This window comes from Aegilops tauschii, chromosome 1 (assembly GCF_002575655.3).
Source record: "Aegilops tauschii subsp. strangulata cultivar AL8/78 chromosome 1, Aet v6.0, whole genome shotgun sequence".
Lineage (NCBI taxonomy): Eukaryota > Viridiplantae > Streptophyta > Magnoliopsida > Poales > Poaceae > Aegilops > Aegilops tauschii.
Genome location: NC_053035.3, coordinates 386420020 through 386491623, shown reverse-complemented (window position 1 = coordinate 386491623; position 71604 = coordinate 386420020). Strand labels below are relative to the sequence as shown.

Genomic DNA, 71604 nt, shown 5'->3' with positions numbered 1-71604 from the left:
GGTCTGGAGGCCCTGAGCCAGCTGATGAATCTGCTTGGCGTGGAACTGACAGGCTTCGCAGGACTTCACCAGCTCAGCTGCGTCGTTGAGCGCAGTGGGCAGTAGAACCCACTACGAAATACCTTGCCGACGAGGGTCCGTGATGACGAGTGGTGCCCGCAGTCCCCACCGTGTATGTCAATTAGCAGCTCCTTCCCCTGGTCCCTGGAAATGCAGCGCAGAGTAACATCATTTAGCCGCTTCCTGTACAACTCACCGTCCTGGATGCAGTATGTCGTGGCTTGCTGGGCCACGCGCTCTGCGTCCTCGTCCTTCTCCGGCAGGGCCCCTTGCATCAGATACTCCTTGAAGTCCTTGGTCCAGCATTCTTCCTAGGGCTCAAGCGCCAAGAGCAGGCGAGCTCCTGAGGTCAGGCCACATGGTGGGGCTCCCGTGGTAGGCGGCTGCGGGAGCTCCTCCCGAGGCTGAGCTGTGCTTGAAAGTGGTGGTGTCGCCGATGGCTTGAAGAGCCGTTCCTCAAAGACGCCGGGATCTTGTGGCTGCCGCTTGGATGCCCTCTTGGCGATGTCGTCAGCTTCCTTGTTGGTGCCCCGGGGCACAAGTTGTAACTCCAGGCCCCAGAACTGCTTCTCCATCTTGCGCACCTCCGCGAGGTATGCCTCCATATGCTCGTCCCTCGGCTCATATACTTTGTTGGAGAAGTTGACGAGGAGCTGCGAGTCGCCCTTAACGGTAAGGCGCTTCACCCCTAGAGCTGCCGCGGCCTTCAGGCCAACTATGAGGCCCTCGTATTATGCGATGTTGTTGGAGACCTTCTCGCCCCGCTGAAAGCAGAGCTGCACGACATAGTAGAGCTTGTCCTGAGTGGGCGAGATGAGTACTGCTCCAGCCCCCCGCGCCCTGATGCGCAAAGGCGCCATCGAAATACATGACCCAACCGTCTGGCGCCTCGCTTCCTGGTGAGGTGGACCGGTCTTCGCCTACTACAAGTGTCGGGGCATCCGTCCATTCCGCCACAAAATCAGCGAGCACGGCTCCCTTGATGACCCTGGTAGTGGTGAACTCCAACTGGAATGCTTGCAGCTCGATGTTCCACTCAGCGACCCTCCCGGCAGAATTGGGGCTCCTAAGCACCCTCTCCAATGGGCAGGCTGAGACGACATTGATGGGGTGGCCCTGGAAGTACTGCCATAGCTTGCGCGAGGCCATCAAGAGCGCGAGCAGGAGGTTCCGGGGCATGGGATATCGCGCCCTCGCGTCCCGCAACACTGTGCTGACAAAATACACCAGGTGCTCGACGAGGGCTGGCGTGCTATTGAGGCTTGTGTCTTGCGGAGGTTGGGACGTCTCCTGAGGTGGAGGGACTCCTGACGCCTGATTGCTTGCGGGAATCTCAGTGACGTTGTCGTGCCGAGCTTGGTCTTCTGTTGACGCTGCTAAGGCTCTTGCGGCGCCTTCCTGATCTTGCATTGCTTCAGCTGTAGCTTGGCGCGATGCGCCCTTGGCTTGGTGCTCCTCCCAAACCGCCACCAGAGCTGCGTTGGCGGAGTACGGGGTAGCGGCAAGGTAGAGTACTAGAGGCTCGAGAGGTCGTGGTGCCACCATCACCGGAGGGCTGGTAGGGTATCTCTTGAGGTCTTGAAAAGCTCGGTCGGCCTCCTGGGTCCACCCGAATGGGCCCTTCTTCTTCATCAACTTGAAGAAGGGCAGGGCGCGCTCTCCCAGCTTGGAGATGAAGCGTCCCAATGCAGTGACCCGACCAGCCAGCTTCTCATTACCTTAAGGGTCTGTGGTGGGCTCATGTCCTCAATGGCCTTGATCTTCTCTGGGTTCGCCTCGATCCCTTTGTGGGACACGAGGAAGCCTAACAGCTTGCCAGAAGGGACACCGAACACGCACTTCTCCGGGTTAAGCCGCAAGTTCACATGGTGCAGGCTCGCAAAGGTCTCCTCCAAGTCCTGGATCAAGGTCCTTGCCTCCCGAGACTTCACCACAATGTCGTTGACGTAGGCCTCTGTGTTTCCCCCGAGCTGCCGCCTCAAGGCGATATGCATCAGTCGCTGAAAGGTTGCGCCCGCGTTGCACAGTCCGAAGGGCATGCAGATGTAGCAGTACACCCCACACGGGGTCAGGAAGGCTGTCTTCTCCACATCTTCTACTGCCATGTTGATCTGGTGATACCCTGAGAACGCATCCAGGAAGCACAGCAGGTCGCACTCGGCGGTGGAGTCGACAATCTGATCGATGCGTGGGAGCGGGAACGGATCTTGGGGGCAGGCCTTGTTGAGGTTGGTGAAGTCGACGCACATTCGCTCCTTCCCGCCTTTCTTCGGCACTACGACGGGATTCGCCAGCCACTCGGGATACCGAACCTCACGAATGGCACCCGCCGCCTCCAGCTTGCGGGTCTCTTGGACGATGAAGGCCTGCTTCTCAGTGGACTGCCGTCTCACCTGCTGCTTCACAGGGCGTACATTGGGGCATACCCTTAAATGATGCTGAATCACCTCCCTCGGGACTCCCACCAGCTGATTGGGCTCCCATGTGAATATATCCATGTTCGCGCGCAAGAACTTCACCAACGCTTCCTCTTGGCTTGGGTCGAGGCTGGCACCTATGGTAAAGGTGGCTCTTGAGGGCCCGTCCTCGTCGACTGGCACCTGTTTGGTTTCCGCCTTGTCTTGTGTGAACAACTGCTTCTTCTTGGTCGGTGCGGCTCCCTTGGGCTCGGAGGTGCCCACATCGGCAGGCTGCAGTGCCGCGGCGGACTTGAGGGCGAGCTTGAGCGCCGCTAGGGCCTCCTTGGCGTCCCCCTTGACAGTGAGGACGCCTTTGCTTCCGGGCATCTTCATGCGGTTGTAGGCCGGATGAGTCGCCGCCATGAACTGGGCCAGAGCCGGGTACCCGAGAATGCCGTTGTACGGGAGGCCGTTGCGGCTGATGTCGAAGTCGACCAGCTCGGTGCGGTAGTTGTCGCGCGTGCCGAAGGTGACGGGGAGGCAGATCTGCCCCAGGGAGCGGGCAGTGCCACCACCAACTCCTGAGAAAGGCTTGCTGAGGCTGAGCCGCTCGAGTGGCACATGAAGAAGGTTGAAGGCCTCCACGGAGAGCAAGTTGAGGCCGGCGCCACCGTTGATGAGGGTATTGGTAACAGCCACGTTGCAGATGGTGGGCGTGCAGAGCATCGGGAGTATGCCTGAGCAGGCGGTGGATTCGGGGTGGTCTTCTGAGCCGAAGGTGAGGTCGGCCTCTGGCGCGGCCCAACCCAGCGGAGCCCCCGAGCGCTTGGAAGTGGCACCAATCTGGCAGAGGAACGGCTTGAAGTGGCGACCTGAAGGCGGTGCTTGAGAGCCGCCCAGCAGTGCCGTGACTGCGTGGTGCACCGGTACCGCGTAGCACGCAGTGAAGAGGTCGTGGAGTTCCTCCCAGGATGCCACCGTGGATCCAGGGAGGTTGAGCAGCCAGGCGCGTGGCTTGCCGGCGAGGGCCATGGGGAGCCAGTTGGCCATGACCTTGTCATCGCCTCCGGCCTTGAGGACGGCCTCCTCGTATGCTAGTAGGAAAGCCGACAGGTCCGCCGCGCCGTCGTAGTGCGGCGGCATCTCCGGCCTGTACTTGGGTGGGCATCGCACCTGCCGCAGTGTGGGGGCCAGGGCTTGGAGTCCCCTAGCCCCGTCGTCAGCGCCGCCCGTTGGAGCCAGTAGTGGGGCGCCTGCCATGAGGGAGAAGTGCGGTTGCAGCGGAGCGTTGGTCGGCAGAGAGGAGCTACGGCGCACCCCTACTTGGCGCGCCAAATGTCGGATCTCGGGTTCTGGCAAAACCCTCAAGGTTCGAACACTGGGGTGCGCACGGAGAATTCCTCCCTACCGATCTACGCCCTAGCTTGCTAAGATCTCGCGGACGAGCTCGAAGAACTCACAACACAAAGACACAAGATTTATACTGGTTCGGGCCACCGTTGTGGTGTAATACCCTACTCCAGTGTGGTGGTGGATGGATTGCCTCTTGGGCTGATGATGAACAGTACAAGGGGAAGAACAGCCTCCTCAGGTTGAGGTGTTCTTGTGTTTGGGTATGACTGGGTTAGCTCAGGGTCCGATCCCGTCTCCTCGGGGTCTTTTCTACTGTGGTGGCTAGTTCTACTTATATAGGTGTTGGGGAACGTAGCAGAAATTCAAAATTTTCTACGCATCACCAAGATCAATCTAAGGAGTAATCTAGCAACGAGGGGAAGGGGAGTGCATCTACATACCATCGTAGATCGCGATGCGGAAGCGTTGCAAGAACGCGGATGAGGGAGTCGTACTCGTAGCGATTCAGATCGCGGTTGATTCCGATCTAAGCACCGAAGAACGATGCCTCCGCGTTCAACACACGGGCAGCCCGGTGACGTCTCCCATGCCTTGATCCAGCAAGGAGAGAGGGAGAGGTTGGGGAAGACTCCGTCCAGCAGCAGCACGATGGCGTGGTGGTGGTGGAGGAGCGTGGCAATCCCGCAGGGCTTCGCCAAGAACCACAGGAGAGGAGGAGGAGGGAGAGGGGTAGGGCTGCGCCGAAAGAGAGACGTTCTCGTGTCTTGGGCAGCCCCAAACCTCAATATATATAGGGGGGAAGGAGTCTGCGCCCCCTCTAGGGTTCCCACCCCAAGGGGAGGCGGCCAGCCCTAGATCCCATCGAAGGGGGGCGGCCAAGGGGAGGAGAGGGGGGGCGCCACTAGGGTGGGCCTTAAGGCCCATCTGGACCTAGGGTTTGCCCCCTCCCACTCTCCCATGCGCTTGGGCCTTGGTGGGGGGTCGCACCAGCCCACCTGGGGCTAGTCCCCTCCCACACTTGGCCCACGCAACCTTCTGGGGCTGGTGGCCCCACTTGGTGGACCCCCGGGACCCTCCCGGTGGTCCCGGTACATTACCGATATCACCCGAAACTTTTCCGGTGACCAAAACAGGACTTCCCATATATAAATCTTTACCTCCGGACCATTCTGGAACTCCTCGTGACGTCCGGGATCTCATCCGGGACTCTGAACAACATTCGGTAACCACGTATATCTTTTCCCTATAACCTTAGCTTCATCGAACCTTAAGTGTGTAGACCCTACGGGTTCGGGAACCATGCAGACATGACCGAGACGTTCTCCGGTCAATAACCAACAGCGGGATCTGGATACCCATGTTGGCTCCCACATGTTCCACGATGATCTCATCGGATGAACCACGATGTCGGGGATTCAATCAATCCCGTATGCAATTCCCTTTGTCTATCGATATGTTACTTGCCCGAGATTCGATCGTCGGTATCCCTATACCTTGTTCAATCTCATTACCGGCAAGTCTCTTTACTCGTTCCGTAACTCACATCATCCCGTGACCAACTCCTTGGTCACATTGTGCACATTATGATGATGTCCTACCGAGTGGGCCCAGAGATACCTCTCCGTTTACACGGAGTGACAACTCCCAGTCTCGATTCGTGCCAACCCAACAGACACTTTCGGAGATACCTGTAGTGCACCTTTATAGCCACCCAGTTACGTTGTGACGTTTGGTACACCCAAAGCATTCTTACGGTATCCGGGAGTTGCACAATCTCATGGTCTAAGGAAATGATACTTGACATTAGAAAAGCTCTGAGCAAACGAACTACACGATCTTGTGCTAGGCTTAGGATTGGGTCTTGTCCATCACATCATTCTCCTAATGATGTGATCCCGTTATCAACGACATCCAATGTCCATGGTTAGGAAACCGTAACCATCTATTGATCAACGAGCTAGTCAACTAGAGGCTTACTAGGGACATGGTGTTGTCTATGTATCCACACATGTATCTGAGTTTCCTATCAATACGATTCTAGCATGGATAATAAACGATTATCATGAACAAGGAAATATAATAATAACCTATTTATTATTGCCTCTAGGGCATATTTCTAACAGTCTCCCACTTGCACTAGAGTCAATAATCTAGTCCACATTACCATGTGATTAACACTCATAGGTCACATCACCATGTGACCAACACCCAAGAGTTTACTAGAGTCAACAATCTAGTTCACATGACCATGTGATTAACACTCAATGAGTTCTGGTTTGATCATGTTATGCTTGTGAGAGAGGTTATTAGTTGTCGGGTGGTTGGTGCGACATATGCCAAGGGATGGCTTATCATTGTGGGAGTCGCCGGTGCCTGGAAACGGGATGAGGCGAAGACATGCACGCCGGCGAATCTTACCCAGGTTCGGGGCTCTCCGAGGAGATAACACCCCTAGTCCTGCTCTGCGGGGTCTCCGCATGATCACTAGATCGATAAAGAGTAGCTACAATTGCTCCTAGAGCTGTTGGGATCAAGGGAGAGGAAGAACAAGGCTAGCTCTTGCCTCTCTCTATCTATGGTGTGTGTGCGTGTGCTATGCTTGGAAACCAAACATGCAGAGGTGCGAACCAGAAGCGAACTATGCTCAGTGGCCAACCCTTTGCATGGGTGTTCCGGGGGGTTTATATAGGCCTACCCCCCGTGGGTACAATGGTAATCCGACTGGGATCTGGTCCCAGTCGTCAGTGTCTATGCTCGCCGGCTTCTCCGCCGGCTGCTGGGTCCCACCGGCTGGTGGGTCCCGCCGGCTGCCGGCTGCTTGGTCGACAGGCCGGCCCCACCGCCTAGGGCTTTGTCGGCGGCTGCTTACTATAGCCGTGCCTCTGATGATGAGGGCTTTGTCGAGGTGAGCGTGGCTACAGTGGGCCGCCTCGGGGGCTATCACTGTAGCCTCACCTCGTCTTGTCTCCTTAATGGGGCTCCTGCTTCGAGGAAGGGAGCCGCCGGCTTCTGGAGGCCGGCTATGCTCCCGGCCGACCAGGGAAAGCCGGGCCGCCTTCGCGCCTCTCTCTGGCTGAAGGGGCCCGCAGTCCTTGGGCCGTACAGGAGGGGGTCGTGGATGACGTCGTGGCTGGCGTGGCTACAGTGCCGGGCCGCACGGGAGACATCCCTCCCGTACGACCCCCTGTTGCCATGCCCACCTCGGGCTTCGGGGGTCGTGGGACGCACTGTGGCCATGCCCCGTCAGGTCATCGTTATGTAGGAGTGGTTGTGGTCTTGGCCGGCTTCTAGGAGTCGGCGTCCTTCTTGGCCGGCTTCTTGGAGTCGGTGAGGCTGGGTCACCTTCCGGGAGTCGGCTTTAGTGGTAGCCGGCCAGGGAAGGCGGCCCAAATGCTTGGAGTGCTTGAAGGCCCAAAGGCCTGATAAATTTTCTGAAGAGCCAGGGGTAGTCGGTTGGGCTACCCGTGGCTAATTACTCCGACAGTAGTCCCCGAAGCTGATTGGGCTTCGAGGTGGAGTGGGGTTCGAGAAGCTCGATCAGCTTCCTATCGTGACAAGCCGGCAGCTGGGAGCCAGCCTTGGTGCGGGCGTGCCGCCTTTAGTCGAATTCTTCTGGAGTCGGGGGGCAGGAACCCGCAGGCTCGTGCACCGGGCCGCGGGCCGGCCTTGGGCCGTTGGCGTGCCACGTGGCCGGAAAGCCTGCCAGCCCACGCGCGCGACGGGACATCACCGTAGGGAGGGGGCCCGCCACGTCCGCGCCCTGGCCCAGGCGCGGATCCTTTGTATCCCAAAACCGCCCGCACGATCCGTGCGGCAGTTTCGGCTCGCACTTATGCGTAATAAACGCGAGACGTGGGGGGAGTGGGCGCAGTTAATCCCACGTCTCCCCCCACGTCCGGCCTCTTCGGCCGCGTGAGGCTATAAGTAGGGGGAGGTGGAGGGCGGCAGACCCTCGCACGCTCCTCCTACTCTCTTCGTCTTCTCGCCTTGCTTGTTCTTGCGCCAGTGCCTCGCCGCCGCGCTCTTCCTCCGCACGCTTCTCCGCCGCCGCGCCAGCTTCCGCTATGCCTCCCCACGTCGAGCAGCTTGGCGGGGATTGGGATGGCTCCATCGTCCACAACGACCACATCGACTTCCTCCGTGACACCCGGCGCCTGCCCAGCGCGGACAAAGTGGAGGTCCGCCTCGCGCCGGAGAAGGAAGTCAGGCCGGCGCCGCGGGATGGCGAGCGGGTGGTCTTCCGCTCGCACTTCCTGCGCGGCTTTGGACTGCCAGTGAGCGCCTTCTTCCGCTCCTGGCTGGACTTCTATCAGCTCCAGCCGCACCACCTGACCCCCAAAGCGGTGGTGCTGCTGTCGGCCTTCGTCACCCTGTGCGAGGGCTATCTCGGCGTCCTCCCCACCCTCGAGCTCTGGGGGGAATTCTTCCAGTCGAAGCTGGGCACGCGCGTGCGGGGCATGCCGGCTCAGACCGGCGCCTTCATCGCGTCACGGAGTTCAGGCGCCGACAACCCCTTCCCCATCATCACGCTGATCCAATCGGTGAAGAAGTGGCAGAAGTCATACTTCTACGTGCGGAACATCGCTCCACGGGGCGACTACATCAACCTGCCGGCTTACGTAGCCGGCCCATCGGCGGGGAGGCTGCCCCAGTGGTCCTTCCGGGCGGTGACGCTGTCGCAGGGAGGAAACGCTGCCATCGCCCGCCTGCGGGTGATGGTCCAGTCGGAGGGCCTGACGGGGCCCGATCTCCTGGCCGCGTTCGTCACGCGCCGGGTCCTCCCGCTCCAGAGCCGGCCTCATCTGATCTGTCAGATGAGCGGCCAACTCGATCCGAGCCGGATGTACACCAGGGAGATACCGCAGCCCGACGCCGCCGACATGGTGAACTACCTCGCCAACTGCCAGCTTCCCGACGACTGGCAATTCGGCAAGGAGCCATACAGCCGCGCCAATCCTCCGCCTATGGTACGCTCCCCTTCTCTTTTTCTCTTTTTTTCTCTCTCAGCTTTGTCGCCGAGTTCCTCTGGGCCGACTCTAACTCAGTCGGCCCGCTCTTTTGACAGAATCCTCTGCTTCGGCCGGCCGGTGGAGCGGACGTGGAGCGCCGCTTCGTCCCCGACCGGACCGAGCACGACCAGGAGGACCCCGATCTGGGGGTGGTCCATATGGAGGACGCCGCCGAGCCGGCCGGCGGCCAAGCCGGCGGCGAAGCAGGCGGCGCCGGGCTCTCCGCTACCTTTGAGGACTGGCCGGACGAGGACGAAGCCGAAGCCGTCCCGCATCGCCTGCCAGCGTCCGGACGCGGCGCGGGCTCCTCCGGCGCGCAGCCTGCTGGGGGTAGAGGCCAGAAACGTCGCGCCACCCAGGGCATGTTCGGTAGCCGGACGAAGAAGCCCAGTGGTGGGGCGGCGGCCACCAGGCGGGAAGAGGCGGCCGCGAAGGCGGCTCGCTTCTGCAAAGTGGTGAAGCAACCGCAGGCGGTGTCAGCGTAAGCTTTCTCTCTTTCTGTGTATTCTCCTTCTTTCTTTTCTTGGGTGGTTTTCTGAACCTTTGTCTTCTTTTTCAATGATCAGAGCTCCACTGTCACTTGAGCGGGCGGCTGCCGGCTCCGTTGTCGAGTCGCCAGGGGGCTCTGGGAGAACCACCCGCCGCGTAGATCCCCGTGCCGCCCTCCTGGAGGCGACGGAAAGGAACGCACGGGAGGTGCGTGAGGAGCAGGAAGCGCGGGAGGCGGAGGCACGGAGGGCAGCCGCCGCCCAGGCAGCTCGGGAGGAGGAGGCGGCGAAGGCGCTTGCCGGGGCCGCGGCCAAGGCCCAGGCAGAGGCCGAGGCCGAAGCGGCGGCAGGGGAGGCCTTGATGGTCACCCCCCTGCGCACCATGGCGCATGCGGGCGCGGATCCCTCACCAGGGGGGCCAGCGGTTCCCAGCCGGATCTGGGAGGGAGCGGCGACGACGTCATCTTCTTGAGGGAGGCGCTGGGGCCGACTCCTCCGACTGGGGCGGCCAGACTGAGCCTGCGCCCGCACAGTCGGCGGAAGACGAGCCGGCCGCGGGAGCTGAGGTGGCGGTCCGGGTTCCGCTAAGCCGGCGCGCAGGGAAGGCCGCGTCGGAGCCGCAGAAAGTGGCGTCGGAGCCACGGCCGGCCGTGGGCTCCAGCTCGTCGGCCCGAGACGCGGAGGCGGCCAGCGCTACCTCAGGGTGGACGCCAGGCGGAGGGACAGCCGTGGTGAACATCGCCGCACAAGACGTCCGGACCCGGCTCCAGGGCCAAGCCGCGGCGCTGAGGCAGTTCACCGACGAATTCCTCGCCACGCGGGCTGCCATCCGGGTTAGTATTCTCATCTTCTTCTTGATTTCTCTCGTGGGGGCGCGTCAGCGCACCCACTGGGTGTAGTCCCCGAGATTCGGGCCGACTGCTGAGCAGTCGGCTCGGATCTTCCTTGATGATTTCTCATCGTTGCTTTTGTTCTCACGTCGGTCTTCTGTCCATCTTGCAGGACTATCACAACCTCCGAGCGGCCGCCTTCAACTCCCAGGCTCGGGAGCTGACGCAGAAGACCGCCGATCTCACGGAAAGCCGAGGTATGTGACTTGATCTTTATCTCATGTGGGGGCGCGTCAGCACACCCACTTGGTGTAGTCCCCGAGATTCGGGCCGACTGCTGAGCAGTCGGCTCGGATCTTCCTTGATGATTTCTCATCGTTCTTCTTGTTCTTCTATCTCTGCAGCGGCCAACGCCAGTCTGAGGGCACAGCTGAGGGAGTCCCAGACTGCTCTTCGTGCCAAGGACGCGGAGCTCGCCGCCTTGGTGCAGGAGCGCGACCGCCTGGTCAAGAAGCTGGCCGACCAGGAGGAAAGCCACAAGGCTGCGCTGAAGGCTGCGCAGGATCGTGAAGCCACCCTCCAGGCCGAGTTCGAGACGGAGGCGGCCGGCTGGGACGAGGCCAGGCAGACTCTGGTCTCCGGCTATGGCCAGATTGAGGATCTGGTTGACGGTAAGTCATCTACCCCTTCGACTTGTTTTCTGATTTTGGTGTCCTTCTTTCCTTTTCTCCTTCACGCAGAGTACTTCCCTGGCTATTCAACTGCAGCCAACCAGGCCATCGAATCTCGTCGCCAGGCGAAGAGGCAAGCCGGCTTCGAGATCTCGCCGACCGCCGGCCGCTCGCTGGAGGAGCAGCTCCTGGCGATCCAGGCTCGTATCCAGCCGGCTCACAGGCTGCTCCGCCGGCTTCAGCATGCCGGGTCGCAGGTCTTGGCCGCCCTATGGCCCGGCCAAGTGGTCGCGCGCACTCCCAGCCGGACCGCCGACTGGCTGGAGGTGGCCGTCGGCCGCTTCGAGGCTTGGAAGGCTTCAGCGGCTCGCTCCGGCGCCAGGCGGGCGCTGGAGTTCGTCAAGGCCTGGTATCCCAGCCTGAACCTGGACCAGCTGGCGACCTGGCGGCAGCAAGCCAACACGGAGCTGGAGCCGGCGCGGCCGGCCATCATTCGGCGAGCTTCGGCGATCGCCGACTACACCGACACCAACGTCTTCGCCCCCGAGGTGGACGACAATGGAGTCGCCCAGCCGGAAGATTGGTTCGGGCTGGACCCGGCGCATGGCGAGGACTCGGCGGAGGAGATCGACTCCAGCGACGAGGGCGAGGAGGAGGAGGAAGAGGAAGGTGAAGACGCCGAGCCGGCTAGTGGAGAAGCCGGCCAGCCTGACCGCGCCTCCAGCACTACGTCGCGTGCGAGTGCGTCTCCTGCCGCGGGAGGTGGTCAGGCCGGGACCAACTAGGCGGCCACTCCTTCAGCCGGCGAGCTGCCTTCACCGATCAGCTCGGCCTCCAAGTCGTACCTTAGTCTTCTTTATTTGTTTTCCTGTCTTGTTGCTTTTGAACAATGTTTGGTTAAGTCTGCACAATTCCACCCACTGGGTGTATTGAAACTCAAGTCTGTTGCCAGCCTTTAGGCGGCTTTATGTATATAAGTTATGCAATCGGCTCTTCCTTGTACTTTCGCTTTTTGTCCTTCTGCTTTTTTCCTTTGCCGCCCTCCCTTGGTTGCCGCCTCCCTAGTCGAACAGTTGTTCTACAAACTGTAGCCGGGGAGTGCCTGGCCGATTGGGGGGGAAGTACTTTTAGCTCTGCTGGACTTAAGCTAAGTTTTTTAGGAAGCCGGCCAGCCGGCTGCTGTGACAGCCGGCAGGCGTATATGGAGGCCGTCTCTTTGCTATATAGGTTAGTTGTTCCTTAGCCGTTTTTCGTGTGGGCATCTTTTCTGTCTTTCCTCTTGCTAGTCGGACAGTCAGTTCTTTGAGCTGCGACTTCCAACAAGGGAGGACTTGGGAGCCGGCACACTACTTTGCTGACTTCGGGAAGAACTTAGAATATAGCTCAAGGCGGCCAGTCCCCGGGCCGACTAGTCGGGCCCGGTGCCGGACAAGAGTTCAAAATGTAATAATACATTCATGAATATGACACTTGTCATTCATAGGTAAATAAAAGGCAGTCCCCGAGTACTGTTCGGGGCGCCTGTTGGTTTGTAACTTAATACAAAAGGGGTAGCGTGATACCTACTGCTTTTCAGCTGTAAAATCGTCTTAGGAGATTTGCGTTCCATGGTCGCTCCGACTCCTTGCCGGAGTCGTCTCTCTTGCGTGCTCTTGGCTTTTGCGCGTCGATCAAGTAGTAGGAGTCGTTGCTGAGTGCCTTGCTGATGACGAAGGGGCCTTCCCAAGGGGCCGAGAGCTTGTGCTGGCCGGCTGTTCGCTGGATCAGCCGGAGCACAAGGTCGCCCTCTTGGAAGGATCTTGGCTTGACCTTGCGGTTGTAGTAGCGGCGCAGGCCTTGCTGGTAGATGGCGGACCGGCTGAGGGCTAACAGCCGGCCTTCTTCCAGTAGGTCGACGCCGTCTTCTCTTGCTTCTTTGGCTTCCTCCTCCGCGTACATGGTGATCCGAGGCGAGTCGAACTCGATGTCTGTTGGGATGACAGCCTCGGCACCTTACACAAGGAAGAATGGAGTGAAGCCGGTTGACTTGTTGGGTGTAGTTCGCAGACTCCAGAGGACAGCCGGTAGCTCTTCGAGCCAGCAGCCGGCCGATCGCTCCAGTGGTACAACCAATCGGGGCTTGATGCCGGAGAGCATAAGTCCATTTGCTCACTCGACTTGGCCGTTTGACTGCGGGTGGGCAACGGACGCTAAGTCCAGTCGGATGCCCTGTGTCACGCAGAAACGTGCCAGTGCGCCTTTGGAGAAGTTCGTGCCGTTGTCGGTGATGATGCTGTGCGGCACGCCGTACCGAGTAGTGATGTCGGTGATGAATGTCACGGTAGTCGGCCCGTTCAGCTTCTTAATCGGCTTTGCTTCGATCCACTTTGTGAACTTGTCCACAGCAACGAGTAGATGTGTCAAGCCACCGCGGGCCGTTTTGAAAGGGCCCAGCATGTCCAGTCCCCAGACGGCAAAGGGCCAGGTGAGGGGAATGGTCTTGAGGGCAGAAGCCGGCAGGTGTTGTTTGGAACTGAAGACTTGACATCCTCTGCAGGTCTTGACTATTTCTTTAGCATCCTCCAAGGCAGTCGGCCAGAAGAACCCATGGCGGAAAGCCTTGGCCACGAGGGATCTTGAGGCGGCGTGATGGCCGCATTCGCCTTGGTGGATGTCTTTGAGGATTGCCACTCCTTTTTCTGGCTCGACGCAACGCTGGAAGATTCCAGTGACGCTGCGCTTCACAAGCTCCCTGTTGATTATTGTGTATGCTGCGGCTCGTCGTTGCACTAGTCTTGCTGCGATCTCATCAGCCGGCAGCTCTCTGCTGACTAGGAACTTGAGGATGGGCTGGGCCCATGAGGGAGCTGTGAATTCTTCTGCTGTTAACGTGGCCACCATGACTCGGGTGGGTGGGTTTGGTGTTTCATTGGAGTCGTCCACCGCTTCTTGTGTCGTTGCAGTCCCCGGGCCGACTGCTGCAGTCCCCGGGTCGGGTTCTGAAGTCCATGGGCCGGGTGCGACTACGTCAGTCCCCGGGGCAGTCGTCGAAGTCCCCGTGCCGCCTGCGGGATTTGTTGAGCCGGATCCGCCTGTTTCTGGCGCAGGCGGTACGAATATGGAATCCGACTCTGGAGACGGCTTGATGGACGGCTTGAGGAGGCGCTGGAGGGAGACGCCCGTCGGTATGGCTTGTCGGGTGGAGCCGATCCGTGCTAGGGCATCTGCTTGGTCGTTGTCGGCCCATGGCACGTGAAGGAACTCGCACCCTTCGAAGTATCCGCTCATCTGCTGGACGAGGAATCGGTAGCTTGCCATGTTTGCGTCCTTGGCGTCCCAGTCGCCAGATGATTGCTGGACCACTAAGTCTGAGTCACCGTAGCACAGGATCCGGCGTATGCCGAGTTCTTTGGCTAGCCGGAGCCCATGTACGAGCGCCTCGTACTCGGCCACGTTGTTGGAGGCGGCGAAGTGGATCTGCAGTGTGTACTTGAGCTTGTCGCCTTTGGGAGAGGTGAGGACGATGCCGGCTCCCAAGCCAGTGCGCATCTTGGACCCGTCAAAGTGCATCCGCCAATGGGTGGAGTCGGGAGCCGGCGGTAAGTACTGGGTCTCGGCCCAGTCGACGAGGAAGTCGGCCAATGCTTGCGACTTGATGGCGGTGCGGGGTTGATAGAAGATCGTGTAGGGCGCCAAGGCAATGGCCCATTTGGCCACCCGGCCGGATGCATCCCGTCTGCCTATGATCTCGGCGAGCGGGGCAGTGCACACGACCGTGGTGGGGTGCTCTTGGAAGTAGGGCTTCAATTTCTTGGCAGCGAAGTACACCCCATAGCACATCTTCTGGTAGTGCGGGTAGTTTTGCTTCGAGCTAGATAGTACTTCGCTGAGATAGTAGACCGGCCTCTGGACCAGCTGGGCTCGGCCTTCCTCCGGGCGCTGGACCACAACAACAGTGCTGACGACTCGGCTTGTCGCGGCGATGTAGAGGAGCATGGGCTCCTTCTCAGTCGGCGCGGCCAGGACAGGCGGAGTGGTCAACATTTTCTTCAACTCATGGAAGGCTTGGTCGGCTTGATCATTCCACTCAAAGTGAGTGGACTTCTTCATGAGTCGGTACAGGGGGAGGGCCTTCTCTCCTAGTCGGCTGATAAAACGGTTCAGGGAGGCTAAGCAGCCAGTGAACTTCTGCACATCTCGCAGCTTGGTGGGAATCTCCATCCTCTCGATGGCTTTGATCTTGACAGGGTTGCACTCAATGCCTCGTTCGGAGACCAGGAAGCCTAGCAGCTCGCCGGCTGGCACTCCGAACACGCACTTCTCGGGGTTGAGCTTGATCTGGAATCGGCGCAAGTTGGCGAATGTTTCCTTCAGGTCTTCCAGCAAGGTACCACGCTTCTCTGTCTTCACCACAATGTCGTCTACGTAGACGTGGGCATTTCTGCCGAGTTGTTTCAAGAGACATTTCTGCATGCAACGCTGAAAAGTGGCACCGGCGTTTCTCAAGCCGAATGTCATTGTCAGGTAGCAGAAAGCTCCAAAGGGTGTGATGAAGGCAGTCTTCAGGCGGTCAGCCGGGTCCAACTTGATCTGATGATACCCTGAGTATGCATCCAAAAAACACAACAGCTCGCATCCGGCTGTGGAGTCTATTACTTGGTCAATCCGTGGCAAAGCAATCGGTCCTTTGGGCAGGCCTTGTTCAAACTTGTGTAGTCTATACACATGCGCCACTTGTTATTCTTCTTCAAAACCAGAACTGGATTGGCAAGCCATTCTGGAAAGAACACTTCCATGATGAAGCCGGCTGCAAGGAGCCGGGCTATCTCTTCTCCCACGATTCTTCGCTTCTCTTCTGATAGTCGGCGGAGGGGTTGCCTGACCGGCTTCGCATCAGCTCGGACATGTAATTTGTGCTCGGCGAAATCCTTCGGGACACCCGGCATGTCCTTTGGGGACCATGCAAAGATGTCTCGATTCTCACGGAGGAAGTCGGCGAGCTCGCCTTCCTATTTACTGTCCAAGTTCGCCCCGATCACGGCGAACCTCTCCGGGTGCTCCGGGTCTAGAGGTATCTTCTTTGTCTCTTTCGCAGGCTGGAAGGAGCCCTGCGCATCACAGTCCTTGGGGTTGGGGGACAAGGCCGGCTGCTTGCTGGCCATGGCCACAACCCGCTCCAACATCCTTTTCTCTTCTGCCACCACGAGGGACTCGGCCAGCCGGCTGCTGGACATGGCACACTCGATGGACTTCTTGTAGTCGTCGGCTACCGTGATGATCCCCTTCGAGCTCGGCATCTTCATCTTCAGGTAGGCATAATGGGGCACGGCCATGAACTTGGCCAAGGCAGGTCGGCCAAGTAGCGCATGATAGGGGCTCTCCAGGTCCACCACCTCGAACCATATTGCTTCCCGGCGGAAGTGATCTTTGTCTCCGAAGAGAACATCCATTTTGATCTTGCCGATTGGAGAGCAAGATAGGCCGGGTATGATTCCATGGAAGACAGTGCGGCTCGGCATGAGCTGCTTTGCTTTGATGTTCAGCTTGTCCATGGTGTCGCGGTACAGTATGTTGATACTGCTTCCGCCGTCTATCAGGACGCGGGAAAATCTGGCAGCTCGCCTCTCCGTCGCAAGGGTGACGTCCAAGACCATAGCATAGGAGCCAGGCGAAGGCATCACCTCTGGGTGGTCGGCCTGGCTCCAGCTGATGGGCTTTTCCGACCAGTACATGAATTCGGCGGTGCTAGAAGCGACTGCGTTTACTTCTTGGTGTTGCCGGCGTCGGCTGCGCTTGTCGTCGACTTGACTTGTGAAGACGACGTAGGCGTCGTGTGCTTCGGGGAACTCGTCTTGGATGGCGCCGACTGCAGGCCGGGCCGCCGGCTGCTGGGGAGCTGGAGGCGGCGGGCCGGGAGGCGGAGGCGGCACCATCCCTTCGCCCTTGGTGATGCGGGTGAGCCAGTGGCATTTACGTGTTGTATGGTTGGACGGCTTCGCGCCGCTGTGGAACTTGCAGGGAGCATCGAGTGCTTGCTCGTAGGAGAAGGAAGGCTGCCCGGGCGGCCGGCCTCCCTTCTTCTTGGGAGCGGGCCGCTCCTCGGGCTGCTCGTCTTCAACTGTGGCCACCTGCCGACTGGAGGAAGTCGGCATGGGGCCCTTGCGCTTGTGGTCGTTCTGGTAGGGGCGCCGGTTTGGGTCGCCAGCCGGCGTCTTGGGAGCCGGAGCGACTACCTTCCCTGAGGCGTCCACTCGGAGCTCGGTCTTCATGGAGGAGTCGACAGTGGCATACTTGTCGGCGGTGATCAGCAACTCATCGAGGGTAGCCGGCTCATCGCAGAGGAGTCAGTGCTTGAGGAGGGTGCCCTCTCGGCACCCGGCAGTGAAGTACTCGATGGCCTGGACCTCGTGCACTCCCTCGCAGGAGTTGCGGAGCTCGGCCCATCGCGTGAGGTAGTCGCGGGTCGACTCGTTGGGCCCTTGGACGCAGAGGGAGAGCTGGCGAGGCTTGGGAGGCCGCTTGTAGGTGCTGGTGAAGTTGCAGACGAAAACCTCGGTGAAGTCCAGCCAGCTGTTGATGTTGTATGGCTTGAGGCTGTTGAGCCATGTGCGCGCCGTCCCTTGTAGCATCAAGGGGACGTACTTCACGGCGACGCGCCGATTGCCGTTGGCGATGCTGACGGCTGTGGAGTAGTCGATGAGCCAATCTTCCGGCTTCACCGAGCCGTTGTACTTGGGTGTGTCTCTGGGGAGCGAGAACCCTTTGGGGAAGGGTTCGTCGCGGATGCGGGGGACAAAGCATGGCGGGCCGACATCGTCTTCTTCTTCTAACGCCAAGGATCGAGCAAGGCGGTCGATCCTGTGGCGGGCGTCACTCTCGCCGACTCCTTCTCGGCGGCCGAGTCGGTCGCCAAGAGTCGGATGCGTGATGGGCGGCGGAGTGAGGCGTCTTTCTCTTCGAGGCGGAGGCGGCAGGTTTCCTTGGTGTCGACCGCCCGAGGGCGGCCATCCGCGTCGCGCTCGATAGTGATGCGAGTCCGGCTGCGGCTGGCAGCCGGCTCCTTGTCTTTCCTCTGGCGCGTGCCGCTCGCAGTCGGCGAGCGGGACGTCGCGGCGTGCTCCCGGCGCGGGGGATGACTATCAGCACGGGCGCCGGCTTCGTGCCGTTCTGCAGCCGCGTCGATCAGCTGCTGGATCCGTCTTGTCATGTAGGGGAGCTCATCGGCCCCCAGCTCATTGAGCTCCTCTGCAGCCGCCTGAGCGGCTCGCAGATTCTCGAGCGGGGTGGCGTAGACGGGGCGATCTGCGCCCAGCATGCTGGCAACGGCTGCGCCGCGCTTCTGGACGAAGCCGGCTCGGCTCGGACCGCTGGGCGGCGGCGTCCCGAAGGCGGCGCGGTCGACTTCGCGCTGGTGTGCCTCAGCGAGGCGTCTCATCGAGGCTATCTTCTTGCTCTCCGTGATGAGGGCAAGACGGCGTGCCTCCAAGGTCTCGGCGTCGGCTGGAATGGGGATGGAGAGGTCGTGCATCGCCGCTTGCTGAGCGTCGCGGGCGCTCCCACCCGAGTTCGAGACGTGGCTGATGACCAGCACTTCGGTGACAGCGCTGCTGCCGCTGTCAGCTCGAGGGAGTGGGTCGTCGAAGACCACCACGTCGGAGGGGTAGGCGTCGAGCGACGCGGTGTCGGAGTCGATGAGCATCGGGTCGGTGGAGCCGACAGACTCCATGTCCGCAGCAGGCTCGCTGGAGACGTGAAGTTGGTCGAGGAGGCTGACGAGGCGGCTCTCGGGGTAATCGGTGCCTGCGTCGGACGCAGGCTCGTCGGAGATGCGAGTCTCGCCGAGCAGATCGGCGAGGCGGCTCGCTGCACAGGCATCGTCGACGCTTTGCAGCGCGTCGGGGCAAACGCCATCGGGCGCAGCAGGCTGGCTGCGCTCGCGGGGAAGGAAGAGGGTTCCCGTCCAGAACAGGTCTCCAGACAACGGTGCACCTAGCCCCACGGTGGGCGCCACGACATATGCCAAGGGATGGCTTATCATTGTGGGAGCCAATAAAACGTCGCCGGTGCCTGGAAACGGGATGAGGCGAAGACATGCACGCCAGCGAATCTTACCCAGGTTCGGGGCTCTCCGAGGAGATAACACCCCTAGTCCTGCTCTGCGGGGTCTCCGCATGATCACTAGATCGATAAGGAGTAGCTACAATCGCTCCTAGAGCTATTGGGATCAAGGGAGAGGAAGAACAAGGCTAGCTCTTGACTCTCTCTATCTATGGTGTGTGTGCGTGTGCTATGCTTGGAAACCAAACATGCAGAGGTGCGAACCAGAAGCGAACTATGCTCAGTGGCCAACCCTTTGCATGGGTGTTCCGGGGGGTTTATATAGGCCTACCCCCCGGGGGTACAATGGTAATCCGACTGGGATCTGGTCCCAGTCGTCAGTGTCTATGCTCGCCGGCTTCTCCGCCGGCTGCTGGGTCCCACCGGCTGGTGGGTCCCGCCGGCTGCCGGCTGCTTGGTCAACAGCCCGGCCCCACCGCCTAGGGCTTTGTCGGCGGCTGCTTACTGTAGCCGCGCCTCTGATGATGAGGGCTTTGTCGAGGTGAGCGTGGCTATAGTGGGCCGCCTCGGGGGCTATCACTGTAGCCTCACCTCGTCTTGTCTCCTTAATGGGGCTCCTGCTTCGAGGAAGGGAGCCGCCGGCTTCTGGAGGCCGGCTATGCTCCCGGCCGACCAGGGAAAGCCGGGCCGCCTTCGCGCCTCTCTCTGGCTGAAGGGGCCCGCAGTCCTTGGGCCGTACAGGAGGGGGTCGTGGATGACGTCGTGGCTGGCGTGGCTACAGTGCCGGGCCGCATGGGAGACATCCCTCCCGTACGGCCCCCTGTTGCCATGCCCGCCTCGGGCTTCGGGGGTCGTGGGCCGCACTGTGGCCATGCCCCGTCAGGTCGTCGTTATGTAGGAGTGGTTGTGGTCTTGGCCGGCTTCTAGGAGTCGGCGTCCTTCTTGGCCGGCTTCTTGGAGTCGGTGAGGCTGGGTCGCCTTCCGGGAGTCGGCTTTAGTGGTAGCCGGCCGGGGAAGGCGGCCCAAATGCTTGGAGTGCTTGAAGGCCCAAAGGCCTGATAAATTTTCTGAAGAGCCAGGGGTAGTCGGTTGGGCTACCCGTGGCCAATTACTCCGACATTAGTCAACGGGTCTGAACCTTTCAGATCCGTGTGTGCTTTACGAATATCTATGTCATCTTGTGGATGCTACCACGCGCTATTTGGAGCCATTTCAAATAATTGCTCTACTATACGAATCCGGTTTACTACTCAGAGTTATCCGGATTAGTGTCAAAGTTCGCATCGACGTAACCCTTTACGACGAACTCCTTTTCACCTCCATAATCGAGAAAATTCCTTAGTCCACTAGATACTAAGGATAAGTTCGACCGCTGTCATGTGATCCTATCCCGGATCACTATTGTACCGCTTGACCAACTCATGGCAAGGCACACTTCATGTGCGGTACACAGCATAGCATACTGTAGAGCCTACGTCTAAAGCATAGGGGACGACCTTCGTCCTTTCTCTCTCTTCTGCTGTGGTCAGGTCTTGAGTCTTACTCAATACTCACACCTTGTAACACAGCCAAGATCTCCTTCTTTGCTGATCTATTTTGAACTCTTTCAAAATCATGTCAAGGTGGGCGTTCTTTAAAAGTATCATCGGGCGTCTTGATCTATCTCTATAGATCTTGATGCCCAATATGTAAGCAGCTTTTATCCAGGTCTTCCTTTGAAAAACTCCTTTCAAACAACCCTTTATGCTTTCCAGAAATTTTACATCATTTCGGATCAACAATATGTCATTCACATATACTTATCAGAAATGTTGTAGCGCTCCCACTCACTTTATTGTAAATACAAGTTTCTAACAAACTTTGTATAAACACAGAAACTTTGATAACTCCATCAAAGTGTATATTCTGACTCTGAGATGCTTGCTCTAATCCATGGAAGGATCGCTGGAGCTAGCATACATTTTAGAATCCTTAGGATCGACAAAACCTTTCTGATTGTATCACATACAACCTTTCCTTACGAAAACTGGTAAGGAAACTTGTTTTGACATCCATCTGCCAGATTTCATAAATGCAGTTAATGCTAACATGATTCCGACGGACATAAGAATCGCTACGGATGAGAAAATCTCATCGTAGTCAACTCCTTGAACTTGTGGAAATACTCTTTGCCACAAGTTGAGCTTCATAGACGGTAACATTACCGTCCATGTCCGTCTTCTTCTTAAAGATCCATTTATCTCGGATTTCATGGCTTCTAACCATTTGTCGGAATATGGGCCCACCATCGCTTCTCCATAGCTCGTAGGTTCATTGTTGTCTAGCAACATGACTTCCAAGACAGGATCACGTATTACTCTGAAGTAGTACGCATCCTCGTCGTCCTACGAGGTTTGGTAGTGTCTTGATCCGAAGTTTCATGATCACTATCATAAGCTTCCACTTCAATTGGTGTAGGTGCCACAGGAACAACTTCCTGTGCCTTGCTACACACTAGTCGAAGTTATGGTTCAATAACCTCATCAAGTCTCCACCATCCTCCCACTCAATTCTTTCGAGAGAAACTTTTCCTCGAGAAAGGACCCGTTCCTAGAAGCAATTACTTTTGCTTCCAGATCTTAAATAGGAGGTATACCCAACTGTTTTGGGTTTTCTATGAAGATGTATTTATCCGCTTTGGGTTCGAGATTATCAGCTTGAAACTTTTTCACATAAGCATCGCAGCCTCAATCTTTTAAGAAACGACAACTTAGGTTTCTCTAAACGATGTCGTCTCAACGGAATTGCGTGGTGCCCCTTTTAAAGTGAATGCGGTTGTCTCTAATGCCTACCCCATAAACGATAGTGGTAATTCGATAAGAGACATCATGGTATGCACCATATCCAATAGGGTGCAGTTATGATGTTCGGACACACCATCACACTGTGGTGTTCCAGGCGGTATTAATTTTGAAACACTTTCCACAATGTCTTAATTGTGTGCCAAACTCGTAACTCAAATATCTCTATGATCATATCATAGACATTTTATCCTCTTGTCACGACGATCTTCAACTTCACTCTGAAATTACTTGAACCTTTCAATAATTCAGACTTGTGTTTCATCAAGTAAATACACTCAGCATCTACTCAAATCATCTGTGAAGTAAGAACATAACGATATCCACTGCATGCCTCAGCACTCATTGGACTGCATACATCAAAATGTATTACTTCCAATAAGTTGCTCTCTTGTTCCATCTTACTGAAAACGAGGCCTTTCAGTCATCTTGCCCATGTGGTATGATTTGCATGTCTCAAGTGATTCAAAATCAAGTGAGTCCAAACGATCCATCTGCATGGAGTTTCTTCATGCATATATACCAATAGACATGGTTCGCATGTCTCAATCCTTTCAAAAATGAGTGAGTCCAAAGATCCATCTACATGGAGCTTCTTCATGCGTTTTATACCAATATGACTCAAGTGGCAGTGCCACAAGTATGTGGTACTATCATTACTATCTTATATCTTTTGGCATGAACATGTGTATCACTACGATCGAGATTCATTTTAGGTGCAAGACCATTGAAGGTATTATTCAAATAAACAGAGTAACCATTATTCTCCTTAAATGAATAAACGTATTGCGATAAACATAATCCAATCATGCTCAACGCAAACACCAAATCTCGATGGTAGAGGGAGCATGCGATGCTTGATCACATCAACCTTGGAAACACTTCCAACACACGTCGTCATATCACCTTTAGCTAGTCTCCATTTATTCCGTAGCTTTTATTTCAAGTTACTAACACTTAGCAACCGAACCGGTATCTAATACCCTGGTGCTGCTAGGAGTACTAGTAAAGTACACATTCATATAATGTATATCCAATATACTTCTGTCGACCTTGCCTGCCTTCTCATCTACCAAATATCTAGGGTAGTACTGCTTCAGTGACCGTTCCTCTCATTACAGAAGCACTTAGTCTCGGGTTTGGGTTCAACCTTGGGATTCTTCACAAGAGCAGCAAACGACTTGCTGTTCATGAAGTATCCCTTTTGCCCTTGCCCTTCTTAAACTAGTGGTTTTACTAACCATCAACAATTGATGCTCCTTCTTGATTTCTACTCTCGCGGTGTCAAACATCGCGAATAGCTCAAGGATCATCATAACTATCCCTGATATGTTATAGTTCATCACGAAGCTCTACTAGCTTGGTGGCAGTGACTATGGAGAACTATCACCGTCTCATCTGGGAGATTAACTCCCACTCGATTCAAGCGATTGTGGTACTCAGACAATCTGAGCACATGCTCAACGGTTGAGCTTTTCTCCCTTAGTTTGCAGGCTTAAGAAACTTGTCAGAGGTCTCATACCTCTTGACGTGGGCACTAGTCTGAAATCCCAATTTCAGTTTTCGGAACATCTCACATGTTCTGCGACGTTTCAAAAACGTCTCTTGTGCCACAATTCTAAACCGTTAGCATTACGCACTGAACTATCACGTAGTCATGAAAACGTGTATGTCAGATGTTTCGTAACATCTACAGACGACGCTGAGGTCCAGCACACCGAGAGGTGCATTAAGGACATAAGCCTTCTGTGCAGCAATGAGGACAATCCTCAGTTTACGGACCCAGTCCGCATAATTGCTACTACCAACTTGCAACTAAATTTTCTCTAGGAACATATCGTAAACAGTAGAACTAAAGCGTATGACATAATTTGCAAAGACCTTTCGACTATGTTCATGATAATGAAGTTCATCTGATTATTTAATGAACTCCCACTCAGATAGACATCCCTCTAGTCATCTAAGTGATTCATGTTACGAGTCAAACTAGGCCGTGTCCGATCATCACGTGAGACGGACTAGTCATTATCGGTGAACATCTCCATGTTGATCGTATCTACTATACGACTCATGTTCGACCTTTCGGTCTCTTGTGTTCCGAGGCCATGTCTGTACATGCTAGGCTCATCAAGTCAACCTAAGTGTTTCGCATGTGATCCGAGGCCATGTCTGTACATGCTAGGCTCGTCAATTCCCGTTGTATTCGAACGTTAGAATCTATCACACCCGATCATCACGTGGTGCTTCGAAACAACGAACCTTCGCAACGGTGCACAGTTAGGGGGAACACTTTCTTGAAATTATTATAAGGGATCATCTTACTTACTACCGTCGTTCTAAGCAAATAAGATGCATAACATGATAAACATCACATGCAATCAAATAGTGACATGATATGGCCAATATCATTTTGCTCCTTTGATCTCCATCTTCGGGGCACCATGATCATCTTCGTCACCGGCATGACGCCATGATCTCCATCATCATGATCTCCATCATTGTGTCTTTATGAAGTTGTCACATCAACGATTACTTCTACTTCTATGGCTAACGCGCTTAGCAATAAAGTAAAGTAATTTACATGGCGTTATTCAATGACACGCAGGTCATGCAAAAAATAAAGACAACTCCTATGGCTCCTTCCGGTTGTCATACTCATCGACATGCAAGTCGTGATCCCTATTACAAGAATATGATCAATCTCATACATCACATATATCATTCATCATATATCTTCTGGCCATATCACATCACATAGGACATGCTGCAAAAACAAGTTAGACGTCCTCTAATTGTTGTTGCAAGTTTTTACGTGGCTTGTATAGGTTTCTAGCAAGAACGTTTCTTACCTACGTAAGACCACAACGTGATATGCCAATTTGTATTTACCCTTCATAAGGACCCTTTTCATCGAATCCGTTCCGACTAAAGTGGGAGAGACAGACACCCGCTAGCCACCTTATGCAACTAGTGCATGTCAGTCGGTGGAACCTGTCTCACGTAAGCGTACGTGTAAGGTCGGTCCGGGCCGCTTCATCCCACAATGCCGCCGAAACAAGATGAGACTAGTAGCAGCAAGAAGAATTGGCAACATCTACGCCCACAACTACTTTGTGTTCTACTCGTGCATAGAAACTACGCATAGACCTAGCTCATGATGCCACTGTTGGGGAACGTAGCAGAAATTCAAAATTTTCTACGCATCACCAAGATCAATCTATGGAGTAATCTAGCAACGAGGGGAAGGGGAGTGCATCTACATACCATTGTAGATCGCGATGCGGAAGCGTTGCAAGAATGCGGATGAGGGAGTCGTACTCGTAGCGATTCAGATCGCGGTTGATTCCGATCTAAGCACCGAAGAACGGTGCCTCCGCGTTCAACACACGTGCAGCCCGGTGACGTCTCCCACGCCTTGATCCAGCAATGAGAGAGGGAGAGGTTGGGGAAGACTCCGTCCAGCAGAAGCACGACGGCGTGGTGGTGGTGGAGGAGCGTGGCAATCCCGCAGGGCTTCGCCAAGAACCGCGGGAGAGGAGGAGGAGGGAGAGGGGTAGGGCTGCGCCGAAAGAGAGACGTTCTCGTGTCTTGGGCAGCCCCAAACCTCAACTATATATAGGGGGGAAGGGGGCTGCGCCCCCTCTAGGGTTCCCACCCCAAGGGGGGGCGGCCAGCCCTAGATCCCATCCAAGGGGGGCGGCCAAGGGGAGGAGAGGGGGGGCGCCACTAGGGTGGGCCTTAAGGCCCATCTGGACCTAGGGTTTGCCCCCTCCCACTCTCCCATGCGCTTGGGCCTTGGTGGGGGGGCGCACCAGACCACCTGGGGCTGGCCCCTCCCACACTTGGCCCAAGCAACCTTCTGGGGCTGGTGGCCCCACTTGGTGGACCCCCGGGACCCTCCCGGTGGTCCCGGTACATTACCGATATCACCTGAAACTTTTCCGGTGACCAAAACAGGACTTCCCATATATAAATCTTTACCTCCGGACCATTCCGGAACTCCTCATGACGTCTGGGATCTCATCCGAGACTCCGAACAACATTAGGTAACCATGTATATCTTTTCCCTATAACCCTAGCGTCATCAAACCTTAAGTGTGTAGACCCTACGGTTCGGGAACCATGCAGACATGACCGAGACGTTCTCCGGTCAATAACCAACAGCGGGATCTGGATACCCATGTTGGCTCCCACATGTTCCACGATGATCTCATCGGATGAACCACGATGTCGGGGATTCAATCAATCCCGTATGCAATTCCTTTTGTCTATCGATATGTTACTTGCCCGAGATTCGATCGTCGGTATCCCTATACCTTGTTCAATCTCGTTACCGGCAAGTCTCTTTACTCGTTCCGTAACTCACATCATCCCGTGATCAACTCCTTGGTCACATTGTGCACATTATGATGATGTCCTACCGAGTGGGCCCAGAGATACCTCTCCGTTTACATGGAGTGACAAATCCCAGTCTCGATTCGTGCCAACCCAACAGACACTTTCGGAGATACCTGTAGTGCACCTTTATAGCCACCCAGTTACGTTGTGACGTTTGGTACACCCAAAGAATTCTTACGGTATCCGGGAGTTGCACAATCTCATGGTCTAAGGAAATGATACTTGACATTAGAAAAGCTCTGAGCAAACGAACTACACGATCTTGTACTAGGCTTAGGATTGGGTCTTGTCCATCACATCATTCTCCTAATGATGTGATCCCGTTATCAACGACATCCAATGTCCATGGTCAGGAAACCGTAACCATCTATTGATCAACGAGCTAGTCAACTAGAGGCTTACTAGGGACATGGTATTGTCTATGCATCCACACATGTATCTGAGTTTCCTATCAATACAATTCTAGCATGGATAATAAACGATTATCATGAACAAGGAAATATAATAATAACCTATTTATTATCGCCTCTAGGGCATATTTCCAACAATAGGCCCTGGTCCTCTTCCCAAATATTGAGCGGGAAGGGAGCCAACAACGGCCAATTTGAAAGGGGATAACTAGGACAGCTTATCCTGACAAAAGCGGTCTTCGCCTGCAAAAGGCTCTGGTGGTGACGCCGTCTTGGGCTCCATTGTGACCTCCATCCTACCGTCCCGCTGGTCTTGGTGTCGTTGCACCGATATGGAAACCTTTGCTTGATGCCTCAGTACTCCGCGCCTGCGTTTGCCTCCTTAGCATCAAAGAGGAAACAAGGACGCTGCGCACGCTGGAGCCCACCTGGCGCCCGCCTGGTCTTGATCGTCATGGCTCACGTCACGAGAGCCTCGCGAGGTTCGCCCTGCCTTTATATCTCCGCTCCTTATGAGGTAGCCTGACGAAGCCGCTCCTGAGGAGGTCTTGGTTCGTCCGCCTCGCGAAGCTTGGCCCCTCGCGAGGGTCTTGAGTGTCTCACTGATGAAGATGGGCCGTATAGGCCTGCTATCATAGCCACGCCGTGGCCCGCAGGCAGGCAAGTCTGGGGACCCCCGTTCCCAGAACGCTGTCACCTTCTTGCGCTTGGTAAAATTGCGCCGCTTTGGAGGCACTCCTCGGCAAGTCCAAGAATGCGTCTGGGAAGCTCCACATCTGATTAAGCAGGGCATACTTCGGATCACCTCCCAAGCCACTCTAGACTTGGATCGGGCTTCTTTCGCCTCTCGTAAGGCCTTGTCAAGGTCTACCGCTTTGGCTTTGTTATCCCTCTCGAGGAATTCGCACTGGGCAGTGGTTTCTTTTAGCTCGCACGCCATAATAGAAATTATCTCCTCGCACTGGCGCCGAGCAGCCTGTTCGGCTTTTAACTCATCAGCTGCCTTATTGCCAGCCAAATTACTAATCCGGGCGTGCTCCTTGGCTCGGGCAAGTTCAGCCCGAAGGGTCTCCACCGCGGCAGCACCATCAGCAGTTATGCATGTCTCAGTATACAACCACTAGCTTCGTGCTCATGTTATCATACCTACATTTACTGACTGCACCAAACACATACCTTGTGCCTCGTCGAGCCTCCTGTTAATAAGCGTGATGTCATCATCCGCCACATCAAGTTTTTTCTTCAGGCCTGCAACCTCTGTAGCGTGGGCAGTCGTCATGAAGGTAACGGCCTATGTTTCAATTAATTAGACTATTTCCTGGGCATATCTTTTTCGATCCTCTAATTGCCTCCCTTTGGACGCCAACCAGACTCTCAGGGGCTACTACCTATACACATGTGCATTTTGCGTATAGATCACAATTGAAAATATTATAGTACGTACCTCGAAGCCTCTTAGCAGGCTCATGAAGGCTTCATTCAACCCACTTTTCGCGGACAGAATCCTTTTAGCCACCGTACTCATTAAGGTACGATGTTCCTCCGAGACGGATGCATGTTCAAGATTGCCCATCGTTGTATCCGGCGCCTCCGGACTCCTGGGGGTGGCCGTGGGAGCGCAGACTCCCTTTGAAGGGACCTTTATGGTTGATCCCTATCGGGGCCACACACACACCCCGGGCCCTGGGCGACCGAAGTTTCACCTTCGGGCGTTGTCTTCGATGTCCCCCGCACCACTTGTTGATCGGGAAGGATCCTCCGGGACGACACCTCGAAGTCGTCCGCCCTATTGGGAAAGGAAGCCTGTGGAGGCGTTTCGCTTTCCACCATCTCCGGAAGCAGATCCCCCGAGGAGGAGGGCTGTTGAGGAAGACTGCACGCCGGACTGCAAATATATATATTAAATGTCACCCTGGTAACAGGAAGAGGAACGGGATATGTTTAAAACACCTTGATTCACTTACGATTCGGCTGAAGGCTTGTCCTTAGGGAGGAAATGTGCGACAACGTCGCCTTCCGAGCCCGAACCGCCTGACAGGGGCGTCTTGCCTCGCTTAGGAGCCTTTGCCTCCCAAACTTCGGAGGCGGCCCTTTTCTTACTATGAGGAGAAAGGATGACAGCTTCTCCTTTTCTTTTGTCTTCGGAAAAAGGAGCCTTAATCTCCCCGGACACAGTGTTTGGTGTACCTCCGAAGCTACCTTTGACTCCCTCGCTCTCCTTATTGTCCTCCCTCACCGGCACTTGGCATGGCGCCGGGACCAGCATCCTTGTTAGCACGGGACTAGCTGAGTCTTCAGGAAGAGGGGCCGAACACCGGATTCGCTCCGCCTTCTTTATCCAGCCCTGGAAAAAGGTGGTTTTCTAAGTATCCTATTATGAGATATTTAACTCAAACTGTGTTCGGGAGTCAAGTGCTTATCGAGGTATCCGGATGGTTGTAATTGAGGCCTATGTCCTCTGTTGTATCCGGACATTGTTTTCTTGTCCCGAAAAATAACTTCCACATTCCTCTGTGTGTTGCACCAAAGAAGTGCTGGAGGGTTCGTGGTCCTTCCGTATTGAACTCCCACATACGGAGTGGCCGTCGCTGGGACGGGAGGACCCGGCGGACTAACATTACTTGAATCACGTCAATGAGTTCGGTGTTCTTCTCAAGGAGACTCCGTATGCGGCTCTGTATAGTCCGCACTTCATCAATTGATCCCCAGTCCAACCCCTTATTAACCCATGATGCGAGCTAAATTGGAGGGCCAGATCGGAACGCAGGTGTAGCTGCCCACTTGGTACAACGGGGTTCAGTAATGTAAAACCACTCCCGCTGCCATAAGTCGGAAGATTCTGAGAAGGATCCTTTAAGCCAAGGAGCATTGATGAGTTTGCTCACTGCAGCACCACCGCACTCCGCTTGTTTCCCGTCGACTACCTTCGGCTTCACATTAAAGGTCTTAAGCCACAAGCCGAAGTGTGGGGGAACACGGAGGAAGGCCTCGCATGTGATAATGAACGCCGAAATATGAAGGAAGGAGTCCGGAGTTAGATCGTGAAAATCTAGCCCGTAATAGAACATGAGCCCTCGAACAAAGCGGTGGAGAGCGAACCCTAGCCCTTGGAGGAAGTGGGCGGTAAACACGACCCTCTCACTAGATCTGGGAGTGGGAATAACTTGCCCTTGGGCAGGAAGCTGTGGGGGATTTCCGCGGTCAGGTATCTTGCCGCCCGGAGTTTCGCAATATCCTCCTCTGTGACAGAAGAGGCCACCCACCGGCCTTGAGGATTGGGTCCGGACATGACTGGAAAGCTTGAAGCAACTAAATTGAACCTTGGGTGATGGAACTCGAGGTTGGAGAGGTTGAGAAAAGGTTTGACGCAGAGGGGAGGGACGGGTCATAGCCCCTTTATAAAGGCGATCAATATCAAACGCCTCCTTCTAAGCCTTAAAACTTGCCTACTCCTAAGGAATCATGCCAACCGAACGGTTGGGTTACCCACACTCGTACTGATGATAATCCCGCAATAAGGGGACACGATCTCTGCTTCGACAAGACATGCCAATAAAACCGCGTCTCGAAACGTGGGGCGTCAGGCCAAAAACGGTTCAAAATAATGACCGGGTGATGACGTGGAGTCACATAACCAAAAGTTGTCAGCGGATTGTACTCGTGGAATATTATGCTCTCTGCGGTTGTGCGTAGAATTTGTTTTGCAGAGCCGGACACGTTCGTTGCGGCCGAAGACTGGGTTGGAGTATTCGGAGAAGGAACCCGCCTTGCAATGCCGAAGACAATCTGTGTGCCAGACACCTCGTCATTGAAGCCTGGTTCAGGGGCTACTGAGGGAGTCCGGGACTAGGGGGTCCTCGGACATCCGACCTATTAGACATGGGCCGGACTGATGGGCTGTGAAGATACGAAGACCGAAGACTCTCTCCCGTGTCCGGATGGGACTCTCCTTAGCGTGGAAGGCAAGCTTGGCGTCCAAATATGAAGATTCCTTTCTCTGTAACCGACTTTGTACAACCCTAGTCCCCTCCGGTGTCTATATAAACCGGAGGGCTTAGTCCGTAGAGGATAGATAATCATAATCATAGTCATACAGGCTAGACTTCTAGGGTTTTAGCCATTATGATCTCGTGGTAGATCAACTCTTGTAATACTCATATTCATCAAGATCAATCAAGCAGGAAGTAGGGTATTACCTCCATAGAGAGGGCCCGAACCTGGGTAAACATTGTGGCCCCGTCTCCTGTTACCGTCAACCTCAGATGCATAGTCTGGGACCCCCTACCCGAGATCCGCCGGTTTTGACACCAACAGCCGGTTCATGAGCCCTTCGTGCCAACATCTGAGATGTTGGAGAGCAGGGCAATTATACTGACAGGTAAAAATTCGTTTGAGTGTTTTGTACCGACTGAAACCCAAAATTCTGCTGGAGGATCTGCAGACCAAAACTCTCTGACAAACCCACTAGAGAAGCTCTTGGAGGAAATAGCAAAACCTACTGCAACTGAAACATCAACCTCGCACTCTGCGGTTGACAGACAATTACTGACTGGTCAAATCTCAACCGATACACTTGGAGCACATGTTTATCTCGTTGGGAAAACGTCACCAACTACTGCACTGTCCAGCAGTTCTGATAGTGCTCACAACAACTCTTCAACCAACACAAAGAGCCTCACTGTATCCCAACCTGCACAAAAGTTAAACAATGTCACTGGACAACGTTCTTCATCGCTGCCAGAAGCTAAGGTCCATCTTGTTTCAACTTTGAGAGATGAGAAGAACATTGCTGAAACAGAACGCACCAGAGCTACTTCCTCCCTTGCTCCTACAGTACAAGTTCCCAGTGATTCTGGCAGCGGTTCTGGCACAATACTGGACACAGGAAAAGCAATTCCATCCACTAGTGATGCTCCACTAGTTGCTGCCGCATCTGTCGATGCGGAAGACAATAACATTGCAGAAGAACATGAATAATGTACCAAGCAACCACATATTGATCCCACAGACAGCTGCCCTATTACAACAAGCGCACATCCGCCAGAACCGGAAGCACAAATGGCAGCTCACAAGAGGTCCTTACAGCAGTCAGAAGATCCAGGTAACGCGCTTCCTAAGAAAAGAGTTAGGATACTGGAGCCTCCACATAATTCAACATAGACTGCAAACAACCAGTCTCTACATGCTGACAACCGCAGAGGCCTCCTTGATTGTGGATTCATTGATGATGATCAAATATGGTTTGACCCATCTATCTATGAACAACTTGAAAGAGTCATTGAAGAAAAAAGAAGCAACCTTTTTATAACCAAGTAGCATCCCAACAATGCCAACCTGATACTGTCTCGCACTTGGCCAAGAATTCAAGCTCGTCAGCGAGATCTTCCCTTTCTAACTATCCAGAGCCACCTATACCCAGCAAATCAGGATCAATGTCAGGGGGTAGCCACCTCTCACGGGCTTTTGATACATCATACTCTACAGGTTTAACTCAAACTGTCTTGTCCCAAAGTTTACCAGCAACTCCCTTGTCCCAACACTACCACCAACCAGCTCCTAGTATCAAAAACCACTTCTACCGACATCCTGGTGCTCAGAATAACGGCGGTTCAAATAGCAGCTAGCGCTCACCTTATGCAATGAACAACCAAAGTCACAAGCAGTACCAACAACAATCCCCTGTCGGTAATGCCCACTACCCCCAACACAGTGATGCTTAGAATAACAGCACTACATGGTGCCAACAATGCCAACCTCAAGAGCAGAACCATAAGCAACCACGCAGAGGAGAGTCTAATGGGCAAAGTTACAGTGCCTTGCAACAACAGTTCAACAGCGTGCGGTATTGCAGCCATCCTCTGCAGCATTTTCCAACATATATTCCTTCAAGCTCAACCGGTGTTCCAACCGTCAGAACATTAGAACTGCGCATGCAGCACCAACCACAAGGCCTAATGATCCAAAGAAATAACAATTATAATGAGGGTCATCTGCAACTTAGTAATGGTCAAATGAACTCCGGTGGTCATGTCTTCCAGCCTCATCAACATCATTCTTAGCTAGAATAGACTCGATTCACTGACCAAGGGAAGTACAATCAAGATCACTGCCAACTTTTGGAAATAAGAGATTCCACAAACAAGCAGAAAGAAGTGTATGAAACAATCGTCGACAATACGCCAGGCGTCGGTCAAAATGATAGGTAATGAATTCGTTGTTCCTGTTACAGTAAAGTTTTGGTCCCTTCTTTTACTACTGCAATGTATTCTGCCTGAAGCTATCATATTCAAGTGTCTCGCCTCGATTCTTCTACTATTGTAATTGAATACTCATCACCTCTAATGTTAAATAAGAAAATCATACGATTTAAAATTCATTTATTTTTTGGCAGCAAGAGGATATTCTTCGTCAATCGACGTTGGGCCGATCATCGAACTTTAGGTTGTCAATGAAGGTATACAGATATATCAACTCATTCATGGTCGACGCTTACTCAACGTTGCTGATGAAAGAACAATTCTACGGACCACCAACACTTTTGCACAAGCATATAATGTACATCGATGCTTCTGTAAGTTATTGCTTCTCATAAATAATAATAACAAACCACATTTACTATTAATACCACGCTGAGTGACACAACTTCAATTTTCTGCAGGATAAATTTCAAGTTCTAGGAGCAACCACTGAACTACTCAAGGAACACATTGTGGAAAAAACTATTGGGTACATGCTGCCCAACAAATGTAACATCGTGAGTTCACCCTACTGACTCTATCTACCCAGTGTTCGTCTTCAATTCTACCAGTTTTTCTTGTTACAATGATATTATTCCCTGTTAATTGTTTTAGGTCTTAATACCTGTGAGAAAGAAACCACATTTTATCTACCTCATCATCGTGAATCTTGCAATGCGTCGCTTCAAAATTCTGTGTCCTTATATCAATTGCGACGGTATAAAGGAACACTCGGACATTGTCATCGAAAACTTCAAGAGAGCTTACCATTCAGCTTACAACAACCATCCTCACACCATGGCCTCCTTTCATGTCAAACATGTGCAGAGTTTATCTAACTCAGATAGAGAGTGAGTTTCTTTTAACTGTAGCTCTACCTCATTTACACCATGCATTTTTTTGTTCTAGTACACATCCCATATCTACTGTTCACCTTCTAACAACTAACATTAATGCTCTCAATTTTCAGGGATGACAGTGCTATTTACACCATGCATTTGATGTCGCTCATTAATTTGAATAATAATTCATTTTTTATCAATAATGTAAGTTCACTCTCATTGACAAGACATCAACATACGTTCATCCATGCCAGCTGAACATTATGTTTTACAATAAATTTTATTAGTTTGTACAGTTATGTGTTTGCAGATCCATGTGAAACCGATGAGAGAACAACTAACTTTCAAAATGATAACATCCAACTACAACACAGGCAACGTATTTGAGGCACTGAGCATCATCCTCGACAAACACAATATCCGGCGTAAAAGAAGAAGAGTTGGAAGAACATGAGTACTGCTTAATGATACGTCTCCAACGTATCTATCATTTTTTTATTGCTCCATGCTATATTATCTTCTGTTTTGGACATTATTGGGCTTTATTATTCACTTTTATATTATTTTTGGGACTAACCTATTAACCGGAGGCCCAGCCCAGAATTGCTGTTTTTGCCTATTTCAGATTTTCGCAGAAAAAGAATATCAAACGGAGTCCAAACGGAATGAAACCTTCGGGAACGTGATTTTCGAAACGAACATGATCCAGGAGACTTGGACCCTACGTCAAGCAACCAACAGGGAAGCCACAAGGTAGGGGGGCGCGCCTACCCCCCTAGGGCGCGCCCTCCACCCTCGTGGGCCCCCTGTTGGTCCACCGACGTACTTCTTCCTCCTATATATACCTACGTACCCCCAAACGATCACATACGGAGCCAAAAACCGAATTCCACCGCCGCAACCTTCTGTATCCACGAGATCCCATTTCGGGGCCTATTCCGGAGCTCCGCCGGAGGGGGCATCGATCATGGAGGGCTTCTACATCAACACCATAGCCCCTCCGATGAAGTGTGAGTAGTTTACCTCAGACCTTCGGGTCCATAGTTATTAGCTAGATGGCTTCCTCTCTCTTTTTGGATCTCAATACAATGTTCCCCCCCTCTCTCGTGGAGATCTATTCGATGTAATCTTCTTTTGCGGTGTGTTTGTTGAGACCGATGAATTGTGGGTTTATGATCAAGTTTAACTATGAACAATATTTGAATCTTCTGAATTCTTGTATGTATGATTGGTTATCTTTGTAAGTCTCTTCGAATTATCAGTCTGGTTTGGCCTACTAGATTGATCTTTCTTGCAATGGGAGAAGTGCTTAGCTTTGGGTTCAATCTTGCGGTGTCCTTTCCCAGTGACAGTAGGGGCAGGAAGGCACGTATAGTATTGTTGCCATCGAGGATTACAAGATGGGGTTTTATCATATTGCATGAATTTATCCCTCTACATCATGTCATCTTTCTTAAGAAGTTACTCTGTTCTTATGAACATAATACTCTAGATGCATGGTGGATAGCGGTCGATGTGTGGAGTAATAGTAGTAGATGCAGGCAGGAGTCGGTCTACTTGTCTCGGACGTGATGCCTGTTGGAAATATGCCCTAGAGGCAATAATAAATGGTTATTATTATATTTCTTTGTTCATGATAATTGTCTATTGTTCATGCTATAATTGTATTATCCAGAAATCGTAATACATGTGTGAATACATAGACCATAACGTGTCCCTAGTAAGCCTCTAGTTGACTAGCTCGTTGATCAACAGATAGTCATGGTTTCCTGACTATGGACATTGGATGTCATTGATAACGGGATCACATCATTAGGAGAATGATGTGATGGACAAGACCCAATCCTAAGCATAGCACAAAAGATCGTGTAGTTCGTTTGCTAGAGATTTTCCAATGTCAAGTATCATTACCTTAGACCATGAGATCGTGAAACTCCCGGATACCGTGGGAGTGCTTTGGGTGTACCAAACGTCACAACGTAACTGGGTGACTATAAAGGTTCACTACGGGTATCCCCGAAAGTATCTGTTGGGTTGGCACGGATCGAGACTGGGATTTGTCACTCCGTATGACGGAGAGGTATCTTTGGGCCCACTCGGTAATGCATCATCATAATGAGATCAATGTGACTAAGGAGTTAGTCACGGGATCATGCACTACGGTACGAGTAAAGAGACTTGCCGGTAACGAGATTGAACAAGGTATTGGGATACCGACGATCGAATCTCGAGCAAGTAACATACAGATTGACAAAGGGAATTGTATACGAGATTGATTGAATCCTCGACATCGTGGTTCATCCGATGAGATCATCGTGGAACATGTGGGAGCCAACATGGGTATCCAGAACCCGCTGTTGGTTATTGACCGGAGAGGCGTATCGGTCATGTCTGTATGTCTCCGGAACCCGTAAGGTCTACACACTTAAGGTTCGGTGGCGCTAGGGTTGTAGAGATATGAGTATGCGGAAACCCGAAAGTTGTTCGGAGTCCCGGATGAGGTCCCGGACGTCACGAGGAGTTCCGAAATGGTCCGGAGGTGAAGAATTATATATAGGAAGTCCAGTTTTGGCCACCGGGAAAGTTTTGGCGGTTATCGGTATTGTACCGGGACCACCGGAAGGGTCCCAGGGTTCCACCGGGTGGGGCCAGTTATCCCGGAGGGCCCCATGGGCTGAAGTGGGAAGGGAACCAGCCCTTAGTGGGCTGGGGCGCCCCCACCTTGGGCCTCCCCCTCCGCCTAGGGTTGGAAACCCTAGGCGTGGGGGGCGCCCCACTTGCCTTGGGGGGCAAGCTTCCCCCTGGCCGCCGCCCCCCTTGTAGATGGGATCCAGAGCCGGCGCCCCCTCTCCCAGGGGGCCTATATATAGTGGGGGGGAGGGAGGGCGGCAGCACCACAGCCCCTGGCGCCTCCCTCTCCCCCTGCAACACCTCTCCCTCTCGCAGAAGCTTGGCGAAGCCCTGCCGAGATCCCCGCTACTTCCACCACCACGCCGTCGTGCTGCTGGATCTCCATCAACCTCTCCTTTCCCCTTGCTGGATCAAGAAGGAGGAGACGTCGCTGCTCCGTACGTGTGTTGAACACGGAGGTGCCGTCTATTCGGCACTCGGTCATCGGTGATTTGGATCACGGCGAGTACGACTCCATCAACCCCGTTCACTTGAACGCTTCCGCTCGCGATCTACAAGGGTATGTAGATGCACTCCTTTCCCCTCATTGCTAGTATACTCCATAGATGGATCTTGGTGATGCGTAGGAAATTTTAAAATTCTGCTACGATCCCCAACAGTGGTATCAGAGCCAGGCCTATGCGTAGTTACTATGCACGAGTAGAACACAAAGCAGTTGTGGGCGTAGATGTTGTCAATTTTTCTTGCCACTACTAGTCTTATCTTGTTTCGGCGGTATTCTGGGATGAAGCGGCCCGGACCGACCTTACACGTACGCTTACGTGAGACAGGTTCCACCAACTGACATGCACTAGTTGCATAAGGTGGCTAGCTGGTGTCTGTCTCTCCCACTTTAGTCGGAACAGATTCGATGAAAAGGGTCCTTATGAAGGGTAAATAGAAATTGGCATATCACGTTGTGGTTTTACGTAGGTAAGAAACGTTCTTGCTAGAAACCTATAGAAGCCACGTAAAAACTTGCAACAACAATTAGAGGACATCTAACTTGTTTTTGCAGCATGTGCCATGTGATGTGATATGGCCAAAAAGATGTGATGAATGATATATGTGATGTATGAGATTGATCATATTCTTGTAATAGGAATCACGACTTGCATGTCGATCAGTATGACAACCGGCAGGAGCCATAGGAGTTGTCTTTATTATTTTGTATGACCTGCGTGTCATTGAATAACGCCATGTAAATTACTTTACTTTATTGCTAAACGCGTTAGCCATAGAAGTAGAAGTAATCGTTGGCGTGACAACTTCATGAAGACACGATGATGGAGATCATGATGATGGAGATCATGGTGTCATGCCGGTGACGAAGCTGATCATGGCGCCCCGAAGATGGAGATCAAAGGAGCAAAATGATATTGGCCATATCATGTCACTATTTGATTGCATGTGATGTTTATCATGTTTTGCATCTTATTTGCTTAGAACGACGGTAGTAAGTAAGATGATCCCTTATAATAATTTCAAGAAAGTGTTCCCCCTAACTATGCAATGTTGCGAAGGTTCGTTGTTTCGAAGCACCACGCGATGATCGGGTGTGATAGATTCTAACGTTCGCATACAACGGGTGTTGACGAGCCTAGCATGTACATACATGGCCTCGGAACACACGCAATACACTTAGGTTGACTTGACGAGCCTAGCATGTACAGACATGGCCTCGGAACACGGAAGACCGAAAGGTCGAGCATGAGTCGTATAGAAGATACGATCAACATGGAGATGTTCACCGATCTTGACTAGTCCGTCTCACATGATGATCGGACACGGCCTAGTTAACTCGGATCATGTTTCACTTAGATGACTAGAGGGATGTCTATCTGAGTGGGAGTTCATTGAATAATTTGATTAGATGAACTTAATTATCATGAACTTAGTCTAAAATCTTTACAATATGTCTTGTAGATTAAATGGCCCACGTTGTCCTCAACTTCAATGCGTTCCTAGAGAAAACCAAGCTGAAAGATGATGGCAGCAACTATACGGACTGGGTCCGGAACCTGAGGATCATCCTCATAGCTGCCAAGAAAGATTATGTCCTAGAAGCACCGCTAGGTGAAGCACCCATCCCAGAGAACCAAGACGTTATGAACGCTTGGCAATCACGTGCTGATGATTACTCCCTCGTTCAGTGCAGCATGCTTTACAGCTTAGAACCGGGGCTCCAAAAGCCTTTTGAGAAACATGGAGCATATGAGATGTTCGAAGAGCCGAAAATGGTTTTCCAAGCTCACGCCCGGGTCGAGAGATATGAAGTCTCCGACAAATTCTTCAGCTGTAAAATGGAGGAAAATAGTTCTGTTAGTGAGCATATACTCAGAATGTCTGGGTTAGACAACCGCTTGTCTCAGCTGGGAGTTAATCTCCTGGATGACGCGGTCATTGACAGAATCCTTTAGTCGCTTCCACCGAGCTACAAGAGCTTTGTGATGAACTTCAATATGCAAGGGATGGAAAAGACCATTCCTGAGGTATATTCAATGCTGAAATCAGCGGAGGTGGAGATCAGAAAGGAACATCAAGTGTTGATGGTGAATAAAACCACTAAGTTCAAGAAGGGCAAGGGTAAGAAGAACTTCAAGAAGGACGGCAAGGGAGTTGCCGCGCCCGGTAAGCCAGTTGCCGGGAAGAAGTCAAAGAATGGACCCAAGCCTGAGACTGAGTGCTTTTATTGCAAGGGAAGTGGTCACTGGAAGCGGAACTGCCCCAAATACTTAGCGGACAAGAAGGCCGGCAACCCCAAAGGTATATGTGATATACATGTAATTGATGTGTACCTTACCACTACTCGTAGTAGCTCCTGGGTATTTGATACCGGTGCGGTTGCTCATATTTGTAACTCAAAACAGGAGCTGCGGAATAAGCGGAGACTGGCGAAGGACGAGGTGACGATGCGCATCGGGAATGGTTCCAAGGTCGATGTGATCGCCGTCGGCACGCTGCCTCTGCATTTACCTATGGGATTAGTTTTAAACCTCAATAATTGTTATTTAGTGCCAGCTTTGAGCATGAACATTGTATCTAGATCTCGTTTAATTCGAGATGGCTACTCATTTAAATCCGAGAATAATGGTTGTTCTATTTATATGAGAGATATGTTTTATGGTCATGCCCCGCTGGTCAATGGTTTATTCTTGAGGAATCTCGAACGTGATGTTACACATATTCATAGTGTGAATACCAAAAGGTGTAAAGTTGATAACGATAGTCCCACATACTTGTGGCACTGCCGCCTTGGTCACATTGGTGTCAAGCGCATGAAGAAGCTCCATGCAGATGGACTTTTGGAGTCTCTTGATTACGAATCATTTGACACGTGCGAACCATGCCTCATCGGTAAGATGACCAAGACTCCGTTCTCCGGAACAATGGAGCGAGCAACCAATTTATTGGAAATCATACATACCGATGTGTGCGGTCCAATGAGTGTTGAGGCTCGCGGAGGATATCATTATGTTCTCACTCTCACTGATGATTTAAGTAGATATGGGTATGTCTACCTAATGAAACACAAGTCTGAAACCTTTGAAAAGTTCAAGAAATTTCAGAGTGAGGTTGAGAATCAACGTGACAAGAAAATAAAGTTCCTGCGATCAGATCGTGGAGGGGAATATTTAAGTCACGAAGTTGGCACACACTTAAGGAAATGTGGAATCGTTTCACAACTCACGCCGCCTGGAACACCTCAGCGAAATGGTGTGTCTGAACATCGTAATCGCACTCTATTGGATATGGTGCGATCTATGATGTCTCTTACTGATCTACTGCTCTCATTTTGGGGCTATGCTTTAGAGACTGTCGCATTCACTTTAAATAGGGCTCCATCGAAATCCGTTGAGACGACACCGTATGAATTATGGTTTGTGAAGAAACCTAAGCTGTCGTTTCTAAAAGTTTGGGGATGCGATGCTTATGTCAAGAAACTTCAACCTGAAAAGCTGGAACCCAAGTCGGAAAAATGTGTCTTCATAGGATACCCTAAGGAAACCATTGGGTATACCTTCTACCTCAGATCCGAAGGCAAGATCTTTGTTGCCAAGAACGGGTCCTTTCTGGAGAAAGAGTTTCTCTCGAAAGAATTAAGTGGGAGGAAAGTGGAACTTGATGAGGTGATAGTCACCCCTTCCGAACCGGAAAGTAGCGCAGCGCGGGAAGATGTTCCTGTGGTGCCTACGCCGACTGGGGAGGAAGTTAATGATGATGATCGTGAAGCTTCGGATCAAGTTACTGCTGAACTTCGTAGGTCCACAAGGACACGTTCCGCACCAGAGTGGTACGGCAACCCTGTCCTGGAAATCATGTTGTTAGACAACGGTGAACCTTAGAACTATGAAGAAGCGATGGCGGGCCCGGATTCCGACAAATGGCTAGAAGCCATGAAATCCGAGATAGGATCCATGTATGAAAACGAAGTATGGACTTTGACTAACTTGCCCGATGATCGGCGAGCCACAGAAAATAAATGGATCTTTAAGAAGAAGACAGACGCGGATGGTAATGTGACCATCTATAATGCCCGACTTGTCGCTAAGGGTTATCGACAAGTTCAAGGGGTTGACTACGATGAGACTTTCTCACCCGTAGCAAAGCTGAAGTCCGTCCGAATCATGTTAGCAATTGCCGCATTCTATGCTTATGAGATATGGCAAATGGACGTCAAAACGACATTCCTTAACGGCTTCCTTAAGGAAGAATTGTATATGATGCAGCCGGAAGGTTTTGTCGATCCTAAGAATGCTAACAAAGTATGCAAGCTGCAGCGCTCAATCTATGGGCTGGTGCAAGCATCTCGGAGTTGGAACATTCGCTTTGATGAGATGATCAAAGCGTTTGGGTTTACACAGACTTATGGAGAATCCTGTGTTTACAAGAAAGTGAGTGGGAGCTCTGTAGAATTTCTCATATTATATGTGGATGACATACTATTGATGGGAAATGATATAGAATTCTTGGAAAGTATAAAGGCCTATTTGAATAAGTGTTTTTCAATGAAGGACCTTGGAGAAGCTGCTTATATATTAGGCATCAAGATCTATAGAGATAGATCAAGACGCCTCATTGGTCTTTCACAGAGTACGTACCTTGACAAGATATTGAAGAAGTTCAATATGGATCAGTCCAAGAAGGGGTTCTTGCCTATATTGCAAGGTGTGCAATTGAGCACGGCTCAATGCCCGACCACGGCAGAAGATAGAGAAAAGATGAGTGTCATCCCCTATGCCTCGGCCATAGGGTCTATTATGTATGCCATGCTGTGTACCAGACCTGATGTAAACCTTGCCGTAAGTTTGGTAGGAAGGTACCAAAGTAATCCCGGCATGGAACACTGGACAGCGGTCAAGAATATCCTGAAGTACCTGAAAAGGACTAAGGATATGTTTCTCGTATATGGAGGTGACGAAGAGCTCATCGTAGAGGGTTACGTCGACGCTAGCTTAGACACAGATCTGGATGACTCGAAGTCACAAACCGGATACGTGTATATTTTGAATGGAGGGGCAGTAAGCTGGTGCAGTTGCAAGCAAAGCGTCGTGGCGGGATCTACATGTGAAGCGGAGTACATGGCGGCCTCAGAGGCAGCACAGGAAGCAGTCTGGATAAAGGAGTTCATTACCGACCTAGGGGTGATTCCCAATGCGCCGGGCCCGATGACTCTCTTCTGTGACAGCACTGGAGCTATTGCCCTTGCCAAGGAGCCCAGGTTTCATAGGAAGACTAGGCATATCAAGCGTCGCTTCAACTCCATTCGTGAAAGTGTTCAGAATGGAGACATAGATATTTGTAAAGTACATACGGACCTGAATGTAGCAGATCCGTTGACTAAACCTCTCCCTAGAGCAAAACATGATCAACACCAGAACGCTATGGGTGTTATTTTCATCACAAGGTAACTAGATTATTGACTCTAGTGCAAGTGGGAGACTGTTGGAAATATGCCCTAGAGGCAATAATAAATGGTTATTATTATATTTCTTTGTTCATGATAATTGTCTATTGTTCATGCTATAATTGTATTATCCGGAAATCGTAATACATGTGTGAATACATAGACCATAACGTGTCCCTAGTAAGCCTCTAGTTGACTAGCTCGTTGATCAACAGATAGTCATGGTTTCCTGACTATGGACATTGGATGTCATTGATAACGGGATCACATCATTAGGAGAATGATGTGATGGACAAGACCCAATCCTAAGCATAGCACAAAAGATCGTGTAGTTCGTTTGCTAGACCTTTTCCAATGTCAAGTATCATTTCCTTAGACCATGAGATCGTGCAACTCCCGGATACCGTAGGAGTGCTTTGGGTGTACCAAACGTCACAACGTAACTGGGTGACTATAAAGGTTCACTACGGGTATCCCCGAAAGTATCTGTTGGGTTGGCACGGATCGAGACTGGGATTTGTCACTCCGTATGACGGAGAGGTATCTCTGGGCCCACTCGGTAATGCATCATCATAATGAGCTCAATGTTACTAAGGAGTTAGTCACGGGATCATGCATTACGGTACGAGTAAAGAGACTTGCCGGTAACGAGATTGAACAAGGTATTGGGATACCGACAATCGAATCTCGGGCAAGTAACATACCGATTGACAAAGGGAATTGTATACGGGATTGATTGAATCCTCGACATCGTGGTCCGATGAGATCATCGTGGAACATGTGGGAGCCAACATGGGTATCCAGATCCCGCTGTTGGTTATTGACCGGAGAGGCGTCTCGGTCATGTCTGCATGTCTCCCGAACCCGTAGGGTCTACACACTTAAGGTTCGGTGACGCTAGGGTTGTAGAGATATGAGTATGCGGAAACCCGAAAGTTGTTCGGAGTCCGGGATGAGATACCGGACATCACGAGGAGTTCCGGAATGGTCCGGAGGTGAAGAATTATATATAGGAAGTCCAGTTTTGGCCACCGGGAAAGTTTCGGGGGTTATCGATATTGTACCGGGACCACCGGAAGGGTCCCGGGGGTCTACCGGGTGGGGCCACCTATCCCGGAGGGCCCCATGGGCTGAAGTGGGAAGGGAACCAGCCCTTAGTGGGCTGGGGCGCCCCCCTTGGGCCTCCCCCTGCGCCTAGGGTTGGAAACCCTAGGGGTGGGGGGCGCCCCACTAGCCTTGGTGGGCAAGCTTCCCCCCCTGGCCGCCGCCCCCCCTTGTAGATGGGATCCAGGGCCGCCGCCGCCCCCCCTCCCAGGGGGCCTATATATAGTGGGGGGGAGGGAGGGCAGCAGCACCACTGTCCCTGGCGCCTCCCTCTCCCCCTGCAACACCTCTCCCTCTCGCAGAAGCTTGGCGAAGCCCTGCCGAGATCCCCGCTACTTCCACCACCACGCCGTCGTGCTGCTGGATCTCCATCAACCTCTTCTTTCCCCTTGCTGGATCAAGAAGGAGGAGACGTCGCTGCTCTGTACGTGTGTTGAACGCGGAGGTGCCGTCCGTTCGGCACTCGGTCATCGGTGATTTGGATCACGGCGAGTACGACTCCATCAACCCCGTTCACTTGAACGCTTCCGCTCGCGATCTACAAGGGTATGTAGATGCACTCCTTTCCCCTCGTTGCTAGCATACTCCATAGATGGATCTTGGTGATGCGTAGGAAATTTTAAAATTCTGCTATGATCCCCAACAATGCCTATATACATGATCATACCTATATATTCTCATAACTATGCTCAATTCTGTCAATTGCTCAATAGTAATTTGTTCACCCACCGTAAAATACTTACGCTCTTGAGAGAAGCCACTAGTGAAACCTATGGCCCCTGGGTCCATTTTCCATCATATTAATCTTTAAACACTTAGTTATTTCCTTGCTTTTATTTTACTTTGCATCTTTATCATAAAAATACCAAAAATATTATCCTATCATATCTATAAGATCTCACTCTCGTAAGTGACCGTGTAGGGATTGACAACCCCTTATCGCGTTGGTTGCGAGGATTTTTTTGTTTTGTGTAGGTGCGAGGGACTCGCGCGTAGCCTCCTACTGGATTGATACCTTGGTTCTCAAAAACTGAGGGAAATACTTACGCTACTTTGCTGCATCACCCTTTCCTCTTCAAGGGAAAACCAACGCAGTGCTCAAGAGGTAGCAAGAAGGATTTCTGGCGCCGTTGCCGGGGAGGTCTACGCAAAAGTCAACATACCAAGTACCGATCGCAAACCCTTATCTCCCGCATTACATTATTTGCCATTTGCCTCTCGTTTTGCTCTCCCCCACTTCACCCTTGCCGTTTTATTCGCCCTCTCTTTTTCCATTCGCCTCTTTTTCGTTTGCTTGTCGTTATGGCTAGTCCCTTATCTACTCTGTTGTCCCCTGAGTTTGAAGTCTTTCACTTCAAACAAAGACAAGGAGAAAACTTAAAAGATGCCTGGTTGAGAATAATGGAGTCTTACCGTAATTGTACCTTTGAAATGAACCTGAGAATTTTGCTTCGCAATTTTTATGTTGGATTAAATATGTCTCATAGACAACTCTTGGATTGCGTTGCCAAAGGCAATTTTATTGAAATTGATCCTTATATTGCGCATGAAGTTATAGAAGGTATAGTGGGAACACTACCTCAACAAAAGGGGCCTCATCCTACCCAGGAAGAGACACAAGCTTTTGAAAAAATTTGCGAAGTAACTAAGATTTTACAAAAGTCTCTTGAACCTCTTAAGAACGTTAACGGAAATATCCACCGCATGAATATGTTGATTACTCTTTGCAATAAGCGGTTGGATTCTTTAGATCTAAAAATTTCAGAATATGAAGGGAAATGTAAAGAACCTCCTGGATTCGAGCTTGATTCCGCTAAAAAGTTGAAAACCAAAGATGGCAACACCTAGATCTATCCTTGCTTTTATGCCTAGCTAGGGGCGTTAAACGATAGCGCTTGTTGGGAGGCAACCCAATTTTATTTTTAGTTTTTTTCTTTTTGCTTCTGTTTAGGAATAAATACTTGATCTATCCTGTGGTTAGATGTCTTTTTATGTTTTAATTAGTGTTTGTGCCAAGTTAAACCTATAGGATCTTCTTGGATGATAGTTATTTGATCTTGCAGAAATTTCCAGAAACTTTCTGTTCACGAAAACAATTGTTAAAAATCACCAGAACGTGATAAAATATTGATTCCAATTGCTTCTGTTCAATAAAAAAATTGTCTAGTTCTTCCTAGTTTGGCTGATTTTTTGGAGATCCAGAAGTTTGCGTTAGTTACAGATTACTACAGACTGTTCTGTTTTTGACAGATTCTGTTTTTCGTGTGTTGTTTGCTTATTTTGATGATTCTATGGCTAGTAAAAGAGTTTATAAACCATAGAGAAGTTGGAATACAGTAGTTTTAACACCAATATAAATAAAGGTTGAGTTCATTACAGTACCTTGAAGTGGTCTTTTGTTTTCTTTCCCTAACGGAGCTCACGAGATGTTCTGCTGAGTTTTGTGTTGTGAAGTTTTCAAGTTTTGGGTGAAAGATTTGATGGATTATGGAACAAGGAGAGGCAAGAGCCTAAGCTTGGGGATGCCCAGGGCACCCCCAAGATAATCTAAGGACACCAAAAAGCCAAAGCTTGGGGATGCCCCGGAAGGCATCCCCTCTTTCGTCTACTTCCATCGGTAACTTTACTTGGAGCTATATTTTTATTCACCACATGATATGTGTTTTGCTTGGAGCGTCTTGTATGATTTGAGTCTTTGCTTTTTAGTTTAACACAATCATCTTTGCTGTACACACCTTTTGAGAGAGACACACATGATTCGAAAATTATTAGAATACTCTATGTGCTTCACTTATATCTTTTGAGTTATATAGTTTTTGCTCTAGTACTTCACATATATCTTTTAGAGCACGGTGGTGGATTTGTTTTATAGAAACTATTGATCTCTCATGCTTCACTTAGATTATTTTGAGAGTCTTAAATAGCATGGTAATTTGCTTAAAAATAATCCTAATATGCTAGGTATTCAAGATTAGTAAAATCTTTCTTATGAGTGTGTTGAATACTAAGAGAAGTTTGATGCTTGATGATTGTTTTGAGATATGGAGGTAGTAATATTAAAGTCGTGCTAGTTGAGTAGTTGTGAATTTGAGAAATGCTTGTGTTGAAGTTTGCAAGTCCCGTAGCATGCACGTATGGTAAACGTTATGTAACAAATTTGAAACATGAGGTGTTCTTTGATTGTCCTCCTTATGAGTGGCGGTCGGGGACGAGCGATGGTCTTTTCCTACCAATCTATCCCCCTAGGAGCATGCACGTAGTGCTTGGTTTTTGATGACTTGTAGATTTTTGCAATAAGTATGTGAGTTCTTTATGACTAATGTTGAGTCCATGGATTATATGCACTCTCACCTTTCCACCATTGCTAGCCTCTTTGGTACCGTGCATTGCCCTTTCTCACATTGAGAGTTGGCGCAAACTTCGCCGGTGCATCCAAACCCCGTGATATGATACGCTCTTTCACACATAAAGCTCCTTATATCTTCCTCAAAACAGCCACCATACCTACCTATTATGGCATTTCCATAGCCATTCCGAGATATATTTCCATGCAACTTTCCACCATTCCGTTTATCATGACATATTCATCATTGTCATATTGCTTAGCATGATCATGTAGTTGACATAGTATTTGTGGCAAAGCCACCGTTCATAATTCTTTCATACATGTCACTCTTGGTTTATTGCATATCCTGGTACACCGCCGGAGGCATTCATATAGAGTCATACTTTGTTCCAGTATCGAGTTGTAATCATTGAGTTGTAAATAAATAGAAGTGCGATGATCATCATTTTCTAGAGCATTGTCCCAAGTGAGGAATATAAAAAAGGAGAGAAAGGCCATAAAAAAAGGCCCGAAAAAATGAGAGAAAAAGAGAGAAGGGACAATGTTACTATCCTTTTACCACACTTGTGCTTCAAAGTAGCACCATAATCTTCATGATAGAGAGTCTCTTGTTTTGTCACTTTCATATACTAGCGGGAATTTTTCATTATAGAACTTGGCTTGTATATTCCAACAATGGGCCTCCTCAAGTGCCCTAGGTCTCTGTGAGCAAGCAAGTTGGATGCACACCCACTTAGTTTCTTTCTGTTGAGCTTTCATATACTTATAGCTCTAGTGCATCCGTTGCATGGCAATCCCTACTCCTTGCATTAACATCAATCGATGGGCATCTCCATAGCTCATTGATTAGCCTCGTTGATGTGAGACTTTCTCCTTTTTTGTCTTCTCCACATAACCCCCATCATCATATTCTATTCCACCCATAGTGCTATGTCCCTGGCTCGCGCTCATGTATTGCGTGAGGGTTTATAAGTTTGAGATTACTAAAGTGGGAAACGATTGCTTGGCTTGTCATCGGGGTTGTGCATGATGAGAGCATTCTTTTATGACAAAAATGGAGCATGACTAAACTATATGATTTTGTAGGGATGAACTTTCTTTGGCCATGTTATTTTGAGAGGACATAATTGCTTAGTTAGTATGCTTGAAGTATTATTATTTTTATGTCAATATGAACTTTTATCTTGAATCTTTCAGATCTGAATATTCATACCACAATTAAGAAGAATTACATTGAAATTATGCCTAGTAGCACTCCGCATCAAAAATTCTGTTTTTATCATTTACCTACTGGAGGACGAGCAGGAATTAAGCTTGGGGATGCTTGATACGTCTCCAATGTATCTATAATTTTTGATTGCTCCATGCTATATTATCTTCTGTTTTGGACATTATTGGGCTTTATTATTCACTTTTATATTATTTTTGGGACTAACCTATTAACCGGAGGCCCAGCCCAGAATTGCTGTTTTTGCCTATTTCAGAGTTTCGCAGAAAAAGAATATCAAACGGAGTCCAAACGGAATGAAACCTTCGGGGACGTGATTTTTGGAACGAACATGATCCATGAGACTTGGACCCTACGTCAAGCAACCAACAGGGAAGCCACGAGGTAGGGGGCGCGCCTACCCCCCTAGGGTGCGCCCTCCACCCTCGTGGGCCCCCTGTTGCTCCACCGACGTACTTCTTCCTCCTATATATACCTACGTACTCCCAAACAATCAGATACGGAGCGAAAAACCTAATTCCACCGCCGCAACCTTCTGTACCCACGAGATCCCATCTGGGGGCCTGTTCCGAAGCTCCGCCGGAGGGGGCATCGATTACGGAGGGCTTCTACATCAACACCATAGCCCCTCTGATGAAGTGTGAGTAGTTTACCTCAGACCTTCGGGTCCATAGTTATTAGCTAGATGGCTTCCTCTCTCTTTTTGGATCTCAATACAATGTTCTCCCCCTCTCTCGTGGAGATCTATTCGATGTAATCTTCTTTTGCGGTGTGTTTGTTGAGACCGATGAATTGTGGGTTTATGATCATGTTTATCTATGAACAATATTTGAATCTTCTGAATTCTTTTATGTATGATTGGTTATCTTTGCAAGTCTCTTCGAATTATCAGTTTGGTTTGGCCTACTAGATTGATCTTTCTTGGAATGGGAGAAGTTCTTAGCTTTGGGTTCAATCTTGCGGTGTCCTTTCCCAGTGACAGTAGGGGCAGCAAGGCATGTATAGTATTGTTGCTATCGAGGATAACAAGATGGGGTTTTTATCATATTGCATGAATTTATCCCTCTACAGCATGTCATCTTGCTTAAGGCGTTACTCTGTTCTTATGAACTTAATACTCTAGATGCATGCTGGATAGCGGTCGATGTGTGGAGTAATAGTAGTAGATGCAGGCAGGAGTCGGTCTACTTGTCTCGGACGTGATGCCTATATACATGATCGTACCTAGATATTCTCATAACTATGCTCAATTCAGTCAATTGCTCAACAGTAATTTGTTCACCCACCGTAAAATACTTATGCTCTTGAGAGAAGCCCCTAGTGAAACCTATGGCCCCCGGGTCTATTTTCCATCATATTAATCTTTCAACACTTAGTTATTTCCTTACTTTTATTTTACTTTGCATCTTTATCATAAAAATACCAAAAATATTAATCTATCATATCTATCAGATCTCACTCTCGTAAGTGACCGTGTAGGGATTGACAACCCCTTATCACATTGGTTGCGAGGATTTATTTGTTTTGTGTAGGTGCGAGGGACTCGCGCGTAGCCTCCTACTGGATTGATACCTTGGTTCTCAAAAACTGAGGGAAATAGTTACGCTACTTTGCTGCATCACCCTTTCCTCTTCAAGGGAAAACCAACGCAGTGCTCAAGAGGTAGCACTTAACTGTACCTTAATTTAGCTAGAGCCATCCGAACATTGTTTCAGCCATATCGACTAATGTAATCACAACAGTGTTTCAGCTATTTTTGTGTCGGTCCAAGATATCTGCTATGGATCCCATTAAACACAGCTGTGCGTTCAAATGTTCAAGTCTTCAAATCCTGAACAGCCAACATTATAAATAAAAATTGTATTTTTCCAAAAGTTGTAAACATAATAAAAGAAACAATTGGAACACAGAGGAACAACACTATCTGTTCGTAAGCATCTGATGAAGGAGCTAAATGACTCACCTCCACTAATACGGGTCACAGAGGCACGACAGTGCCTCTTATCCTCGTAGAATGTGCCTCTCTTACCACAGACAACTAAGCTGACACACACGTGTACGCCACCAGTTAACACATGACCGTCCCCTCAATAGCTTAATACCGGTCCCTCTCCAAGCCAATGAGTCATGGAAGCACGACCGTGACTCAAGTTAACGAAAGAAGATCCATCCTCTAGGATAGACGACTAAACTAAAAAAATACCAAAACAGAAGAACGACCGTGACTTCAACTGTAAAAGGTCCGTGACCTCACAAGTTTCACCGACGAGCCTCTCTCAGCAAAGCAGTGAAAGCAAACATTTTGAAAGAAAGGCACGACTGTGCCTTTGAATAACATCGTAGACGTGCCTCTCCGAGCGAACGTGTCAGAGGAAGCATTTGCGAACGACAGACAGAACTCTGACTCAACATAACATAGGACATGCCTCCACTAACTAGACATATGTGACTTCACTAGCAGACTACCTAGAAATATTACAGAACATACAACCATGATAGTAACTCATACTAGCATAACGTAGTGCCTCTACGAATTTAGTACCCAAAGGAAGGATAACACCTCTGCCAAACATACGATAGTGCATCCAATACCTTCACGGCCATGCCTTTCCCAATCAAAGTACCACCACAATAATTGGAACACAGAAACGCAGCCGTCGCTAACACAATACTCCCACAGCAACTCTCACACTGGATTACCGTCCCTAAAACAAACATCATATATTGAAACAGACAACGCAGAGAGAAAATCTGAAGAATCTTAAACACACTCAAGCTCTACATAAAAATATTTCAAACACACAACCACAACCGTATATTCAATATAAAAACAACCATGCCAAACACACTACGAACACAAAGTGAAAGTAACGCCCCTACCTTTCTGTGTGACCATATTGAGAGAAGAACTGAACCAACTAGCAAACTAATAACACCAGAGCGTGCCTTGCCTAAAACAAAAACAATGCCTCCCTGAGCAGACGACTGTGCGCTCCCTACATTCACGAAAGTGCACATCTGAGTGGTCCTCTTAATACATCTCATCTTATACCAACACGTAGCATAAAATCATAGAGGAAAATATTCTTGAAGGCATCCAAACAAGAAAAACATAATGGAACGAAAATAAACTTAAATTTCCAAACTAGTCAACTCCATCCAGTTCAAAATAAAACCACCACAATTACAAATTCATCAGTCGATGTAATATTACCCCATACAATAACTATCAAATAACCAATTCATCACACAATCCATCTTGCCAGCACTTCCACCTGGACTCCTCCTTAGAAACGTCATCGCCATCTGAGATCAGGAAGACATCGACGATGCAAGATGTCCCTCATCGACAGAAACCGATGGTATAGCTCATAGCTCACATACCCTTCCTGAAGGAAAAGCAAATGAAAACATGAATATACAAAAAAAACATACTGTTCTTGCAACAAAGGCAGAAACTAACGAAAATGAAATCTTCACTTACAATAGATCCATATTTCCGGTGATCAAAGGTAAGTGGCTTCCAATCCCAGTAGTGACGAAGAAGTTCTGGAAAAGAGGACTCCAGCTTCGAGTAAGATTTGTCAATGATGGCTCCTGCTAAGTCCTCCATGGATTCCCTTTCTTCGCCGCCTTTGATCATGAACTTCTCTTGGATGTCGATGTGGTACTCTTCTGGAATTCTGATGAAATCTTGAAAAAGAGCATCTCTAACATTCCTGACGCCCACACTAGAGAAAGTTATACCTCTATTCTCAAGGAAATCCTTCAGGGCAGGGCACTCCGTCCTGGCCTTGCAGAAGTGATAGACCAAGACATGATTCCGCATAGCCAGTAGCATGACGGTGACTTTTCTACGCCCATAACAATCCTTTCGTGTGAACTCCATGCCGAGTCCAACAAACTTGTACTTCTCCTCGCGCAACCAGTCCTCGTACAAGGCAATGATCTCCTCCACCTTGCCAGGCTCGTTCGTGTACCACACGTCGAGCTTCATGTTACCGTCGACAACTATCGGATGGTACTCGGTGGTGTTCAAAAAGTCATCCATGGCAGCAAGCAGCAAGGTGCCAATGGAGATTCCTGAGACCCCACGACGAGGTTGGGGAGTGGTGACGACGGTGGGAATTGCCTGATGTTCCGTGGCTACAATACGACGCGGAGACCTCAGAAACACGTCCAGTATTTAACCTTGGCGAGGGACGTTTGAGTTACCATGCTCATTAACGTGTGAACTAGGAACAGCGAATAGACGGTTGTGCTTCTGCAGCTCGTGGAACCATGCACTTCCTAAAGTCACGGCTGGGCAAAAATATTTGATGCCGTGGAGAAATCGAGGAGCCTCTAACTTTATTTTACGGTAACTGACACACTGAATAGTCATACCGAACAGCCGCCGCATCGGTCATCAATTCCTCCTTTGAACAAAGACCACCGACGGAAGAATCCAATGAAGCAAACGAACAGCCTGCCATACACCTTAGATCCGAAGGCCAAAACTCATACGTGCCTCATCTAGCTAGATTCACACCATCTGTCCCTCGATAGTCAAGGCGAGTTTCACATGAGGCACGGGTATGCAGCCATAGGACGCACATACGTGTCTATTCCACAGGCACGGGCGTATGACTTTCCGAGACCTCGGTCAGTATCACCATAGGCACGTAGAGTCACAGGCAGCGACTCGCGGGGAACATGTGAATGTAGGCAACGGAGGCACGGAAACATAGCCTCTACAGGCACGTGGTTCTGGCTTCGCGAGGCATGGATACGGCCTTGCAATTGACGTTCTCGAGCCACGGGTACAAACCCTCTGGGTTCACAAAAGTGTGGTGGCAGAGGTATCGGTGAGAATACTCAGATGCAGAAGCACGGTTGAGAAGTCTATAGAGGCATAGACGTGTGACACCACAGGCACAGGGAGAGTCATGATGTGTATCATGTGAGACAAATGGATACAGGCAGTGAAGCCACGAGAGAAGTCAGAGAGCAACAGTTATATAGTATCCTGAGGCACGGGCGTGTAGGACCGCAAGCACAACGAGTCACAGGCAGCGTGTCGCCCGAGACACGTGAAGGCAGCTAGATGGGGCATGGAATATAAGCCTATACAGACATGGAATTGCGGCTTCTCGACGCACAGGTACGGTTTTGGAATTGGCATTCTCGAGGCACGGGTACAAATCCTCTGGATGCAAAAAAGAGAGGTGGCAAAGACATCAGTGAGAACACTCTGTTCGAGAGGCACGGTCGCGAACTCTCAAGAGGGACAGCCGTGTGACACCGCAGGCACATAGAGTCATGGCGTTTATCACGTGAGATACATCAATGCAAGCAGGGAATCAACAGGCGAAGTCAGAGAGCCACAGTTTTAAAGTCTCATGAGTCACGGGCGTGTAGAACCACAAGCACGACGAGTCACAGCCACCGCATCCCCTCACGGACGAGCGTTTGGCACCACAGGAATGTACAATTACATCCAGCGTGTTCCCTGAGACACGCGAATGCAGGTACATGAGACATACAACTGAAGCGTATACAGGCACGATTGCAGCTTCTCGGCGCACAGGTACGGCTTTGGAATTGGCATTCTCGAGGCACGGGTACAAACCACCTGGATGCACAAAAGAGTGGTGGCAGAGGCACGATTGTGTTAGTCTCAAGAGAAACTACCGTGTGACACCAGCACATAGAGGCATCGCATGTGTCACGTGAGGTACATCAATAGAGGAAAAGAAGCCACGGGAGTGAAGCCTCCACAGACATCGATGCCGGGCTTCTCGAGGCATGGTCCCGAAGAGCACAAAGAAAGGAAACTGAAATGTTGCCTCGTACGTTAGCAGACATGCATCTCTTGTGCAAATGTGTAAAATACAACAATACAAACACAAACAAACAACGCTGAATATAAGCCAAACACAAAACACGCTTCTCCCAAACAATACATATGCACCACTTCAACGGGTTCTATAAATGTACATAAACTCGCGCAAACATCAACAATGAACTTGTAACACAAAAAAACATAAAAAAATTTACATTCCCATAACATGAGACAAGCCAAACATGATACTGTGAAAATAAAAAAACCGAAATCCCAATGAAAACGGTACTCCACAGGACTGAACTAAAATTACTCATAAATTATACAAAAAAAAGAAATGAAAGTCTTCCAAGAGTCCATTCTGCTCACAAACGTCAACACAAACGTCCACGGTGACCATTCTACTCAGTTGGAGTTCTCCTTAGAAACATCCACGCCGTCTGCGGTCGGGAAGACAACGAGGATGCATCATGTCCTTCATCGACAGAACTCGGCGGTAGAGCTCGTAGCTGACATACCCATCCTAAAACAAAAAGCAGATGAGAATGAAGATATATGTAAAGGGGAAAAGGTACTATTGTTGCAATAAAACAAAAAAAGAAAGACACAAAAAACAAAATTTTCACTTACAATTGCCGCATATTTCAGGTGGTCAAGGGAAAGCGGCTTCCATTCCCAGTAGTCATGCTAACCTTTTGGAAAAGACGTCTTCATAGTCAAGTAAGATTTTTCTATGACGGCTCCTACCAAATCTGCCATGGAATCCCTTAGATTGCCTCCTTTGATCATGAGCTCCTCTTGAAGGTCGATGTGACACTCTCTTGGGATTTTGAGGAAACTATTTGCGAGAACATCTCTATCGTTCCTGATGTCGACACTAGCGAAAATTATACCTTTGTTCCGAAGGAAATCATTCAGAGCAGCGCACTCCGTCTTGGCCTTGCACAAGTTATAGACAAGAACATGCTTGCGCATCGCCAGTTGCATGATGGCGACTTTTCTGCTCCGATCAAAATAATCCTCTCGTGTGTACTCCAGATCAAGACCAACAAACTTGTACCTGTCCTCATGCAGCCATTCCTCATAAAGAGAAAGAATCTCCTCCACCTTGTAGGGCTCGTTGGTGTACAACACCTCGAGCTTGGTATTACCGTCGGCATCTATAAAGAGACGCTCAGTAGTGTTCCTAAAGTCGTCCATGGAAAAGTGTCGGAGTAAATGGCCACGGGTAGCCTAACCGACTACCCATGGTTCTTCAAAAATTATCAGGCCCATTGAGCCTTCAAGCATTCGAAGCATTGAGCCGACTTCCCCTGGCCGAGTACCCCAGGGGCCGACTCTCCAAAGGTGACCCGGCCTTGGTAACCTCCCCCAAGATAGTTGCGAGAGGACCGACTTCCAAGAGCCAGCCATGAAGCGCGCCGACTCCACGAAGCCGGCCAAGACCGCACCCACCAGAACTACACCCACATAACGGTGACAAGATGGGGTGTGGCCACAGTGCAGCCCACTACCCCCGAAGCCCGAGGCAGGCATGGCCACAGGACGCCGTACGGGTCAGCCATCTCCCGTACGGCCCAGCACTGTAGCCATGCTGGCCTCAACGTCATCCACGACGAACGCCAGTACGGCCCACGGGAGGCGGGCCCCTTTAGCCAGAGAGAGGCGCGAAGGCGGCCCGGCCTCCCCCAGTCGGCGGGCCCCAACGGCCGGCGGAGAAGCCGGTGAGCACAGACACTGACTACTGGGACCCGCGCCCAGTCGGATTACAATTGTACCCCCGGGGGTAGGCCTATATAAAACCCCCGGGGCACCCATGCAAAGGGTTGGCTTCTTAGAGTTACACACACACCATAGAGAGAGGGAAGCAAGAGCTAGCCCTGCTCTTCTTCTCCCTTGAACCCCACAGCTCAAGGGGCATTTGTAGCTACTCGTTCTGATCTATTGATCATGCGGAGACCCCGCAGAGCAGGACTAGGGGTGTTATCTCCACGGAGAGCCCCGAACCTGGGTAAGATTCGCCGGCGTGCATGTCTTCGCCTCATCCCGTTTCCAGGCACCGGCGACGTCTTACTGGCTCCCACCATGATAAGCCACCCGTTGGCATATGTCGCACCTACCACCCGACATTTGGCGCCCACCATGGGGCCAGGTGCACCGTCGTCCGGAGACCTGTTCTGGACGGGAACCCTCTTCCTCCCCCGCAAGCGCAGCCAGCCTGCTACGCCCGATGGCGTTTGCCTCGACGCGCTGCAAGGCGTCGATGACGCCTGCGCAGCGAGCCACCTCGCCGATCTGCTCGGCGAGACTCGCATCTCCGACGAGCCCGCGTCCGACGCTGGCACGGACTACCCCGAGAGCCGCCTCGTCAACCTCCTCGACCAGCTTCACGTCTCCAGCGAGTATGGTGCAGACTTGGAGTCGGTCGGCTCCACCGACCCGATGCTTGTCGATTCCGACACGGCATCGCTCGACGCCTACCCCTCCGACGTGGTGGTCTTCGACGATCCTCTCCCTCGAGCTGACAGTGGCAGCAGCGCTGTCACCGAAGTGTTGGTCATCAGCCACGTCGCCAACTCGGGCGAGAACGCCCACGACGCCCTGCAAGCGGCGATGCATGATTATCCATCCCCATCCCGGCCGACGCCGACGCCGAGACCCTGGAGGCACGCCGCCTCGCCCTCGTCGCGGAAGGCCAGAAGATAGCCTCCATGAGATGCCTCACCGAGGCCCACCAGTGCGAAGTCGACCGCGCCGCCTTCGGTACGCCGCCGCCTAGCGGGCCGAGCCGAGCCAGCTTCGTCCAGAAGCGCGGCGCGGCTATCGCCAGCATGCTGGGGGCAGATCGCCCCGTCTACGCCACCCCGCTCGAGAATCTACGAGCCGCCCTGGCGGCCGCTGAAGAGCTAAATGGGCTGGGAGCCGATGAACTCCCCTACATGACAAGGCGGATCCAGCAACTGATCGACGCGGCTGCAGGACGACACGAAGCCGGCGCCCGCGCTGATAGTCACCCCCCGCGCCGGGAGCACGCCGCGACGTCCCGCTTGCCGACTGCGAGCGGCGCCCGCCAGAGGAAAGACAAGGAGCCGGCTGCTAGCCGCAGCCGGACTCGTATCACCATCGAGCGCGACGAGGAAGGCCACCCTCGAGCGGTGGAGCGCCAAGGAAATCCGCCTCCTCCCCCGCCTCGAAGGGAGGGACGTCTCACCCCGCCGCCCGTCACGCACCCGACTCTTGGTGACCGACTAGGCCGTCGAGAAGGAGTCGGCGAGAACGACGCCCGCCACCGGATCGACCGCCTTGCTCGATCCCTGGCCCTAGAAGAAGAAGACGATGTTGGCCCGCCATGCTTTGGCCCCCGCATCCGCGACGAGCCCTTCCCCAAAGGGTTCTCGCTCCCCAGAGACACGCCCAAGTACAACGGCTCTGTGAAGCCGGAAGATTGGCTCATCGACTACTCCACTGCTGTCAGCATAGCCAACGGCAATCGGCACGTGGCCATGAAGTACGTCCTCCTCATGCTGCAAGGCACGACGCGCACCTGGCTCAACAGCCTCAAGCCCTACAGCATCAATAGCTGGCTGGACTTCACGGAAGTCTTCATCCGCAACTTCACCAGCACGTACAAGCGGCCTCCCAAGCCTCGCCAGCTCTCCCTGTGCGTCCAAGGGCCCAATGAGTCGACCCGCGACTACCTCACGTGGTGGGCCGAGCTCCGCAACTCCTGCGAGGGGGTGCACGAGGTTCAGGCCATCGAGTACTTCACCGCCGGGTGCCGAGAGGGCACCCTCCTCAAGCACCGACTCCTCTGCGACGAGCCGGCTACCCTCGACGAATTGCTGATCATCGCGGACAAGTATGCCACGGCCGACTCCTCGATGAAAACCGAGCTCCGAGTGGACGCCTCTGGGAAGGTGCTCGCTCCGGCTCCAAAGACGCCGGCTGGCGACTCCAATCGGTGCCCTTACCAGAACGATCACAAGCGCAAGGCCCCCATGCCGCCTTCCACCAGTCGGCAGGTGGCCACAGTTGAAGATGAGCAGCCCGAAGAGCGGCCCGCTCCCAAGAAAAGGGTGGCAGGCCGGCTTGGCAGCCGGCTTTCTCTTATGAGCAGACTCTCGACGCCCCCTGCAAGTTCCACAGCGGCGCGAAGCCGTCCAACCACACGACCCGAAAATGCCACCGGCTCACGCGAATCTCCAAGGGCGAAGGGTTCGTGCCGCCTCCGCCTCCCGGCCCGCCGCCTCCAGCCCCCCCAGCAGGAGTCATTCAAGACGAGTTCCCTGAAGAGCATGCCGCCTACGTCGTCTTCACAAGCCAAGCCGAAGACAAGCGCAGTCGGCGCCGTCAGCATCAAGAGGTCAACGCGGTCGCCTCTAGCGCCCCCGAGTTCATGCACTGGTCCGAGAAGCCCATCAACTGGAGCCAGGCCGACCACCCAGAGGTGATGCCATCCCCTGGCTCCAATGCACTGGTCTTGGACGTCACCCTCGCGACGGAGAGGCGAGCTGCCCGATTCTCCCGCGTCCTGATAGATGGCGGAAGCAGTATCAATATACTGTACCGCGATACCATGGAGAAGCTGAACATCAAGGCAAAGCAGCTTATGCCAAGCCGGACCGTGTTCCATGGCATCGTCCCCGGCTTGTCTTGTTCCCCGATTGGCAAGATCAAGATGGATGTTCTCTTCGGAGACAAGGATCATTTTCGCCGAGAAGCGATCTGGTTTGAGGTAGTGGATCTGTAGAGCCCCTACCATGCTTTGCTTAGCCGACCTGCTCTGGCCAAGTTCATGGCTGTGCCCCACTACGCCTACCTGAGATGAAGATGCCGAGCTCGAAGGGGATCATCACCATAGCCGGCGACTACAAGAAGTCCATCGAGTGCGCCATGGCCAGCAGCCGGCTGGCCGAGTCCCTCGTAGTGGCGGAAGAGAAGAAGATGCTGGAGCGGGTTGTGGCCATGGCCGGCAAGCAGCCGGCCCTGTCCCCCAATCCCAAAGATTGTGATGCGCAGGGCTCCTTCCAGCCGGCCAAAGAGACTAAGAAGATACCTCTGGACCCGGAGAATCCGGAAAGGTTTGCTCTCATTGGGGCAAACTTGGACAGTAAATAGGAAGGCGAGCTCGTCGACTTCCTCCGTGAGAATCGAGACATTTTTGCATGGTCCCCAAAGGACATGCCGGGTGTCCCGAAGGATTTCGTCGAGCACAAATTACACGTTCGAGCCGACGCGAAGAGATAGCCCGGCTCCTCGCCGCCGGCTTTATTATGGAAGTATTTTTTCCAGAGTGGCTTGCCAACCCAGTTTTGGTATTCAAGAAGAACAACAAGTGGCGCATGTGTATAGACTACACCAGCCTCAACAAGGCCTGTCCCAAGGATCCGTTTGCGTTGCCACGGATTGACCAAGTGATAGACTCCACAGCCGGATGCGAGCTGTTGAGTTTTTTGGATGCCTACTCAGGGTACCATCAGATCAAGTTGGACCCAGCAGACCGCCTGAAGACTGCCTTCATCACACCATTTGGAGCTTTCTGTTACCTGACTATGACATTCGGCTTAAGGAATGCCGGTGCCACTTTTCAGCGTTGCATGCAGAAATGCCTCCTCAAGCAACTCGGCAGAAATGCCCACGTCTATGTAGACGACATTGTGGTGAAGACAGAGAAGCGCGGCACCCTGCTGGAAGACCTCAAAGAAACATTCGCCAACTTGCGCCGATTCCAAATCAAGCTCAACCCCGAGAAATGCGTGTTCGGAGTACCAGCCGGCCAGCTGCTAGGCTTTCTGGTCTCCGAACGCGGCATCGAGTGCAACCCTGTGAAGATCAAGGCCATCGAGAGGATGGAGATTCCCACAAAATTGCGAGATGTGCAGAAGTTCACCGGATGCTTGGCCTCCCTAAACTGCTTTATCAGCCGGCTAGGAGAAAGGGCTCTCCCCCTGTACCGACTCATGAAGAAGTCCACTCACTTCAAGTGGAATGACCAAGCCGACCAAGCCTTCCATGAGCTGAAGAAGATGCTGACCACCCCACCTGCCCTGGCGGCACCGACTGAGAAGGAGCCCATGCTCCTCTACATTGCCGCGACTAGCCGAGTGGTCAGTACAGTTGTCGTGGTCCAGCGCCCGGAAGAAGGCCGAGCCCAGCTAGTCCAGAGGCCGGTGTATTATCTAAGCGAAGTACTATACAGTTCAAAGCAAAACTACCCGCACTACCAGAAGATGTGCTATGGGGTGTACTTCGCCACCAAGAAGCTGAAGCCCTACTTCCAAGAGCATCCCATCACGGTCGTATGCACCGCCCTGCTTGCCGAGATCATAGGCAGCCGGGATGCATCCGGCCGGGTGGCTAAATGGGCCATCGCATTGGCACCATACACAATCTTCTACCAGCCCCGCACCGCCATCAAGTCCCAAGCATTGGCCGACTTCCTCGTCGACTGGGCCGAGACCCAGTACCTACCGCCGGCTCCCGACTCTACCCATTGGCGGATGCACTTCGACGGGTCCAAGATGCGCACCGGCTTGGGAGCCGGCATCGTCCTCACCTCTCCCAAAGGCGACAAACTCAGATACACGCTGCAAATCCACTTCGCCGCCTCCAACAACGTGGCCGAGTACGAGGCGCTCGTACATGGGCTCCGGCTAGCCAAAGAGCTCGGCATACGCCGGATCCTATGTTACGGCGACTCAGACTTGGTGGTCCAGTAGTCGTCTGGCGACTGGGACGCCAAGGACGCGAACATGGCGAGCTATCGATTCCTCGTCCAGCAGATCAGTGGGTACTTCGAAGGGTGTGAGTTCCTTCACGTGCCAAGGGCCGACAACGACCAAGCAGATGCCCTGGCACGGATCGGCTCCACCCGACAGGCTATACCGATCGGCGTCTCCCTCCAGCGCCTCCTCAAGCCGTCCATCAAGCCGTCTCCAGAGTCGGACTCTATCTTCGTACCGCCTACCCCGATGCAGTCGGATCCGACTGGAGGAACCCCGCAGGCGGCACGGGGACTTCGACAACTGCCCCACCGACTGCCGTAGTCGCACCCGGCCCGAGGACTTCGAGACCCGGCCAGGGGACTGCAGCAGTCGGCCCGGGGACTGCAGCAACACAAGAAGCGGTGGCCGACTCCAATTTCGCGCCACCCAACCCACCCACCCGAGTCATGGTGGCTACACTAACAGAAGAAGAAGTCACAGCTCCATCTTGGGCCCAGCCCATCCTCAGATTCCTAGTCAGCAGAGAGCTGCCGGCTGATGAGATCTCAGCAAGACTAGTGCAACGGCGAGCCAGAGCATATGCAATAATCAACAGAGAGCTTGTCAAGCGCAGCGTCACTGGAGTCTTCCAGCGTTGTGTCGAGCCAGAAAAAGTAGTGGCAATCCTCAAGGATATCCATCAAGGCGAATGCGGCCACCACGCAGCCTCAAGATCACTCGTGGCCAAGGCTTTCCGCCATGGCTTCTTTTGGCCGACTGCTTTGGAAGATGCCAAAGAGATAGTCAAGAGCTGCAGAGGATGCCAAGTTTTCAGTTCCAAGCAACACCTGCCAGCTTCTGCACTCAAGACCATTCCCCTCACCTGGCCCTTTGCCGTCTGGGGACTGGATATGGTGGGTCCTTTCAAGATAGCCCGCGGCGGCTTGACACATCTGCTTGTCGCCGTGGACAAGTTCACAAAGTGGATCGAAGCGAAGCCAATCAAGAAGCTGAACGGGCCGACTGCCGTAACATTCATCACCGACATCACTACCCGGTACGGCGTACCGCACAGCATCATCACCGACAACGGCACAAACTTTGCCAAAGGAGCACTGGCACGTTTCTGCGCGACGCAGGGTATCCGACTGGACTTAGCGTCCGTCGCCCACCCGCAGTCAAACGGCCAGGTCGAGCGAGCAAATGGACTCATCCTCTCCGGCATCAAGCCCCGACTGGTTGTACCACTGGAGCGATCGGCCGGCTGCTGGCTCGATGAGCTGCCGGCTGTCCTCTGGAGTCTGCGTACTACCCCCAACAAGTCAACCGGCTTCACTCCGTTCTTCCTTGTATATGGTGTCGAGGCTGTCATCCCAACCGACATCGAGTTCGACTCGCCTCGGGTCACCATGTACACGGAGGCGGAGGCCAAGGAAGCAAGAGAAGACGGCGTCGACCTACTAGAAGAAGGCCGGCTGTTAGCACTCAGCCGGTCCGCCATCTACCAGCAAGGGTTGCGCCGCTACCACAACCGCAAGGTCAAGCCAAGATCCTTCCAAGAGGGCGACCTTGTGCTTCGGCTGATCCAGCGAACAGCCGGCCAGCACAAGCTCTCGGCCCCTTGGGAAGGCCCCTTCGTCATCAGCAAGGCACTAGGCAACGACTCCTACTACTTGATCGACGCGCAAAAACCAAGAGCACGCAAGAGGGATGACTCCGGCAAGGAGTCAGAGCGACCATGGTACGCGAACCTCCTGAGAAGATTTTACAGTTGAAAGCAGTATGTATCATGCTCCCCTTTTGTATTAAGTACGAAACAACAGGCCCCCCGAACAGTACTCGGGGACTGCCTTCATTTATCTATGAGTGACGAGTGTCATATCCATAAATGTATTATTACATTTGATCTCTTGTCTGGCACCGGGTTCGACTAGTCGTCCCGGGGACTGGCCGCCTTAAGCTATATTAAAAGTTCTACCTGAAGTCAGACAAATAGTGTGCCGGCTCCCGAGTCCTCTCTTGTTGAAAGTCGCAGCTCGAAGAACCGACTATCCGACTAGCAAGAGCCAAGGCAGAAAGGATGCCCACACGAAAAACGGCTAAGGACTCATGAACTTATATAGCGAAAGGACGGCCGCCAACCACGCCTGCCGGCTGTCAGAACAGCCGGCTGGCCGGCTTCCCGAACACTTAGCTATAATCCAACAAAGCTAGAGTACTTGCCCTCCCAGTTGGCCAAGCACTTCTCCAGCCACAGACTGCAGAGCAACTGTCTGACTGGGGAGGCGGCAACCAAGGGAGGGCGGCAAAGGAAACAACAGAAGGATGAAAAGCAAAGAACGACGAAATGCCAAACGCATGCATAGTCATATATACATATAAAGCCCCCAACAGGCCGGCAATCGACATAAGTTCAAATACACCCCCAGTGGGTGGAATTGTGTAAACTTAACAGAATATTGTTCCAAAAGTGACAAGACAGGAAAACAAAAGATAGCAGACTAGACTAAAGGCACGGTGCGGGAGCCGGGTTGGTCGGTGGAGACGGCGTCGCCGGCTGAAGGAGTGGCCGGCTGGCGGGTCTCGGCTTGGTCACCACCGGTGGCAGGCGACGCACCCGCGCGTGACGTGGTGCTGGAGGCGCGGTCAGGCTAAGGCTGGCCGGCCGCTCCACCATCCGGCCCGGCGTCTTCACCCTCCTCCTCCTCCTCTTCGCCCTCGTCGCTGGAGTCGATCTCCTCCGCCGAGTCTTCACCGTCTGCTGGGTTCAGCCCGAACCACTCCTCCGACTGGGCAACACCGTTGTCATCCACCTCAGGGGCGAAGGCGCTGGTGTCGGTGTAGTCGGCGATCGCCGAAGCCCGCCGGATGATAGCCGGCCGCGCCAGCTCCAGCTCCGTGTCGGCTTGCTGCTGCCAGGTAGCCAGCTGGTCCAGACTCAGGCCGGGATACCAGGCCTTGACGAACTCCAGCGCCCGCTTGGCGCCGGACCGAGCCGCCGAAGCCTTCCAGGCTTCAAAGCGGCCGACTGCCACCTCCAGCCAGTCGGCAGTCCGACTGGGGGTGCGGGGAACCACTTCGCCGGGCCAGAGGGCGGCCAACACTTGCGCCCCGGCACGCTGAAGCCGGCGGAGCAGTCGGTGAGCCGGCTGGAGACGGTCCTGGATCGCCAAGAGCTGCTCCTCCAGCGAACGGCCAGCGTTTGGTGCAATCTCGGTGCCTGCCTGCCTTCGTGCTTGGCGGCGGGCCTCGATGATCTGGTTGGTGGCGGTAGAGTAGCCAGGGAAGTACTCTGTGCAAGAAAGAAAGAGAAAGAAGAGAAAACACCAAGTCAGAAAACAAGCCAAAAGCGGCAGGCAGCAAGAAAGGACGAAGAAGCAGGCGGCTTACCGTCAACCAAATCTTCGATCTGGCCATAGCCATTGTTCAGCGTCTGCTTTGCTTCGGCCCAGCCAGCCGCCTCTGTCTCGTACTCAGCCTGGAGGGCGGCTTCGCTGTCTTGCACCGCCTTCAGAGCCGCCTTGTGGCTCTCTTCCTGGTCGGCCAACCTCTTGACCAGGCGGTCACGTTCCTGCACCAAGGCGGCAAACTCGGCCTCCTTGGCACGAAGGGCAGCCTGAGACCCTCCCACCTGTGCCCTCAGGCTGGCGTTGGCCGCTGCAAAGACGGCAGAAAAAGAAGAAGCAATAAGAGGAAGTCGTCAAGGAAGATCCGACCCGACTGCTCAGCAGTCGGCCCGAATCTCGGGGACTACACCCAGTGGGTGCGCTGACGCGCCCCCACGTGAGATAAAGGACGAAGCACTTACCCCGGCTCTCAGTTAGGTCGGCGGTTTTCTGGGTCAGCTCCCGAGCCTGGGAGTTGAAGGCAGCCGCGCGAAGATTGTGGTAGTCCTGCAAGACAGGCAGAAGATCAAAGTAAGAACAAGAATAGCAAAGCTAAATCCACTAAGAAGTTCCAAGCCGCCTGCTCAGCAGCCGACACGGAAATCGGGGACTACACCCAGTGGGTGCGCTGACGCGCCCCCACGGAAGAAACCAAGATCAAGAAGAAGCAAGATAAGAAGACTAACCCGGATGGCCGCCCGCGTCGCAAGGAATTCGTCGGTGTATCGCCTCAGCGCTGTAGCCTGGGCCTGGAGCCGGGTCCGGCCGTCCTGCGCGGCCACGTTCATCACGGCCGTCCCTCCGCCCGGCGTCCACCCCGAGGTGGCGCTGGCCGCCTCCACATCCTGGGCCGACGAGCTGGAGCCCGCGGCCGGCTGCGGCTCCGACGCAGCCTTCTGTGGCTCTGACGCAGCCTTCCCCGTGCGCCGGCTCGGCGGCGTCCGGACCGCCAGCTCAGTCCTCGCGGCCGGCTCGCCCCCCGCCGACTGCGCAGGCGGCAGATCAGGCCGGCCGCCTTGAGCCGCCCCAGTCGGCGGGGTCGGTACCGCCGCCCTCTCCAGGATGACGACATCGTCATCCCTCTCCAGCCCCGGCTGGTTACCGCCGGTTTCTTCTGGCGGGGTCTCCGGAGCCCTAGGCGCCACGATGCGCAGTGGGGTGACCAACAAGGCCCCCTCCGCCATCGCCGCACCCGCAGCCTCTGCTTGGGCCTTGGCTGCGGCGTCAGCGCGCGCCTGCGCCGCCTCCTCCTCCTGCGCCGCCTTCTCGGCGGCCGCCCTCAACGCCTCCGCCTCCCACTCCTCTCCCACCTCCTGCGCGTTTCGCTCTGTCGCTGCCTGATGATCGGCACGGGGGTCCACGCGGCGAGTAGTGCTCCCGGATCCTCCCGGCGACCCAACGACGGAGGCGGCAGCAGCCCGCTCGAGCGACAATGGAGCTCTGGTTATTTGGAGAAAAAAACAAGGATTCAGGAGCTACCAGAGAAAAGAAAGGAGAATGCACGAAGGAGACTATGCTTACGCCGACACCGTCTGCGGCTGCTTCACCGCCTTGCGGAAGCGAGCCGCCTTCGTGGCCGCCTTCTCCCGCCTGGTCGCCGCTGCCCCGCCTCTGGGCTTCTTCGGCCGGCTGCCGAACAAGCCCGGCGCGGCACGACGCTTTTGCCCGCCACCCCGAGCAAGCGGCGCAGCGGAGGAACCCGCGCCGCGGCCAGACGCCGGCTGACGGCGCGGTACGACTTCAGCCTCGTCGTCGTCCGGCCAGTCGTCGAAGCTAACTCCAAGCCCGGAGCCGCCTGCTTTGCCACTGGCTCGGCCACCGCCCGCCTCGGTGTTGTTGTCCATAGAGGCCGCCCCCAAGTCAGGGTCCTCCAGATCGTGCTCCGTCCGGCCAGGGACGAATCAGCGTTCCGCGTCCGACCCGCCTGCAGGCCGAAGAAGAGGGCTCTGTCGAGACAAGCCGGCTGGTCAAAGTCGGCAAAAAGGAACTCGGCAATAAAATTGAGAGAAGGAAAAGAGAAGAAGAGGACATACCGTGGGCGGCGGATGAGCTCGGCAATATGGCTCCTTGCCGAACTGCCACTCTGCGGAGAGTTTACAGTTCGCAAGGTAGTTCACCATATGGGCCACCTCGTCGTGCGGCATGTCTTTGGTGCACATCCGACTCGGATCGAGCTGGCCGCTCATCTGACAGATCAGATGAGGGCGGCTCTGGAGCGGGAGCACCCGGCGCGTGACGAAGGCGGCCAGCAGGTCGGGCCCCGACAAGCCCTCCGACTGGATCATCACCCGCAGTCAGGCGACAGCTGCGGCTCCAGCCGGCGTCAGGGTCACGGCCCGATAGGACCACTGGGGCCGCCTGCCCGCCGGTGGGCCAGCTACGTAAGCCGGCAGATTTACGTAGTCGCCCTGCGGGGCGACGTTCCTCATGTAGAAGTATGACTTTTGCCATAGCTTCACCGACTGGATCAGCGTGATGACGGGGAAGGGGTTGTCGGCAGCCACCCTCCGCATCGCGATGAAGGCGCCACTCTGAGCCGGCACGCCTTGCATGCGCGTGCCCAGCTTGGACTGGAAGAACTCCCCCCAGAGCTCGAGGGTAGGGAGGACGCCGAGGTAGCCTTCGCACAGGGTGACGAAGGCCGACAGCAGCACCACCGTGTTCGGAGTGAGGTGGTGCGGCTGGAGTTGGTAGAACTCGAGCCAAGAGTGGAAGAAGGCGCTCACGGGCAGGCTGATGCCGTGCAAGAAATGCGAGCGAAAGACTACCCGCTCGCCTTCCTGCGGCTCCGGCGTAATCTCCTTCGCCGGCGCGAGACGGACCTCCACCTTGTCCGCGTCGGGCAGCCGCCGCGTCTTGCGGAGGAATTCGACGTGATCCTCGTGGACGTTGGAGCCGTCCCAATCCCCGCTGTACTGCATCGTGGCGTGGGGCTGGCGAGAACGAACGCGGCGGCGGAGGATCGAGTGGTGGAACAGCACGGCGGCGACGCGCTGTTGCAAGAAAGGGCAGGAGGAAGAAGATGGTGGAAAGAGGAGGGGCGTGCGAGAGCCTGCCGCTCTCCCCCTCCCCCTACTTATAGCTTCGCACGGTGAAGCCGGGGAGGCAGGGCGTGGGGTGAGACGTGGGATTAACTGCACCCACTCCCCCATGCCTCGCGATTATTACGCCCTAAAGGCGTGCCGAAACCAGAAAATCCACGCCTTGGCCCAAGCGTGGGCGTGGCGGGCCCCGACCTGTGGTGATGTCCCGTCCCGCGCGTGGGCTGGCAGGCTTTTGTGCCACGTGGGTCGCAGGTGGCAAGTGGCCGGCCCGCGGCCCGGTGCGCGCTCAGGGAGGCTCCCGTCCGCCAACTCCAAAGTTTTTCACCAAGACGGCGCACCCGACCAGAGTCGGTTCTCAGCTGCCAGCTCGACAAGAGAGGAAGCTGACCGAGCTTCTCGGCTCCCACCCAACCTCGAAGCTCAATCAGCTTCGGGGACTACTGTCGGAGTAAATGGCCACGGGTAGCCTAACCGACTACCCATGGTTCTTCAAAAATTATCAGGCCGATTGAGCCTTCAAGTGTTCGAAGCATTGAGCCGACTTCCCCTGGCCGACTACCCCAGGGGCCGACTCTCCAAAGGTGACCCGGCCTTGGTAACCTCCCCCAAGATAGTTGCGAGAGGACCGACTTCCAAGAGCCAGCCATGAAGCGCGCCGACTCCACGAAGCCGGCCAAGACCGCACCCACCAGAACTACACCCACATAACGGTGACAAGACGGGGTGTGGCCACAGTGCGGCCCACTACCCCCGAAGCCCGAGGCAGGCATGGCCACAGGACGCCGTACGGGTCAGCCATCTCCCGTCCGGCCCAGCACTGTAGCCATGCTGGCCTCAACGTCATCCACGACGAACGCCAGTACGGCCCACGGGCGGCGGGCCCCTTTAGCCAGAGAGAGGCGCGAAGGCGGCCCGGCCTCCCCCAGTCGGCGGGCCCCAACGGCCGGCGGAGAAGCCGGCGAGCACAGACACTAACGACTGGGACACGCGCCCAGTCGGATTACAATTGTATCCCCGGGGGGTAGGATTATATAAACCCCCCGGGGCACCCATGCAAAGGGTTGGCTTCTTAGAGTTACACACACACCATAGAGAGAGGGAAGCAAGAGCTAGCCCTGCTCTTCTTCTCCCTTGAACCCCACAGCTCAAGGGACATTTGTAGCTACTCGTTCTGATCTAGTGATCACGCGGGGACCCCACAGAGCAGGACTAGGGGTGTTATCTCCACGGAGAGCCCCGAACCTGGGTAAGATTCGCCGGCGTGCATGTCTTTGCCTCATCCCGTTTCCAGGCACTGGCGACGTCTTACTGGCTCCCACCATGATAAGCCACCCGTTGGCATATGTCGCACCTACCACCCGACAAAAAGAGGGTGAGACTGACAATGGAGTTTGACTGTCCTTCTCCGGCGTCACTCGTACGTGGCGAGGATGATGAGAGCTACCTGCACTTCTCTGGTGAGAATAAGACGCGACAACCTCCCGGAATAGACCACTATTTAACCTTGGAGAGAGACGACTCATTTACCATGCGCCCATTAAATTGCATCGGGAACGATGAATGGACGGTTGTGCTTCTGCAGCTTGTGAAACCATGCACTTCAAAAGTCACGGCTGCCACGCTGTAATCGAGGAGCCTCTAGGTTAACTCTAGCACGGTATCTGGCACAATGAATACTAACAATAAATAGCCATCCCATCGGTCACCAGCAAATCTTTTGACCGAGAGAAGAATGCAAGGAGGCAAATGATGACCTGTCGTCTAACCTAGACCTCTGGAGTACAAATACTACACGGGGAGTGAACAAAAATAGAAGCACGGTCCGGCTAGCGCAAAAGCCACACCCATGCCTCCACTTTGTTAAAGACAAATCTCTATGTCTGCGTCCCACCAAAAACATTGCCAAAACAAAAGCACGTCCATGCTTCTGACATACAAATAACCGTGGGCTATCAGACATATTCCCGCCTGAACCCAACGAACATAAAAACAGTGGCTCTCTGGGTCAACGGCTGCCTGAATTTTTTTTTGCAATCGCAGAGTCATGAACGGTGACTCCATTTCAGATGCAAAAGTGCCTCTCATTAGGAAACATCATGCCTCCCATCAATTTGCCTCCCCTGATGTATCGACCATGCCTCTCCTGCTTCAACGACCGTGCACCTAATAACATCATTACCATTCCTCTCCTTAAGACACCCCCAACCATATCTGATTAAACATGTGATTAAAAACAATTAAATCACAGAAGCACGAGTATGCTTTTCAGCATGTATAACCGTGCCTCACAAAAAGTCTATGAGGCACGATAGGCACGTAGAAGAGTCCGCTGGGAGGCAGCACAGCTTGACAACTACAATGGGAGGCAGTTGGACGAGTCAAACATCTCGTGTCCCCATAACACCTCGGAATGCACACACACCATCTACAACCAGCTTTTATTCCATTTTGCAGAATAAAAAATAAAAAAAGAACCACTCATTAATACTCTTGCTCTCTCCCGTCTCCTTTATATTTCAATAAGCTCTGACTCCCTCAGCCACATCACAACTCATTAGCCTTCTCCGTCGCCTGCTTCTAGGGTTCGTGCATCTTTCCCACACACAATCTGATTTCAAACAAGTTATTGTAGAGTTTTCGTTGGGTCTCTCGATTAATTTCTAAGCTTTGCTTCTCTCGTAGATTGCTGGTCGTCGGTGCTTGCCCTAAGCTTCCGATCACACCCATCTGTCTTATCCGTCCGCCTACTTCTAGGGTTCGTGCTTCTTCCCCGCACACAATCTCATTTCAAACAAGTTATTGTAGAGTTTTTATTGGGTCTCTCGATTAACTTCTAAGCCGTGCTTCTCTCGTAGATTGCTGGCCGTGGGTGCTTGCCCTAAGCTTCCCATACCCCAATCTCCGTTCATCGACGCCCATTCTTCTTCTTTCCCAGGTGAAAAGCATATGCGTAAGCAGCATGCTTCGATCCGTATTTACGTTTTGAAAATGATATTTAAATTATTACTGTTTTACGTTTAGGATTTTCATTTGATAGTTATTGAAGCATTAGATCTGGTACAATGACTTCATTCTCTAAAGGAATATAAAAACCATTTGAAAATCTAAACAAGTGATCTAAACTCTGTCATACTGCTTTTCCGGAAGGAGTAGATGAGAAGATTTCTGGTAAATTTGTAGTTGTTGTCTGCCTTCGTACGGATATTTTTAATATGGCTAACATAGTCGAAGCTAGTCGTTGTCTACCTTCAACATTGAAGCTTGTTTTAAATTGTTATGATATTCTTGTTTTCTTAACATAGTTGTTCTGAATTGTTTAGGTATGATTTGCCCTACCTGCCGCCAACCAGGCGGCCCTTGCGAAGCACACCCTGAAGTTCTCCAGCAGTTTGAGGTTATTCTTGATGAAAATTGCTGGAGCCGCATGGTTAGTAAGCATTACTAACATATTAGTTGCTTACAACACAGTAGAAACCGTCACTGTTACTCATACCCCCTTGCACCTACACTAGGTTCCCCTGCTGTCACTTCTTTGCACATGTCTTGTGTTTTCATTTTCCATTAGTTTGCGTGCCTATGCCTTGATTACTATAGTGCATCTTCAGTTCTAATTAAAAATAGTCAACATATGCCAAAAATCTGTATCCATTAATTTATAATACCATTATGTTGTTATCTGTAATTGTTATCAAAAATTCAGATCCAATTTAAGAAAACTTTTAACATTAATAATGCGCGAGTTCAAATTTATACTTACAGGTTGTTTTTTTACTATTTTTCCAGTATGTACCTTGTAATGTCAGAGCTTTTCTCGCTGAATACATTGATGAGAGGAATAAAGAACCAAGAAAATTGCAAAAAGAGCAGGTAGAGCCAGCCCTTCTTACGCATGAAGGAAGGTCTTACAATGCTTCGTTTAAGCATAGGGCGAACTACACAAAGTTCTGCGGTGGTGAGTGGAACATCTTTGCGGAAGATTATGAACTACGTGCTGGAGACCGCATAGAATTTGAATTACCAGACGAGGGTCTCAATCTCGAAATACAAATATATCGAGATGACAAAAGACTGCTTCCATTACCCCACGTTGGTTGGTATTTAATATTACAAACTTATCTTCTTCCATTGTATTTTTATATGCATGCATCGAACTGAATAATATTAACCCCGTGTTGGATAAAACTTTATCTAACTTTAAAATCTTGTTCTTTTTCTAGCTCTCAGCGATCTTTCTTCTGACGATTTCGACCATGTTCATTGTTATGTCTACTCTAAGGATATTGAGCTTACCTACGACCATGCATGATTCTTTCTACAACGCCTTTTCGGAGATACTTTCATCCGTTGCCGTCCATTTGTCCACGTCTTGACTCCCACTAACACCAAAGACTGCGTCATGGTTGGTTACAATTGTCCTTGTTAAAATACCAAACGTATTTTGCTTATATGTAAAATAAACAATATTGACGTAATCTTGCTTATATGTAAAATTATAAAGAACCTATTTATTCAAACCTAAAACAACAAAACTTTTGTTGTTCTCTTAATATATTGTTTTATCTGTTTACACAGATACCTAAACATGCCAGGAAATATATTACTTTCAATATGGAATTTCTTAATGTTTGCGCACTCACCGTATTCAGCCATTCTTTTATTTAATGTCCAAGTGGCAAATCAAAGGTTTTAATTTCTATTAAATTTTGCTTTCTTCTAGACAATTCTGAGGAGCGTTGTCTCAACACTGAAGAGATGCGTGGACATGCCAACCAATGGCAAGGTGACCCTGGAAGCTCCTGATGAACCTACCCATGTCA

At 52.2% G+C, this 71604-nt stretch overlaps 2 protein-coding genes across 2 annotated transcripts; both read right to left on the bottom strand.

Moving 5' to 3' along the window:
* Positions 1–50515: 50515 nt before the first annotated feature.
* Positions 50516–51880, bottom strand: LOC141033816 (uncharacterized). Its single transcript, XM_073506285.1, has 3 exons — positions 51314–51880; positions 51214–51218; positions 50516–50534 (listed from the first exon to the last, which is right to left on the bottom strand). The coding sequence occupies exons 1-3, from the start codon at positions 51878–51880 to the stop codon at positions 50516–50518; spliced, it is 591 nt and encodes a 196-aa protein (XP_073362386.1).
* A 10821-nt stretch (positions 51881–62701) lies between these two features.
* LOC141033800 (uncharacterized) lies at positions 62702–66664 on the bottom strand. The gene is made up of 4 exons (XM_073506284.1): positions 66632–66664; positions 64166–64250; positions 63748–64014; positions 62702–63649 (listed from the first exon to the last, which is right to left on the bottom strand). The coding sequence occupies exons 1-4, from the start codon at positions 66662–66664 to the stop codon at positions 63009–63011; spliced, it is 1026 nt and encodes a 341-aa protein (XP_073362385.1). The 3' UTR covers positions 62702–63008.
* Positions 66665–71604: the final 4940 nt, after the last annotated feature.

Excerpts from the sequence above, each read along its gene's own strand:
- LOC141033816 (XM_073506285.1), bottom strand. The coding sequence starts at position 51,880 with ATGGATGACTTTTTGAACACCACCGAGTACCATCCGATAGTTGTCGAC.
- LOC141033800 (XM_073506284.1), bottom strand. The coding sequence starts at position 66,664 with ATGCAGTACAGCGGGGATTGGGACGGCTCCAAC. Across the intron at positions 64,251-66,631 it reads GGGATTGGGACGGCTCCAAC|GACTACCACAATCTTCGCGC; the intron begins GTCCACGAGGAT and ends CCTGTCTTGCAG. Across the intron at positions 63,650-63,747 it reads GATCGAAGATTTGGTTGACG|AGTACTTCCCTGGCTACTCT; the intron begins GTAAGCCGCCTG and ends TTTCTTGCACAG.